This window comes from Salvelinus fontinalis, chromosome 32 (genome assembly GCF_029448725.1).
Source record: "Salvelinus fontinalis isolate EN_2023a chromosome 32, ASM2944872v1, whole genome shotgun sequence".
In the NCBI taxonomy this organism is placed as follows: Eukaryota; Metazoa; Chordata; class Actinopteri; order Salmoniformes; family Salmonidae; genus Salvelinus; species Salvelinus fontinalis.
The window spans coordinates 25973376-26045464 of NC_074696.1; the positions used below are offsets into that span (position 1 = coordinate 25973376).

General features: G+C 45.5%; 1 pseudogene; it reads left to right on the forward strand.

The window, feature by feature from the left end:
* The first annotated feature begins 2920 nt into the window (after positions 1 to 2920).
* LOC129830577 (TBC1 domain family member 20-like) lies at positions 2921 to 52059 on the forward strand (annotated as a pseudogene).
* Positions 52060 to 72089: the final 20030 nt, after the last annotated feature.

Here is a 72089-nt window from a genome sequence, read left to right on the forward strand (position 1 = left end):
TGACGCTTTGCCTGTTTGATGGTTCGTCGCAGGGCATAGCGGGATTTCTTGTAAGCTTCCGGGATAGAGTCCCGCACCTTGAAAGCGGAAGCTCTACCCTTTAGCTCAGTGCGAATGTTGCCTGTAATCCATGGCTTCTGGTTGGGGTATGTATGTACAGTCACTGTGGGGACGACGTCCTCAATGCACTTTTTGATAAAGCCAGTGACTGATGTGGTGTATTCCTCAATGTCATCGGAAGAATCCCGGAACATGTTCCAGTCTGTGATAGCAAAGCAGTCCTGTAGTTTAGCATCTGCTTCATCTGACCATTTTTTTATAGATTGAGTCACTGGTGCTTCCTGCTTTAATTTTTGCTTGTAAGCAGGAATCAGGAGGATCGAGTGGTTGTTGGATTTACCAAATGGAGGGCGAGGGAGAGCTTTGTACGCGTCTCTGTGTGTGGAGTACAGGTGATCTAGAATTCTTTTCCCCCTCTCGTTGCACATTTAACACTGAGTGCGGTCTTAGTGCCAGCATCTGTCTGTGGTGGTAAATAAACAGCCACGAAAAGTATAGCTGAGAACTCTCTAGGCAGGTAGTGTGGTCCGCAATTTATCACAATATACTCTACTTCAGGCGAGCAAAATCTAGAGACTTCCTTAGATTTCGTGCACCAGCTGTTGTTTACAAATATGCACAGACCCCCCCCCCCCCCCCGTCTTACCGGAGTGTGCTGTTCTATCCTGCCGGTGCAGAGTGTAACCCGCTAGCTGAATATCCATGTCATCATTCAGCCACGATGCCATGAAGCATAGGATATTACAGTTTTTGATGTTCCGTTGGTAGGATATTCGTGATCGTACCTTGTCTAGTGTATTGTCCAATGATTGCACTTTGGCGAGTAATATTGACGGTAATGGCAGCTTTCCTAGTTGCCTTCTGCGGGTCCGGACGAGGCATCCGGCTCTTCGTCCTCTGCGTCGCTTCCTCTTGCGAATAATTGGGATATCTGCTCTGTGGGGTGTTTGGAAAATATCGTGTGAGTCCTGCCTGTTGTTGTTGTTGAAGAAATCTTTGTCTAATCCGAGGTGAGTGATCGCTGTCCTGATATCCAGAAACTCTTTTCTTCCGTAAGATACGGTTGCAGAAACATAATGTACAAAATAATTTACAAATATCGCGGGGAAAAAACACATATGAGCACAGAGACATAACCTGTCTCTGCCAAAGAGATGAGGGGGTCATGGCCTGTCCCTGCTTTGAGTTTATATTTTTATTTATTTAACTAGGCAAGTCAGTTAAGAACAAATTTTTATTTACAATGACAGCCTATCCCGGCCAAACCCGGACGACGCTGGGCCAATTGTGCGCCGCCCTATGGGACTCCCAATCACAGCCGGATGTGATACAGCCTGGATACAAACCAGGGACTGTAGTGATGCCTCTTGCACTGCAGTGCCTTAGACCGCTGCGCCACTTGGGAGCCCACAGAAGCAACTCTAGAAGCTCATGATGCTCCAAGATCTGTGTGCAGCATTGAAACCCTGTGGTGACCAGAGGCCATTCACTCTCACCATATTGGTTAGTGGTGTGTGGTGTTCTATGACAATGAGCCATACCCAGGAATCTTAACAGATGTACATGAGGATAACATCCAGGTCAAGTGCATGCACTGTAATGGAATAAACAAATTATTCAGGCCAAGCCCACGCAAAGTACGCTGACCACCAGGTAGTATGCCTGATCCCAGAGCTTGGAGGTACATAAAAGGTACATAAAAGATCACTTTGGAAACCATTTAGCTACAACTGGAGTAAAGGGACTTGCAGTGGAGGGGGGATGGAGTAGAGTGGAGAAAAGGCGATAGGGGTGGAGTGGGAAGGGTTTTGGAAGGGAGTGAAGTGGAGGTGAGAGGGAAGAAGGGGAGGGGGGGGACTTTTTAAAGGTTCATGTATCTTTCTATGTATGAGATATTTTATAAATGCTGTTAAGCTTTTTGAATAACCATTTTATTAAGCTTGAACCGTGAGCCCAGAATTGATAGGAGCAAAATGTGTAGGGCTGTTTATCATAAAATGTCTGATTAGTGTTAATAAACTTGAACTAACAGTGATTTTCAAATACAATCCAATTGTTTTACATGTAGCTATGTTGTTCTAATGAAATACTTGTGTTTTAATAATATGTTTTTGTTGTTTTACAAACTTAGGTTGACAATGTTTTTAAAAAGACAAAAGTAAATTGAAAATTAAATAAAAAGAAAGTGGTTCTAATTATAAATGTTTTTTTTAACCATTTCACAGATTTCAAAGTTCATAAAATATCTTTAATTGTTTCAATATTTTGTTCATTATTGTTGTTAGTTCCACCCTGTTATTGCTTTCCACCCTGTTATGCTTCATTCCACCCTGTTAGGTCAGTGTAAAAAAAAAAATCATAATTGAATAATATCATCAAATGTTATGTATATCTTTGTCGTAACTTGTAGAAATAGAAGGGGTCAAATACATATGCAAAAATGTTGATCAAATTCTGTTGTTATTCACTTTTATTAGGAAAAATGTGGTGCAAATGAAGCGTTGGTTCCGAAAATAACACACGTTTCGCTCAATAATCATTGTTGTATGATTATTTGAAGAAAATAAATTAACGTAATAGAGTAAGGGACTTTGAATGTCTTAAATCTAAATCTAGATATATACATGCATTTTTAACACTTTCAGATAGTTAGGTGTATGTCCCTAACAGGGTGGAAATATCCCATGGTCCATGTGTGAACAATAAATCCTAATATATATGGCGATAAGTGCCTGAGCTTGACCAATATGTTTTTCTGAAAGTCAAATATGTCATTTTTCTGATAGAATACAAAACAAATAAAAATATATATACTTTTTTCACAAAAGTTATGTGGTCCAAAACGCACCGCATAGTAGGAATGACCCAGGTGGGATACTAATATTTACTAGCTATGTGCCACATTGTAAATTAGTAACAGTAGAATGTGTGAAAGTACACACTTTTAACTTGCACAATTGACATTGAATAGCATTTTGTGGAAGGAATTAATTAACAAAAAGTGATATCAACCTACAGTACCAGCACAGACAAGCCCTTGCTTGCATTGGTACTCTGGTGTTATCTTATCATCCAAGCAAACCCTGTCCACAGTCAAGACCGTATTGCTATCTGAACAACATGTATAATCTCTGTAGATCAGGGGTGTCAAACTCATTCCACGGAGGGCCTAGTGTCTGCAGGTTTTTGTTTTTTCCTTTCAATAAAGCCCTAGACAACCAGGTGTGGGGAGTTCCTAACTAATTAGTGATGTTAATTCATCAATCAAGTACAAGGGAGGAGCGAAAACCCGCAGACACTCGGCCCCCCGTGGAATGAGTTTGACACCTGTGCTGTAGATCCTCCAGGCCCTGAACAGTGACCCGGTGGACATTGAGACCCTGTGGAGGGCGGCCATCAGCGAGGGAGGCCTTCTAACAGACGAGATCAGGAGGGAAGTCTGGCCCAAGCTGGGCGTCAACGTCTACAAGTTGCTTGCTAAACCTAGTGAGTGAGAGGTTTCAATGTGAGGTACTGGATGTCCATCGTTGCGTTTGGCCATTGCCCTGAGACGTGGCTGTAGACTACTACGACCATTACACTGTGTCAGTATGCCTCTAGCTGTCTATAGTCTGTTGATGTATGTTGATTGAATGTAGCCTACTGGAACTTCATCAAATTCAGGTGGCTTTTGTCAACATTGATTCATTCTGTATTCTTCAATACTGTGCAACAACGGAATGTAAACTAGCAACATTCAGGGCCTTTGGCAGCAGCACTGTTCAAATATGTTCAACTGAAAACAATGGTTGAGGGGGGTGCTGCTTGACGTCAGGGGGTCCTTGAAACGTTTCCCAAGAGGTAACTCACTCACTGTGCCATTGATCAATTATTATTTTATTAAGATTATTATATTGTATATTAGATCTAATATAGAATAGAGTTAATTTACTCATTGTGTCATTGATATAATAGAATAGAGTTAACTCAGTGTGTCATTGATAGAAAAGAGTTAACTCACTCACTGTGTCATGAATAGAATAGAGTTAACTCACTCACTGTTGTCACGTTCTGACCTTAGTTCCTTTGTTTTGTCTTTTGTTTTAGTTGGTCAGGGCGTGAGTTGGGTGGGTAATCCTATGTTTTCTATATCTGTGTTGGTTTTCTGTGTTTGGCCTGATATGGTTCTCAATCAGAGGCAGCTGTCAATCGTTGTCCCTGATTGCGAACCATATTTAGGTAGCCTGTTTTTTGTTGGGTTTTGTGGGTGGTTGTCTTCAGTCTTTGTGTGTCTGCACCAGATAGAACTGTTTCGGTTTTCACTTTGTTGTTTTTGTATTTTGAGTTGTTGTCACGTTCCTGACCTATTTATGTTAGTTGTTATGTGTGTTAGTTGGTCAGGACGTGAGGTTGGGTGGGCATTCTATGTTTTCTGTTTCTGTGTTGGTTTTGGGTTGCCTGGTATGGCTCTTAATTAGAGGCAGGTGTTTGGCGTTCCTCTAATTAAGAGTCATATTTAGGTAGGCGTTGTCACAGTGTTCGTTGTGGGTGATTGTCTTCCGTGTTTGTGTATGTCGTTGCACCACACGGGACTGTTTTCGGTTTGTTTTGTTCATCGTTGTTTTTGTGTAGCCTGTTTTCTCTATTCGTGCGTTCTTCTTGTTTCATGTAAGTTCGTCGTCTAGGTCTGTCTACACCGTTTGTTGTTTTGTTAGTTTATTCAAGTTCGTGTTTTTTTCGTTAATAAATATGTGTTCAAACTCCACTGCGCCTTGGTTCGATCAATACTCCTCCTTTTCGACCGAAGAGAAGGAGGACCGCCGTTACAGTTGTTCACGTTCATTAAATAAGATGAACAATTACCACGCTGCGCATTGGTCCTCCGAATCCTTCAAAGTTCTCCTCCTCAGACGAGGAGGAAGACGACAGCCGTTACAACTGTGTCATTGATAGGATAGAGTTAACTCATGCACTGTCATGAATAAAATAGATTTAACTCACTCACTGTGTCATTGATAGAATAGAGGTAAAATGGCGCCGGAAGAAATGCGGCAGTATATATAAAATGGCGCCGGAAGTAAATGGCAGCAGTTTTACGGGGGCCCAACCAATTGTGCTATTATGTGTTTATTTTCGCGTTATTTGTAACTTATGTTGTACATAATGTTTCTGCAACCGTATCTTACAGCAAAAAATAGATTCTGTATATCAGGACAGTGATCACTCACAATTATTTTTTTCTTCAACAAGCAGGACGCACAGGACATACTCCGAACACCCGACAAGGCCAACATCCCAGTTATTAGCAAGAGGAAGAGACGCAGGTACAGAGGGCACAGAGCAGGGTGCCTCGTAAGGATCCGCAGAAGGCGAGTGGGAAAGCTGCCATTACGTCAATATTACTCGCCAACGTGCAATCATTGGACAATAAATTAGATGAGGTACGATCACAAATATCCTACCGATGGGACATCAAAAACTGTAATATCGTATGTTTCACGGAATCGTGGCTGAATGATGACATGGATATTCAGCTGGATATACGCTGCACCGGCAAGATAGAACAGCACACTCCGATAAGACGAAGGGGGGCGGTCTGTGCATATTTGTAAACAACAGCTGGTGCACGAAATCTAAGGAAGTCTCTAGATTTTGCTCGCCTGAAGTAGAGTATCTTGTGATAAATTGCAGACCACACTACTTGCCTAAAGAGTTCTCAGCTATACTTTTCGTGGCTGTTTATTTACCACCACAGACGGATGCTGGCACTAAGACCGCACTCAGTCAGCTGTATAAGGAAATCAGCAAACAGGAAACCACTCACTCCTAGTGGCCAGAGACTTTAATGCAGGGAAACATAACACAGTTCTACCTAATTTCCATCAACATGTTAAATGTGCAACCAGAGGGAAAAAAATCTATATCACCTGTACTCCACACACAGAGACGCGTACAAAGCTCTCCCTCGCCCTCCATTTGGTAAATCCGACCACAACTCTATCCTCCTGATTCCTGCTTACAAGCAAAAATTAAGGCAGGAAGCACCAGTGACCCGGTCTATAAAAAAGTGGTCAAATGAAGTAGAGGCTAAACTGCAGGACTGTTCTGCTGTCACAGACTGGAACATGTTCTGGGATTCTTCCGATGGCATTGAGGAGTACAGCACATCAGTCACTGGTTTATCAATAAGTGCATTGAGGACGTCGTCCCCACAGTGACTGTACGTACATACCCCAACCAGAAGCCATGGATTACAGGCAATATTCACACTGAACTTAAGGGTAGAGCTTCCGCTTTCAAGGTGTGGGACTCTAACCCGGAAGCTTATAAGAAATCCTGCTATGCTCTCCGACGAACCATCAAACAGGCAAAGCGTCAATACAGGGCTAAGATTGAATCATACTACACTGGCTCCAATGCTCGTCTTATGTGGCAGGGCTTGCAAACTATTACAGACTACAAAGGGAAGCACAGCCGCGAGCTGCCCAGTGACACAAGCCTACCAGACGAGCTAAATCACTTCTATGCTTGCTTTGAGGCAAGCAACACTGAGGCATGTATGAGAGCATCAGCTGTTCCGGATGAATGTGTGATCACGCTCACCATAGCCGATGTGAGTAAGACCTTTAAACAGGTCACCATTCACATGGCTGCGGGGCCAGACGGATTACCAGGACATGTGCTCTGGGCATGTGCTGACCAACTGGCATGTGTCTTCACTGACATTTTCAACATGTCCCTGATTGAGTCTGTAATACCAACATGTTTCAAGCAGACCACCATAGTCCCTGTTCCCAAGAACACAAAGGCAACCTGCCTAAATGACTACATACCCGTAGCACTCACGTCCGTAGCCATGAAGTGCTTTGAAAGGTCGGTAATGGCTCACATCAACACCATTATCCCAGAAACCCTAGACCCACTCCAATTTGCATACCGCCCAAACAGATCGACAGATGATGCAATCTCTATTGCACTCCACACTTTCCTTTCCCACCTGGACAAAAGGAACACCTATGTGAGAATGCTATTCATTGACTACAGCTCAGCGTTCAACACCATAGTACCCTCAAAGCTCATCACCAAGCTAAGGATCCTGGGACTAAACACTTCCCTCTGCAACTGGATGCTGGACTTCCTGACGGGCCGCCCCCAGGTGGTGAGGCTAGGTAGCAACACATCTGCCATGCTGATCCTCAACACCCCAGGGGTGCGTGCTCAGTCCTCTCCTGTACTCCCTGTTCACCCACAACTGCATGGTCAGGCATGACTCCAACATCATCAATAAGTTTGCAGATGACACAACAGTGGTAGGCCTGATCACCGACAACGACTAGCCTATAGGGAGGAGGTCAGAGACCTGGCCGGGTGGTGCCAGAATAACAACCTATCTCTCAACGTAATTAAGATTAAGGAGATGATTGTGGACTACAGGGAAAGGAGGACCGAACACGCCCCCATTCTCTTCGACTGGGCTGTAGTGGAGCAGGTTGAGAGCTTCAAGTTCTTTGGTGTCCACATCACCAACAAACTAGAATGGTCCAAACATAGCAAGACAGTCATGAAGAGGGTACGACAAAGCCTATTCACCCTCAGGAAACTAAAAGATTTGGCATGGGACCTGAGATCCTCAAAAGGTTCTACAGCTGCAACATTGAGAGCATCCTGACTGGTTGCATCACTGCCTCGTACGGCAATTGCTCGACCTCCGACCGCAAGGAACTACAGAGGGTAGTGCGTACGGCCCAGTACATCACTTTGGCTAAGCTGCCTGCCATCCAGGACCTCTACAGCAGGCGGTGTCAGAGGAAAGCCCTAAAAATTGTTAAAGACCCCAGCCACCGCAGTCATAGACTGTTCTCTCTACTACCGCATGGCAAGCGGTACCGGAGTGCCAAGTCTAGGACAAAAAGGCTTCTCAACAGTTTTTACCCCCAAGCCATAAGACTCCTGAACAGGTGACCAAATGGTTACCCGGACTATTTGCATTGTGTGTGTCCCCCCCCCCCCCCCAACCCCTCTTTTACGCTGTGCCCCCGCACATTGGCTAACCGGGCTATCTTCACTGTGTCTCGCCACCCGTCAACCCCTCTTTTACACTACTGCTACTCTCTGTTTATCATATATGCATAGTCACTTTAACTATACATTCATGTACATACTACCCCAATTGGCCCGACAACCAGTGCCCCCGCACATTGGCTAACCGGGCTATCTTCACTGTGTCCCGCCACCCACCACCCGCCAACCCCTCTTTTACGCTACTGCTACTCTCTGTTTATCAGTATATCGCCTCGCTTCTGCTATTTTTCACTGTCTTTTTACTGTTGTTTTTATTTCTTTACTTACCTATTGTTCACCTAATACCTTTTTTTACTGTTGGTTAGAGCCTGTAAGTAAGCCTTTCACTGTAAGGTCTACACCTGTTGTATTCGGAGCACGTGACAAATCAACTTTGATTTGATTTGAACTCACTCACTGTGTCATTGATAGAATAGAGGTAACTCACTCACTGTATCGTCGATAGAATAGAATAGCGGTAACTCACTCACTGTGTCATCGATAGAATAGAATGGAGGTAACTCACTCACTGTGTCATTGATAGAATAGCGGTACCTCACTCACTGTGTCATTGATAGAATAGAATTGTTAACTCACTCACTGTGTCATTGATAGAATAGAATAGAGGTAACTCACTCACTGTGTCATCGATAGAATAGAAGTTACTCACTCAGTGTGTCATCGATAGAATATAATTGTTAACTCACTCAGTGTGTCATTGATAGAATAGAATTGTGAACTCACTCAGTGTGTCATTGATAGAATAGAATTGTGAACTCACTCAGTGTGTCATTGATAGAATAGAATTGTGAACTCACTCAGTGTGTCATTGATATAATAGAATTGTTAACTCACTCAGTGTGTCATTGATAGAATAGAATTGTTAACTCACTCAGTGTGTCATTGATAGAATAGAATTGTTAACTCACTCAGTGTGTCATTGATAGAATAGAATTGGTTAACTCACTCAGTGTGTCATTGATAGAATAGAATTGTTAACTCACTCAGTGTGTCATTGATAGAATAGAATTGTTAACTCACTCAGTGTGTCATTGATAGAATAGAATTGTGAACTCTCTCAGTGTGTCATTGATAGAATAGAATTGTGAACTCACTCAGTGTGTCATTGATAGAATATAATTGGTAACTCACTCACTGTGTCATTGATAGAATAGAATTGTTAACTCACTCAGTGTGTCATTGATAGAATAGAATTGTGAACTCACTCAGTGTGTCATTGATAGAATAGAATTGTGAACTCACTCAGTGTGTCATTGATAGAATAGAATTGTGAACTCACTCAGCGTGTCATTGATAGAACAGAATTGTGAACTCACTCAGTGTCATTGATAGAATAGAATTGTTAACTCACTCAGTGTGTCATTGATAGAATAGAATTGTGAACTCACTTAGTGTGTCATTGATAGAATAGAATTGTGAACTCACTCAGCGTGTCATTGATAGAATAGAATTGTGAACTCACTCGGCGTGTCATTGATAGAACAGAATTGTGAACTCACTCAGTGTCATTGATAGAATAGAATTGTGAACTCACTCAGTGTGTCATTGATAGAATAGAATTGTGAACTCACTTAGTGTGTCATTGATAGAATAGAATTGTGAACTCACTCAGCGTGTCATTGATAGAATAGAATTGTGAACTCACTCGGCGTGTCATTGATAGAACAGAATTGTGAACTCACTCAGTGTCATTGATAGAATAGAATTGTGAACTCACTCAGTGTGTCATTGATAGAATAGAATTGTGAACTCACTTAGTGTGTCATTGATAGAATAGAATTGTGAACTCCCTCTCTGTGGCATTGATCTGATCAGGGGTAAGCTGATAGGTCACTGTCTGTCCTCCCTCTCAGTTAACTCAGGGCCTTACCCATCATGGGGGGCATCTCAATATTGTGTTCAGTGGCATCCTTAACCATGTCCTTCTCATTAACTTATCTCAGTCCCTTTATGATGACCACTGATAAAATAATATTAATGTGGTGGAAACAGAATACAATCCAATCCTTCAATCGACCAGAGATGGGCAGTGTGTATCAGTGTCTAGACAGTGCTCTTGAAGTAAAGTAGATGATGAAAGCAAGCTATTGCCAAGTATTGAGACACTGACATCTAGACACAAGTATCTGAAACCCTTGTGATTGCAGCTTGCTTTGGTTGTTCATAAATGTATTGCATCAGCGCAATAGATTTTGTGGCTATCTCTTCAGACACAGTTTTGCTCTCTCCCCCTCTCCTCAGGCATGCGTGTGGACGAGAAGCACATATTACAGGAACAGCTGATTGATAGCATCCTGATTGTCCCACAGAAGAACCCTGTGTTGCACTACTACCAGGGTTACCATGACATCGTGGTCACCTTCCTACTGGTGGTAGGGGAGCGCATGGCCTTCGCCATGGTGGAGACCCTCTCTAACCACCACCTCAGGTCGATATGAGGAAATCGGCACACTTACTATGAGACTCTTTATGAATACATAAGGGCACAGACCTCCAGACCTGGGTTCAAGCAGTTATTTTAAATATTCCCAAAATACTTTGAGCATTTGCTTGAGCCTGCCTGTAGTGCCACATGGCAGGCTTGGCAATTTGAAACTCTTCCATTGTACCAGGCAAGCTCAATCAAACACAGCTTAAGTATTTTAATGATTCACATCTTATTTGAACGCAGGTCTGTTAGGTAGCCTAGTGGTTAGAGTGTTGGGCCAGTAACCGAAAGGTTGCTAGATCAAATCCCCGAGCTGACAAGGTAAAAATCTGTTGTTCTGAACAAGGCAGTTAACCCATTGTTCCTAGGCCATCATTGTAAATAAGAATTTGTTCTCAACTGACTTGCCTAGTTAAATAAAAGTTAAATAAATACAATAAAAATTATATCACCAAACAATAAATGATCTGACATGATTGTTCTTTAAGTCTCTCCCGACCATTTCCCACATTCTTTGTGTTCGGAATATTGTTTAATTTTCCACTTTTGGATGTTGTAGTTTTGGCGGGAAGAATCTCCTTGTAACAAAAGGGTTCTTCCCTTTAAATACTGCATGGCCAGGGAGAGACAGTTCCTGCAAGGTATTTACGACCATCATAAAACTGGCCAACTCCCCCCAGGAGAGGGGAGTCTTGAAACTGTTGGTTAGCCAGCACCTTTGACCTCCATCCAGGAGGGCAAGTCATGACACTTATGGCAAACCTGAATAAATGTGCTTAACAAGTCACATAATAAGTTGCATGGACTTACTCTGTGTGCAATAATAGTGTTTAACATGATTTTTTAATGACTTGAATGACTCATCTCTGTACCCCACACATACAATTATCTGTAAGGTCCCTCAGTGGATCAGTGAATTTAAAACACAGATTCAACCACAAAGACCAGGGAGGGCAGCTATTGGTAGATGGATACAAATAAAAAAAGCAGACATTGAATATTCCTTGAGCATGGTGACGTTGCTCTTTTGATGGTCTATCACTACAACCAGTCACTACAAAGATACAGGCGTCCTTCCTAATTCAGTTGCTGGAGAGGAAGGATAATGCATGGATCAACAACATTGTAGTTACTCCACAATACTAACCTAAATGACAGAGTGAAAAGAAGGAAGCCTGTACAGAATAAAAATATTCCAAAACATGTATCCTGTTTGCAACAAGGCACTAAAGTAAAACTGCAAAAAATGTGTCAATGAAATGAACTTTGTCCTAAATACAAAGCGTTATGTTTGGGGCAAATCCAATACAACACATCACTGAGTACCACTCTTCATATTTTCAAGCATGGTGGTGGCTGTATCATGTTATAGGTATGCTTGTCATTGGTCAGGTCTAGGGAGTTTTTTAGGATAAAAAGAAAAACGGAATAGAGCTAAGCACAGGCAGGAAATTCTGGTTGTCTGCTTTGCAACAGACATTGGGAGGCAAATTCACCTTTCAGCAGGACAATAACTTAATGTAACGGTCGTCGTAATCCTCCTCCTCGGACGAGGAGGAGAGGCGAGAAGGATCAGACCAATATGCGGAGCACTAATGAAACAAAATGACGAAAGAGAAACGAACCGACAAACAGTCCCGTGTGGCACGAATACAGACACGAGGTACAAACACCCACAAAACACACATGAATCCCAGGCTGCCTAAGTCTGATTCTCAATCAGGGACAAAGATTGACAGCTGTCTCTGATTGAGAATCATACCCGGCCGAACACAGAAAATAACACATCGACAACCCACCCCAACTCACGCCCTGACCAACTAAATAAATACAAGAAAAACGGAAAAGCAGGTCAGGAACGTGACATAACCCCCCCCCTTAAGGTGCGAACTCCGGGCGCACCAGCATAAAGTCTAGGGGAGGGTCTGGGTGGGCGTCTGTCCACGGTGGCGGCTCTGGCGCTGGTCGTGGTCCCCACCCCACCATAGTCAAACCCCGCTTCCTTGGCCTCCTCTCAATGACCACCCTCCATATAACCCCCATTAGATTAAGGGGCAGCACCGGAATGAGGGGCAACACCGGAATGAGGGGCAACACCGGATTGAGGGGCGGATCCTGGCTGGCTGGCTCTGGCGGATCCTGGCTTGCTGGCTCTGGCGGATCCTGGCTGGCTTGCTCTGGCGGATCCTGGCTGGCTGGCTCTGGCGGATCCTGGCTGGCTGGCTCTGGCGGATCCTGGCTGGCTGGCTCTGGCGGATCCTGGCTGGCTGACGGCTCTGGCTGGTCATGGCTGGCTGACGGCTCTGGCTGGTCATGGCTGGCTGACGGCTCTGGCTGGTCCTGGCTGGACGGCTCTGGCTGGTCCTGGCTGGACGGCTCTGGCGGCTCGGGACAGACGGACAGCTCTGACGGCTCGGGACAGACGGACAGCTCTGACGGCTCGGGACAGACGGACAGCTCTGACGGTGCTGTGCAGGCAGGCAGCTCAGACAGAGCTGGGCAGGCAGACAGCTCAGACACTGGCTGCGCTGGAGAGGAGGAAGGCTCTGACAGCGCTGGACAGGTGGCAGCAGCTGGAGAGAGAACCCGGAGAGACAGCCTGGTGTGGGGGGCTGCCACCGGAGGACTGGTACGTGGAGGTGGCACTGGGTATACCGGACCGTGAAGGAGGACACGCGCTCTTGAGCACCGAGCCTGCCCAACCTTACCAGGTTGAATGGTCCCCGTAGCCCTGCCAGTGCGGCGAGGTGGAATAGCCTGCACTGGGCTATGCTGGCGAACCGGGGACACCATTCGTAAGGCTGGTGCCATGTATGCCGGCCCGAGGAGACGTACTGGAGGCCAGATATATTGGGCCGGCTTCATGGCATCCGGCTCGATGGCCAACCTAGCCCTACCAGTGCGGCGAGGTGGAATAGCCCGCACTGGGCTAAGCACGCGTACTGGGGACACCGTGCGCTTTACCGCATAACACGGTGTCTGACCAGTACGACGCCCTCTCACTCCACGGTAAGCACGGGGAGTTGGCTCAGGTATCCTACCCGGCTTTGCCACACTCCGCGTGTGCCCCCCCCAATAAATTTTGGGGTCTGACTCTCGGTCTCCCAACCGCGTCGCCGCGCTGCCTCCTCATACCATCGCCTCTCTGCCTTCGCTGCCTCCAACTCCGCCTTGGGACGGCGATATTCCCCTGGCTAAGCCCAGGGTCCTTTGCCGTCCAGGATCTCCTCCCAAGTCCACGAGTCCTGTGTTTTCTTCCACTGCTGTTGCCGCCCTTCTCCACTCCGCTTGGTCCTTTGGTGGTGGGTGTTTCTGTAACGGTCGTCGTAATCCTCCTCCTCGTCCGAGGAGAGAAGGATCAGACCAATATGCGGAGTGGTTTGTGTCCATGATTATTTATTAACAAAAATAACCGGAACACTAATGAAACAAAATGACGAAAGAGAAACGAACCGACAAACAGTCCCGTGTGGCACGAATACAGACACGAGATACAAACACCCACAAAACACACGTGAATCCCAGGCTGCCTAAGTATGATTCTCAATCAGGGACAACGATTGACAGCTGTCTCTGATTGAGAATCATACCCGGCCGAACACAGAAAATAACACATCGACAACCAACCCCAACTCACGCCCTGACCAACTAAATAAATACAAGAAAAAAGGAAAAGCAGGTCAGGAACGTGACACTTAAAACACAAGGCCAAAGATACACTGGAGTTGCTTACCAAGACAACATTGGAATGTTCCTGAGGTACGGCTTGAAAACTCTATAGCAAGACTTGAAAATGGCTGTCTAGCAGTGATCAACAACGAATTTAAAAAGAATGTGCAAATATTGTAAAATCCAGGGGTGGAATGCTTTTAGAGACTTACACAGAAAGACGCACAGATGTAATCGCTGACTCGGGTGTGAATACTTATGTGATTCGGAAAGTATTTAGACCCCTTGACTTTTTCCATATTTTGTTATGCTACCGCCTTATTCTAAAATGTATGAAATATTTTTCCCCCTCATCAATCTACACACAATACCCCATAATGACAAAGCAAAAACAGAAACATGTTTTGCAAATTTGTTAAAAATATAAAACAGAAATATCACATTTACATAAGTATTCAGACCCTTCACTCAGTACTTTGTTGAAGCCCTTTGGCAGCAATTACAGCCTCAAGTCTTATTGGGTATGACACTACAAGCTTGGCACACCTGTATTTGGGGAGTTTCTCCCATTCTTCTCTACAGATCCTCTTAAGCTCTGTCAGATTGGATGGGGAACGTTGCCGCACAGCTAATTTCAGGTTTCTCCAGAGATGTTCGATCGAGTTCAAGTCCGGGCTCTGGCTGGACCCCTCAAGGACATTCAGAGACTTGTCCCGAAGCCACTCCTGAGTTGTCTGTGCTTAGGTTCGTTCTCCTGTTGGAAGGTGAACCTTCACCCCAGTCTGAGGTCCTGAGTGCTCTGGCGCAGGTTTACATCAAGGATCTCTCTCTACTTTCCTCCGTTCATCTATCCCTTTTATTTAACCTTTATTTAACTAGACAAGTCAGTTAAGAAATAGTTCTTATTTCCAATGACGGCCTACCAAAAGGCAAAAGGCCTGGGATAAAGAGGCCTGGGATAAAAAATTAAATAAAAAATACAATATAAATATAGGACAAAACACACATCACAACAAGAGAGACAACACCACACTACATAAAGAGAGACCTAAGACAACAACATAGCAAGACAGCAACACATGAAAACACATCATGGCAGTAACACAACATAACAACAACATGGTAGCAACACAACATGGTGGCAGCACAAAACATGGTACAAACATTATTGGGCACAGTCAACAGCGCAAACGTCAAGAAGGTAGATACAACAATACATTACACAAAGCAGCCACAACTGTCAGTAAGAGTGTCCATAATTGAGTCTTCGAATGAATAGATTGAGATAAAACTGTCCAGTTTGAGTGTTTGTTGCAGCTCGTTACAGTCTAGCTGCAGCGAACTGAAAAGAGGAGTGACCCAGGGATGTGTGTGCTTTGGGGACCTTTAACAGAATGTGACTGGCAGAACGGGTGTTGTTTGTGGAGGATGAAGGCTGCAGTAGATATCTCAGATAGGGGGGAGTGAGGCCGAAGTGGGTTTTATAAATAAGCATCAACCAGTGGGTCTTGCGACGGGTATACAGAGATGACCAGTTTACAAATCAAATCAAATTTTATTTGTCACATACACATGGTCAGCAGATGTTAATGCGAGTGTAGCGAAATGCTTGTGCTTCTAGTTCCGACCATGCAGTAATATCTAACAAGTAATCTAACCTAACAATTTCACAACAACTACCTTATACACACAAGTGCAAAGGAATGAATAAGAAGAATATGTGCATCAAAATATATGAATGAGTGATGGCCGAATGGCATAAGCAAGATGCAGTAGATGGTATAGAGTACAGTATATACATATGAGATGAGTAATGTAGGGTATGTAAACATTATATAAAGTGGCATTGTTTAAAATGGCTAGTGTTGAGTCAGTATGTTGGCAGCAGCCACTCAATGTTAGTGATGGCTGATGGCCTTGTTTTTCAGTCTCTCGGTCCCCGCTTCGATGCACCTGTACTGACCTCGCCTTCCGGATGATAGCGGGGTGAACAGGCAGTGGCTCGGGTGGTTGTTGTCCTTGATGATCTTTTTGCCCTTCCTGTGACATCGGGTGGTGTAGGTCTCCTGGAGGGCAGGTAGTTTGCCACCGGTGAGGCTTTGTGTAGACCTCACTACCCTCTGGAGAGCCTTACGGTTGTGGGCGGAGCAGTTGCCTTACCAGGCGGTGATACAGCCCGACAAGATGCTCTCGATTGTGCATCTGTAAGGGTTTGTGAGTGTTTTTGGTGAGAAGCCGAATTTCTTCAGCCTCCTGAGGTTGAAGAGGCGCTGCTGTGCCTTCTTCACCACGCTGTCTGTGTGGATGGACCATTTCAGTTTGTCCGTGATGTGTACGCCGTGTGGGTGGACCATTTGAGTTTGTCCGTGATGTTTACGGACATATTGCACCCTTGTGGGGCCCCAGTGTTGAGGATCAGCGGGGTGGAGATGTTGTTACCTACCCTCACCACCTGGGGGCGGCCCGTCAGGAAGTCCAGGACCCAGTTGCACAGGGCGGGGTTGAGACCCAGGGTCTCGAGCTTGATGACGAGTTTGGAGGGTACTATGGTGTTAAATGCTGAGCTGTAGTCGATGAACAGCATTCTCACATAGGTATTCCTCTTGTCCAGATGGGTTAGGGCAGTGTGCAGTGTGGTTGCGATTGAGTCGTCTGTGGACCTATTGGGTCGGTAAGCAAATTGGAGTGTGTCTAGGGTGTCCGGTAGGGTGGAGGTGATATGGTCCTTGTCTCTCAAAGCACTTCATGATGACGGAAGTGAGTGCTACGGGGCGGTAGTCGTTTAGCTCAGTTACCTTAGCTTTCTTGGGAACAGGAACAATGGTTGCCCTCTTGAAGCATGTGGGAACAGCAGACAAGGATTGGGATAAGGATTGATTGAATATGTCCGTAAACACACCAGCCAGCTGGTCTGCGCATGCTCTGAGGACGCGGCTGGGGATGCCGTCTGGGCCTGCAGCCTTGCGAGGGTTAACACGTTTAAATGTTTTACTCACTTCGGCTGCAGTGAAGGAGAGTCCGCAGGTTTTGGTAGCGGGCCATGTCAGTGGCACTGTATTGTCCTCAAAGCGAGCAAAGAAGTTGTTTAGTTTGTCTGGGAGCAAGACATTGTGGTCCGCGACGGGGCTGGTTTTCTTCTGTAGTCCGTGATTGACTGTAGACCCTGCCACATACCTCTCGTGTCTGAGCCGCTGAATTGCGACTCTACTTTGTCTCTATACTGACGCTTAGCTTGTTTGATTGCCTTGCGGCGGGAATAGCTACACTGTTTGTATTCGGTCATGTTTCCGGTCATCTTGCCCTGATTAAAAGCAGTGGTTCGCGCTTTCAGTTTTCAATCAATCCACAGTTTCTGTTTGGGGAATGTTTTATTAGACGCTGTGGGTACAACATCACCGATGCACTTGCTAATAAACTCGCTCACCGAATCAGCGTATTCATCAGTGTTGTTGTTCGACGCTATGCGGAACATATCCCAGTCAGAGTGATCGAAGCAATCTTGAAGCGTGGAATCCGATTGGTCGGACCAGCGTTGAACAGACCTGACCACGGGTGCTTCCTGTTTTAGTTTCTGTCTTTTGGCTGGGAGCAACAAAATGGAGTCGTGGTCAGCTTTTCCGAAAAGAGGGCGGGGGAGGGAAGCGTCGCGGAATTTAGAGTAACAATGATCCAGGGTTTTGCCAGCCCGGGTTGCGCAATCGATATGCTGGTAAAATTTAGGGAGCCTTGTTTTCAGATTAGCCTTGTTAAAGTCCCTAGCTACAATAAATGCATCCTCAGGATATGTGGTTTCCAGTTTACATAGAGTCAAATTAAGTTCCTTCAGGGCCGTTGATGTGTCTGCTTGGGGGGGAATACATACGACTGTGATTATGATCGAAGAGAATTCTCTTCGTAGATAATGCGGTCGGCATTTGATTGTAAGGAATTCTAAGTCAGGTGAACAAAAGGACTTGAGTTCCTGTATGTTGTTATGATCACACCACGTCTCGTTAATCATGAGGCATACACCCCCACCCCTCTTCTTACCAGGGAGATGCTTGTTTCTGTCGGCGCGATGTGTGAAGAAAGCAGGTGGCTGTACCGACTCTGATAGCGTGTCTCGAGTGAGTCATGTTTCCGTGAAACAAAGAACGTTACAGTCTCTGATGTCTCTCTGGAAGGCAACTCTTGCTCGGATTTCATCTACCTTGTTGTCAAGAGACTGGACATTGGCAAGTAGTATGCTCGGGAGCGGTGCGCGATGTGCCCGTCTACGGAGCCTGACCAGAAGACCGCTCCGTCTGCCCCTTCTGCGGCGCCATTGTTTTGGGTCGCCAGCTGGGATCCGATCCATTGTCCTGGGTGATGGACCAAACAGAGGATCCGCTTCGGGAAAGTCGTATTCCTGGTCGTAATGTTGGTGAGTTGACATTGCTCTTATAACCAATAGTTCCTCCCGACTGTATATATTAAAACCTAAGATTTCCTGGGGTAACAATGTAAGAAATCATTGCATAGTTTCCTAGGAACGCGAAGCGAGGCGGCCATCTCAGAGGAGTATAGAATATAGAGTGCAGTGATGTGTCCTATAAGGAGCATTGGTGGCAAATCTGATGGCCGAATGGTAAAGAACATCTAGCCGCTCTAGAGCACCCTTACCTTCATATCTATAAATTACTTCTCCATAATCTAGCATGGGTAGGATGGTCATCTGAATCAGGGTTAGTTTGGCAGCTGGGGTGAAAGAGGAGCGATTACGATAGAGCAAACCAAGTCTAGATTTAACTTTAGCCTGCAGCTTTGATATGTGCTCAGCGAAGGACAGTGCACTGTCTAGCCATACTCCCAAGTACTTGTATGATGTGACTACCTCAAGCTCTACACCTTCAGAGGTAGTAATAACACCTGTGGGAAGAGGGGTATTCTTCTTGATCCTGATTAGTCTCACAGTCCCTGGCAATGAAAAACATCCCCACAGCATGATGCTGCCACCATGCTTCACTGTAGGGATGGTGCAATGTTTCCTCCAGATGTGACACTTGGCATTCAGGCCGAATAGTTCAATCATGGTTTCATCAGACCAGAGTATCTTGTTTCTCATGGTCTGAGAGTCTTTAGGTGCCTTTTGGCAAACCCCAAGAGGGCTGTCATGTGCCTTTTACTGAGGAATGGCTTCCGTCTGGCCACTGTACCATAAAGGCCTGATTGGTGGAGCGCTGAAGAGATGGTTGTTCTTCTGGAAGGTTCTCCCATCTCCACAGATGAACTCTGGAGCTCTGTCAGAGTGACCATCGGGTTGTTGGTCACCTCCCCGACCAAGGACCTTCTCCCCCGTTTGCTCAGTTTGTCCGAGTGGCCAGCTCTAGGAAGAGTCTTGGTGGTTTCAAATTTCTTCCATTTAAGAATGATGGAGGCCACTGTGTTCTTGGGGACCTTCAATGCTGCAGACACTTTTCAGTACCCTTCCCCAGATTTGTGCCTCGACACAATCCTGTCTCGGATCTCTACAGACAATTCCTTTCACCTCATGGCTTGGTTTTTACTCTGATATGCACTGTCAACTGTGGGACCTTATATAGACAGGAGTGTGCCTTTCCAAATCATGTCCAATCAATTTAATTTACCACAGGTATACTCCAATCAAGGTGTATAAACATCTCAAGGATGATCAATGGAAACATGATGCACCGGAGCTCAAATACGAGTCTCATAGCAAAGGGTCTGAATACTGTAGCGACCCGCACAGACAGATGTGTGTTAAGTGTTAGGCTATTAGTTGGTTGTGTTGTACTTACCAGTGTTCGCGGGGTCCGACATGCCAATAAACCTGCTATCTGCCAATCACGGGAATGCCTGGAATGTTCTGATGCCGGGCATCCTGGTGGTTGGCGGAGTGTCGTGGAGGGGGGTTGGGCAGGGGGATGGAGCATTGGAAGTTAAGACCAGGTTTAGCCATTGTTCTTCTCTTACGTCTGGCCTTCACAAGAGAAGGTCACGGTTGGTTTGTGGGGTATCTTTCATTTATTTGGCGTGGGCTACGGCCAAACAGTAGCTTGTGTAAAGTTGGGTTAATAAACCGTCAATTTGTAAACTCTAACCTCTGTCTGGACAATTGTTCCTTTATGATCTAGTCAGGTCATTACATTGTTGTCAGAAGTGAAAACATTGATAAAAGTTAGCCAGCTAGCTAGCTGACTTCGAGGGAATGCGAAAGTGAAGGTGGAGGTAGGGGATGATTATGGCCAAGGAGGTGTGTGTGCATGGACGTCTGAGGATCTGGCTGAGGAGATCGCCCGGGCGTCGGAGCCCAGAGGTCGCTTGAGGGAGGATGTTAGAGTTATGGCGGCTGAAGCGGGCATGAGTGCTTCGTCGACTGTGCTTCGCGCAGATTCTGGTGGGTGGACCGAAGGGGTGATTTTGACGCAGCAGGACTAGGAATCTGGGGCTCAGGATGTAAACAAACATGGCGGCGCCCAGTTCCCGGCTGCGTCCGTATCTGTTAAGACCCCGAAGTATTCCGGTAAGGAAGATTGGGAAGCTTTTCATGCTCAGTTTGAACTGTTAGCTCATTTTAGGGGGTGGTCGAATGAAGATAGGGCACTGCAGTTGGCTTTATGCCTCACGGATGATGCTCTGGCCTGTTTGATATTGATTAGCCACAAGGATAGACGTGATTATGGTGCTTTAGTGGGAGCACTGAGGAGGCGCTATGGACAGTTTGTACAGGCCGGGCTGCTGCGCTCCAAACTCAGTAATAGACACAGGCAGCCTGGAGAGCCTCCACAGGTGCTAGCTAATGACATTGAGAGCCTCCCCGGGGGCATATGCTCACATGCCCACCTCCGTGCAGAGCGAGCTAGCACGGACAAGTTCATACAGGCACTTTCTCCTACGGAGCTGTGCATACAGACCCAGCTGGCTCATCCTGAGTCATTGCAGATAGCCTTGGAGATGGCGTTGAAGAGGGAGCTGGTGTGGGCTGGGGCTTCAGCTGGGGCTTTGGTGGGGGTGCAGGGAGACAGACCCTCTGTGCGAGCTGGAGGGCAGAGCAGCCCAGAGCCGGAAAAGCCTGCATGGGTGGCTGAAATGACAGAACTAATTTGTGCTGTGTCGCTATAGGCGGCACGAAACACACGCCCTGGTCCCAGGGTCCGCTGGGGTTGTGGCCAGCCAGGCCATCTGCGCCGGGATTGCCCCATGTCCCCCAGAGCTCAGGGAAATGGCTCGGGGTCCGCATAGACTGGGTAGTGCGGACCCCTGGCTTTCTTTCCCAACCGTCATCTTCTTCAGGAGGAGCCCCCAGAAGCAGATGAGGGCAAGCGGATGGAGCCTGTTGTTGTGGTGGGCCGGACCTGTGTTGAGGACTTTTGTCATGTCCCTGTCACTGTGGAGGGTGTGCCCTGCTCCGCCCTGGTGGACACTGGGTCCACAGTAACCCTGGTGAGGCTAGATATTGTGCCAGGTTGCACTCAGTGTGAGCCCACAACTGTGCAGCTCCACACAGTCACAGGTGAGCTGGCACCCATGAAAGGGAAGGGAATAATGACTCTGACAGTAGAGGGCAGGTCTGTGCGTCATCCTGTGTGGGTGGCGGATGTGCAGGACCCTTGCATCCTGGGGTTAGACTTTCTTAGGAGCACAGGCTGCCAGTTAGACCGAAATGGGGGCACACTGAGCTTCCAGAGAGGGCCGGCAGTCACCATGCCCCCCCTAATGTCACATTCACTCAACCCAACAAACCCTTTGCTCCAACAGTTAAAGCAGCAGAGACTCATGGCTGCCACCCCCCCATATCTGTGTGTGACTTTTCCCCAGCCCCCCTGTCACCTACGGCTGTGTGTTTCATTCCCCCAGCTACCTCCACGACACAGCCCTCCTTGAGCCCGGGCCGTCCCCCCCCAGCCCAGCTACCCCAGATGGGAGAGGAGAGGACACTGTCTGCAGTGAGGGAGAAATGGGGGAGGAACTGTGTTGGTCTTGACCCGCCGTATCCCGCTAGCACCCCAGGAGGCGGCAGCCAAGGCTGTGCTTGAGATGCAGCGGGCAGACTTCATCGAGCCCTCAGACAGCCCCTGGGCGGCGCCAGTCATCATGGTTCCTAAGAAGGGGGGCAAGCTGAGGTTTTGTGCGGACTACAGGCGGCTGAATGAGGTAACCAGGAAGGACTAATACCCCATACCACGTATCGATGAGTCGCTGGACCTGGTTAGGGGGTCCTCCTGGTTCTCCTCACTAGACCTCCGCAGTGGCTACTGGCAGGTGCCCCTCTTCCCAGAGGCCAGAGCCAAAACTACGTTCTCCACTAACAGAGGACACTGGCAGTTCAAGGTCCTGTGCTTCGGCCTGTGCAACGCTCCAGCTACTTTTGAGCGTTTGATGAACAGGGTGCTGGATGGCATCCCCCGACAGCGGTGTCAGGTATACATCGATGACATCCTGGCCCATGGCAGCTCCTTCCAGTCAGCCCTGGGGGCGCTACGGCTTGTGCTGGAGCGGGTGGCTGCCTTAGGTCTGAAGCTCCACCCTGAGAAGTGCCACTTCATGAGGAGAGAGGTGTCCTTCTTGGGCCACCGAATGGGGAAGGAGGGGATCAGCACCATGGAGGACAAGGTGGGGGCTGCCCGAGACTGGCCCACCCCCACGACCAGCGCCAGCTGAAGAGCTTCCTGGGCCTGGCCTCGTACTACAGGAGGTTTGTAAGGGGCTTCTCAAGCGTCGATGCTCCCCTGAACCGCCTGCTGCCGAAGGACAAGGCTTTCACTTGGACAGTGGAGTGTGAGGAGGCCTTCAACAGCCTCACACGTGCACTGATCGAGGCCCCCGTGCTCGCCCCCCCTGACCTCACCTTGCCCTTTATCCTGGACACAGACGCAAGCAATGTGGGCATGGGTGGGGTGCTGGCACAGGTGGGGCCAGCTGGGGAGAGAGTGGTGGCGTACTTCAGCAAAGTACGTGTGGCTTCTGTCAAACTCTTCAAGTACTACCTGGGTGGCCTGCCCTTTACTGTAAGGACTGACCACTCTGCTCTCCAGTGGCTCATGTCTTTCAGAGAGCCAGAGGGGCAGGTGGCACGCTGGTTGGAGGAGCTTCAGCCGTATGACTTCACAGTGGTGCAGAAGGCAGGGGCACGCCACTCCAACACCGACGCCATGTCCCGTCGGCCCTGTACTACAGACGGCTGCCGCCACTGTGACCGGAGAGAGGGACGGGAGAGAGAGCTGTGTGCAAAAGAGGGGGTCTGTGCCACAGTGTGTCGGGGGAGCGGACCTGTCTGCTGTGAGCTGCAGACTGTCAACTTGGCTGAATGGGAGCAGCAGCAGGGACGGGACACAGACCTACAGCCAGTGCTACAGTGGGTAGAGGCGCAGGTGAGGCCACCATGGGAAGAGGTGACAGCGCTCTCACTCGCGACCAAAGGGTTGTGATCAAATCAAATTTATTTATATAGCCCTTCTTACATCAGCTGATATCTCAAAGTGCTGTACAGAAACCCAGCCTAAAACCCCAAACAGCAAGCAATGCAGGTCTAGAAGCACGGTGGCTAGGAAAAACTCCCTAGAAAGGCCAAAACCTAGGAAGAAATCTAGAGAGGAACCAGGCTATGAGGGGTGGCCAGTCCTCTTCTGGCTGTGCCGGGTGGAGATTATAACAGAACATGGCCAAGATGTTCAAATGTTCATAAATGACCAGCATGGTCAAATAATAATACTCACTGTAGTTGTCGAGAGTGCAGCAAGTCAGCACCTCAGGAGTAAATGTCAGTTGGCTTTTCATAGCCGATCATTAAGAGTATCTCTACCGCTCCTGCTGTCTCTAGAGCAGGGGTGTCAAACATACGGCCCGCGGGCCGGAACCGGCCCCCAAGGAGGTTCGATCAGGCCCGCAGGATAATTTGAAAGTGGAAAAAATGCATAAAAGACATGGAATTAATATTTTTAATTCGCTGCAATTCATGGATTATCCGCTAAGGGGCGCACTCTTTCCATCAGAGTAGAAGACAAGCCGCATCACTGAGACAGACTGAAAACAGCAGACGGTATCAATGCGCCATCTGCTGCTTGTTACGACGTTGTTAATACCTTGGTCTCTACCTCTCCGCTACACCCTCATTAGCCAAAATGTCGTTATCCAAACGGAGAAAAGTAGATAAGGAGTGTAGAATTTTCAAAGAAAAATGGACCACCTCCTATTTATTTACAGAGATGCACGGAAAACCTTCGTGCTTGGTGTGTTTGCAACAAGTTTCGGTATTGAAAGAATATAATATTCGACGCCACTACGAGACTCATCACAGCGAAAAATATGACGGCTTGCAAGGACAACTGAGAAGAGATAAGATTAACGAATTGCTGGCGGGTCTGAGGAAACAGCAGTCAACTTTCATCCAGAGCCGAGAAGTCAGTGAAGCAGCGGTAAAAGCCAGCTACCTAATTGCTAGCGAAATAGCATTAGCATCGAAGCCGTATTCCGACGGTGACTTTGTTAAACGATGCATGATGAAGGCGGCTGAACTTGTATGTCCCGAGAAGCGACAAGCTTTTGCCAATATTAGCCTGACGAGGAATACTATAGCAGAGAGGATTTCGGAACTATCGGCAGATTTAGACAGTCAATTGAAACAGAGAGTCAAGTCATTTATTGCATTTTCCGTGGCAATTGACGAGAGCACTGACATCACAGACGTGGCACAACTGGCCATATTTATTCGAGGAGTTGATGAGACATTGACTGTTACTGAAGAGTTTCTTGAGTTGGTGCCAATGATGGACACCACAACAGCCGAGGACATTTTCGGCTCTGTCGTTGCTGCATTGGACAGAGTTGGAGTGGACTGGTCCCGCGCTGTCAGCCTGGCTACAGACGGCGCGCCATCCATGGTCGGAAAGAAAGCAGGTGTCGCGACAAAGTTCAAAGACAAAGTACAAGCCCTTAATGGAGGAGATCGTTTCTGGACATTTCACTGTATTTTGCACCAGGAGGCATTGTGTTGCAAGTCGCTGAAAATGGACCACGTCATGGAGGTGGTTGTTCGCACTGTAAATTTCATCCGGTCCAGAGGTCTGAACCATCGTCAGTTTGACAAACTTCTCAGCGACAGCAACATTACCCACAGCCTGCCATACCACACTGAAGTGAGATGGTTAAGCCGAGGCGCTGTGCTGAGGCATTTCTTTGATCTACGAGAGGAAATCGGACAGTTCATGGAGAAAAAAGGAAAACCGGTGTTGGAATTACAATCTCAGGAATGGCTACGGGACCTTGCATTCTTGGTTGATATTACTGAACACTTGAACAATCTGAACAAAATGTTGCAAGGCCGCAAAAAAGTTGTCACACAGTTTTCTGACAACATACATGCATTTAAGTTGAAGCTGACTTTGTGGGGGATGCAACTGGCAAATGGCAACCCTGCTCATTTCCCCTGTCTGAGAGATGTGTGTGTGACCAGACCTGATGCGGACATGAAACGGTACAAAGACAAAATTGCAGGACTACTGCGGGAGTTTGAGAAACGTTTTCAGGTATTTGGTGAACTTGAGACAGAATTTTCAGTTTTTCGCTCACCTTTCACAGTTAAAGCTTCTGATCTGCGAAATTCCGCTAGAGATAATTGATTTGCAGTGTGATGCAGATTTGAAGTGCAAATTTGCCTCTGTAGGTCTGGACAGATTTTATCAGTATCTACTACCAGGGTACCCCAAATTAACAGCCCTGGCTGCTAAAATTTTGTGCATGTTTGGGACAACCTACCTTTGTGAACAAATTTTCTCAGTGATGAATATCAATAAAACAAAAATGCGTTCAAGGCTCACAAACAAGCACTTAAATGACATTCTGAAAGTGACAGCTAGTCAGGACATGACACCTGGTGTTGATGCACTTGTACAGGCCAAAAGATGCCAAGTTTCAGGAACAAATACAAGTCCAGACTAGACTAACACCTTTAAAATGCTGCCTTAGATACTGTTTGCATTGAAAGAATACAGCTCTGTGAAGATGAATCCTTACTGTGGTGATTTAAAAAATGTGCACTTTAATGTTAGTCAGCAGCTTCAAAACAAAAGTTGTGTGATGGAATTCTACTGTTCATACAACTCCATAAATTTTCAGTATGTATTGTATGTGTATGTATGTTTCATGTATGAAGTTTACAGATTTACAGGACAGGCGAACACTTTCTTCATTACACATTTAAAATCACTCTCCTTAGTTTGTAAGGTGTACGCAGGGATTACATTTAGATTTTATATGCGTATGTGTAAGTGGTTTAAAAATTCCTTTCTTTAAAAGTCTCATTTAATTTTAAAGTGCATTACTATATTTTTCAGTACCAATTAAAGTTTTGTGCCTTTGTACAATCAGTGGGATCAGTTGCAATGCATATTTGTGAATGATAAAAGTAAATTGCACATTTGTCTAAGGAAATATGAGGTGTTTCATGAAATGTTTTGTAAAAGGATAGTTCATTAAATTTCAATATTTTCCTAATGTTCTTGTGCTTCTTTACACCAAAACAAAGGAAAGACATGATATTTTGGTTATTTATAGCAGAGTATGGTATAATTTTAATGGTCCGGCCCACTTGACATCTCCCTAGGCCGTATGTGGCCCACGATGCGAAATGAGTTTGACACCCCTGCTCTAGAGAGTTGAAAACAGCAGGTCTTGGACAGGTAGCACGTCCGGTGAACAGGTCAGGGTTCCATAGCCGCAGGCAGAACAGTTGAAACTGGAGCAGCAGCACGGCCAGGTGGACTGGGGACAGCAAGGAGTCATCATGCCAGGTAGTCCTGAGGCATGGTCCTAGGGCTCAGGTCCTCCGAGAGAGAGAAAGAAAGAAAGAAAGAGAGAATTAGAGAGAGCATACTTAAATTCACACAGGACACCGGATAAGACAGGAGAAGTACTCTAGATATAACAAACTGACCCTAGCCCCCCGACACATAAACTAATGCAGCATAAATACTGGAGGCTGAGACAGGAGGGGTCAGGAGACACTGTGGCCCCATCCGATGATACCCTCGGACAGGGCCAAACATGCAGGATATAACCCCACCCATTTTGCCAAAGCACAGCCCCCACACCACTAGAGGGATATCTTCAACCACCAACTTACCATCATGAGACAAGGCCGAGTATAGCCCACAAAGATCTCCGCCACGGCACAACCCAAGGGGGGGGGGGCGCCAACCCAGACAGGAAGATCACGTCAGTGACCTAACCCACTCAAGTGACACACCCCTCCTAGGGACGGCATGAAAGAGCACCAGTAAGCCAGTGACTCAGCCCCTGTAATAGGGTTAGAGGCAGAGAATCCCAGTGGAGAGAGGGGAACCGGCCAGGCAGAGACAGCAAGGGCGGTTCCTTGCTCCAGAGCCTTTCCGTTAACCTTCACACTCCTGGGCCAGACTACACTCAATCATATGACCCACTGAAGAGATGAGTCTTCAGTAAAGACTTAAAAGTTGAGACCGAGTCTGCGTCTCTCACATGGGTAGGCAGACCATTCCATAAAAATGGAGATCTATAGGAGAAAGCCCTGCCTCCAGCTGTTTGCTTAGAAATTCTAGGGACAATTAGGAGGCCTGCGTCTTGTGACCATAGCGTACGTGTAGGTATGTACGGCAAGACCAAATCGGAAAGATAGGTAGGAGCAAGCCCATGTAATGCTTTGTAGGTTAGCAGTAAAACCTTGAAATCAACCCTTGCCTTAACAGGAAGCCAGTGTAGGGAGGCTAGCACTGGAGTAATATGATCAAATTTTTTGGTTCTAGTTATTATTCTAGCTGCCATATTTAGCACTAACTGAAGTTTATTTAGTGCTTTATCCGGGTAGCCAGAAAGTAGAGCATGGCAGTACTCTGACCTAGAAGTAACATAAGCATGGATGAATTTTTCTGCATCCTTTTTGAACAGAAAGTTTCTGATTTTTGCAATGTTACGTAGATGGAAAAAAGCTGTCCTTGAAACAGTCTTGATATGTTCGTCAAAAGAGAGATCAAGGTCCAGAGTATTTTTTTATTTTATTTTACCGTTATTTTACCAGGTAAGTTGACTGAGAACACGTTCTCGTTTGCAGCAACGACCTGGGGAATAGTTACAGGGGAGAGGAGGGGGATGAATGAGCCAATTGTAAGCTGGGGATTATTAGGTGACCATGATGGTTTGAGGGCCAGATTGGGAATTTAGCCAGGACACCGGGGTTAACACCCCTACTCTTACGATAAGTGCCATGGGATCTTTAATGACCTCAGAGAGTCAGGACACCCGTTTAACGTCCCATCCGAAAGACGGCACCCTACACAGGGCAGTGTCCCCAATCACTGCCCTGGGGCATTGGGATATTTTTTAGACCAGAGGAAAGAGTGCCTCCTACTGGCCCTCCAACACCACTTCCAGCAGCATCTGGTCTCCCATCCAGGGACTGACCAGGACCAACCCTGCTTAGCTTCAGAAGCAAGAGCAAGAGTAACGCCGAGGTCCTTCACAGTTTTATTTGAAACGACTTTACAACCATCAAGATTAATTGTCAGATTCAACAGAAAATCTCTTTGTTTCTTGGGACCTAGAACAAGCATCTCTGTTTTGTCCATGTTTAAGAGTAGAAAGTTTTCAGCCTTCCACTTCCTTATGTCTGAAACACGGGTTTCTAGCGAGAGCAATTTTGGGGCTTCACCATGTTTCATTGAAATGTACAGCTGTGTGTCATCCGCATAACAGTGAAAGTTAACATTATGTTTTCGAATGACATCCCCAAGAGGTAAACTATATAGTGAAAACAAAAACGGAACCTTGAGGAACACCGAAATGTACAGTTGATTTGTCAGAGGACAAACCATTCACAGAGACAAACTGATATCTTTCTGACAGATAAGATCTAAACCAGGCCAGAACTTGTCCGTGTAGACCAATTTGGGTTTCCAATCTCTCCAAAAGAATGTGGTGATCGATGGTATCAAAGGCAGCACTAAGGTCTAGGAGCACGAGGACAGATGCAGAGCCTCGGTCTGACGCCAATAAAAGGTCATTTACCACCTTCACCACCCCTGTTTCACATCTGGACACTCTGCGACCATCACGGCCACGCAGGCAAAGGAGACCTCTGGGTCGCTTCAGAGACTTTGTTTGTTCCCTCGGGGACGAGGGACTTTGTGGTGGGAGGGCTGTGTAGCGACCCACACAGACAGTTGTGTGTTATGTGTTAGGCTATTAGTTGGTTGTGTTGTACTTACCAGTGTTCGCGGGGTCCAACATGCCAATCAACCTGCTATCTGCCAATCACGGGAATGCCTGGTATGTTCTGATGCCGGGCATCCTGGTGGAGGGGGGTTGGGCAGGGGGATGGAGCATTGGAAGTTAAGACCAGGTTTAGCCTTTGTTCTCTCTCTTACGTCTGGGCTTCACAAGAGAAGGTCACGGTTGGCTTGTGGTTATCTTTCATTTATTTGGCGTGGGCTACGGCCAAACAGTAGCCTGTGTAAAGTTGGTTTAATAAACCGTCCATTCGTAAACTCAATCGTCTGTCTGGACAATTGTTCCTTTATGATCCAGTCAGGTCATTACAATACTTATGTAAATAAGATATTTCTGTTTTTATTTTTAATAAATTAGCTTACTTTCTAAAACACTGTTTTCATTTTGTTTTTGTGGGGTATTGTGTGTAGATTGATGAGGATTTTATTTGATCCATTTTAGAATAAGGCTGTAACGTAACAAAATGTGGAGAAAGTCAAGGGATCAAAAGTTTAGTGTTTGGTCCCATATTCCTTGCACACAATGACTACATCAAGCCTGTGACTCTATAAACTTGTTGGATGCATTTTCTGTTTGTTTTGTCTGCACTTTCACCTCATAGTCATTGTATAATTTCAAAACCCGAAGAGTACTGAGCCAAAACAACAAAACATTTGTCACTCTCCCAATACTTTTGTAGCTCACTATATTTGCATTTGCGACTAATTATCGGTGTCCATATTCATGAAGGCTGAATTCATGAATATGAATATTCATGAGTGCTGATCTAGGATCAGGTCCCCCCTGTCCATGTAATCTTGTTCATGTTGATCCAAAATAAATAATTGATTCTAGAGCAGCACCTATTCTGTAACACTTTATTAATACATGCCCTGCTTCCCACTCTTTTCTCCTGAAGGGGGCAGTAAGAGTCTGTATGTTCTTCTTGGAAAGGTAGGTTGTCGCAGCCAGGATATACACTTGAGTCAAACTAATAGATATGGAGTAAAAATCCACCAGATCGATTGCTTCTATCTCTTTCCACCTGCCTTGCCATCAGCTAGGCTACTGTACCCCTGAGCCAGCTGGACTAGTGTGTAGTATGAGACTACAGAACTGAGGGAGAAAGGATGGAAGACTGTGTATTTCTTATCTATCACAGAAATTTTTGGGGGCTCCTGATGCATTTGTATAATTGATGGTCTGACAAGAATGTTTGCTGTGAGATTTAATTGGGAAGACTTTGAGTTAAAAAGCGGGCCCTGGTTTCCTGTCTCCACAGCTAACTGTCAGCCAGTCCAAGGATTCCACCGCCTTCCGCTGTGCTGTCACTTTGCTCTCTGTTTTCTCAATGTCACATTGGGTCTTGTTTGTCAACCTTCTTAAGATGTCTCCACGTCAATATGATTGCTCCACTGACAAGTCACTATGAGCATGGTTGAGGACTCTTTTTGTACGCTAGGCATGTTTTTCATCCATCTCCGAAGAGAAATGGAACTCAGCAGACAAGGAACGATATTTTGACTCGAACTGAAGCAGTGTTTTATTTGACTGCTTGTCAAAGTTGTGTGACTATATCCCTCTAAAACTCCAGCATTGTGTGTGGTGTACTAAAACACACTACCATGGTATTAGATATTCTCCTAGTCTTATTATACACTGTGTCCTGGGTGTGTGTTGTGTTGAAAGTGTATGGGGTAAGCTGAAGCACATAAACCTCTCTCTCTCTCTCTCTCTCTCTCTCTCTCTCTCTCTCTCTCTCTCTCTCTCTCTCTCTCTCTCTCTCTCTCTCTCTCTCTCTCTCTCTCTCTCTGTGTTGCGTGCAGTTCCTACCCAGTTCTTGATAAAATAAAGTTATTTTTGATAGCGGGGCCATGTAAAATGTAGAGAATAAGAGGGCTAGTGATAAATATTGAATATGGGTGCGTCTTGGAAGGCTTCTTGGAAGTAGTGCACTAGGGTGCTATTTGAGACAGAGCTAAGGAGATGGAAGCTCACAGGTATAATGGTGTTGCTCACTGCTTTTAGGCTACCTTAAGACTGCTGAGGAAATGTTTAGGAAAGTATTTGACGCTAGAACGGTTATATAGCCTAGTTTTTACAAATAGGCCCTACTTCATTTGAACAAAATTAAAGTTTTACAAAGGCAAGTCATTTGACAACACAATGACTGTTGCTGTTGTGGTTGCAATCCTAAATGTTCAGTTAGCTATAGAGTTGCCTATGGAGGTTACAAATTGGTGATTTTTGTGAGCGGCACTCGAGTGCTTTGTCCAAGGAGTTTACTCCTGCAAAGCCCACAAATAATAACTCAAATAGAACTGCATTAACCGTTGCAGTCCAAAGGGTTTCTGTAGTGAACCATGCCTAATGCCTTGCCTTTAGAACTGGTCTCTCTGTATTCTGTAATTACACCGTCCTTACTCACAGGAACTGGCATAAGCATAACTTGCCTGTGTCCCAAATGGCACCCTATTCCCTATATAGTGCACTACTTTTAACGAGAGCCCCATGTATGGGATGTACTCATAGCCCTTGTTATATTCACTCATTTCTCTCAGACTTGCATCCCCCACTTTGCAGGCTAATGCAGGTTAAGTGCTGGGCTGTCCTGCGGTCATCATGACAGAATAAGGAGATTGGGTTTACTGTACATCAACTAGTGGGACGTCAACGGATGTATTTTAAATAGCCAGTGTAAAAATGAGCTGTTGCTCTTGATAATGAGCGGTTGAGCAATGTAGTTGTTGCTGTTTATTCCCTCTGTAAAGTGTATGGAGACTCTGTGACGATGCACTTTAAATCAAATGTGACTTGACCCGTTCATAATGGCATAGGGTGGTCAAGTGGTCTAATTCGCTGCCTCCAGATCTCATATACCGCTGCAGTATGGCTTTGAATACGGCCTACTGCTATTTCAGCACTCTCTCCTCTCGCTCTACCTCCTTACCCGTCCTATCCTATAAACAAGCACAGAAAATAATAATAACTGACTAACTTGTTCATATGTGTTGCAGGGCCGAGGTGGGAACTATCTTTGCTCTGAGCTGGCTCATCAAATGGTACGGCCACGTCCTTTCTGAGTTCCGTCATGTTCTCAGGCCATTTGACTTCTTCCTGGCTTCACACCCACTCATGGCCGTCTACTTCGCTGCCGTGGTAAGAACCAATATTTAAGCTGTGACCTCTCTGTTTATAGAATAGAGTCATGTGGAATAAAATACTAGAATAGAATGGATAGGTTATTGTCCATTTTGTAAGGAATAGAAATGTGTCTTGTGCCTTACTCTGTACCTAAATCCTTGTTTTCAGAGCATCTCTCTCTCATCTGCTTCCATGTTGTCTGCTGGACATAATTATTTTTGGGGGGCAGTATGTATTTTCTATAAGTGAGCGACAGTCATTTGGGCATTTTACAATCTGAAGTGAATTTAGAGATGCGTTCTTATTTGTGGGACAGTAGTTGCTAATGAACAACAAAACACTCATTAGTCTGCACATTCCACTAAGCGCTTATTAGATGGTATTGGGGAAACGATATCTCGCCAAACTTCAAACGTGTGTTTCTCGCTCGGCCCTTTGTAAATGGAGTTGTTTTGTGACTACTTGTCAGCAGTAACGGAAAACAAAACAAAAAGTTTTTTAAAAAGGCAAGGATTTCTCTTTTCTTACGTGCACAACACACACACACACACACACACACACACACACACACACACACACACACACACACACACACACACACACACACACACACACACACACACACACACACACACACACACACACACACACAGAGGAATCCAGGGCACTTTGTTGTAGCTAGACCAGTTAATTAAACAACTCTAATGAACTCACCAGAGGTTTGGTGTGGAGTACTGGCTGTGTTTGTGCTAGATTGCTTTAAATGGCCCCTTTCTTCTACTTCCATAAGCCTATCCCCTGCTAGATACTGGAGCTGCACACAAACCAAAGGGGGCCGAGGCCTTTTGAAGTCGGGATAACAAGGCAGTCAGGAAATGTAGTTCATCCTGCCTCTTATGTTACTAGACACAGGGAGGCTTAACCCTTTCAGTCTGCGCCGTGCCAAAACCCTGTACCGTTACTCACATGGCCTAAACCCTGTACCGTTACTCACCGGGCTAAAACCCTGTACCATTACTCACCGGCCTAAACCCTGTACCGTTACTCACCGGGCCTAAACCCTGTACCATTACTCACCAGGCTAAAACCCTGTACCATTATTCACCGGGCTAAAACCCTGTACCGTTACTCACCGGGCCTAAACCCTGTACCGTTACTCACCGGGCTAAAACCCTGTACCATTACTCACCGGGCTAAAACCCTGTACCGTTACTCACCGGGCTAAAACCCTGTACCATTACTCACCGGGCCTAAACCCTGTACCGTTACTCACCGGGCTAAAACCCTGTACCGTTACTCACCAGGCTAAAACCCTGTACCATTACTCACCGGGCCTAAACCCTGTACCGTTACTCACCCGTCTAAAACCCTGTACCGTTACTCACCCGTCTAAAACCCTGTACCGTTACTCACCGGGCCTAAACCCTGTACCGTTACTCACCGGGCTAAAACCCTGTACCATTACTCACCGGCCTAAACCCTGTACCGTTACTCACCGGGCCTAAACCCTGTACCATTACTCACCAGGCTAAAACCCTGTACCATTACTCACCGGGCCTAAACCCTGTACCGTTACTCACCGGGCCTAAACCCTGTACCATTACTCACCAGGCTAAAACCCTGTACCATTGCTCACCGGGCTAAAACCCTGTACCGTTACTCACCGGGCCTAAACCTTGTACCGTTACTCACCGGGCTAAAACCCTGTACCATTACTCACCGGGCTAAAACCCTGTACCGTTACTCACCGGGCTAAAACCCTGTACCATTACTCATCGGGATAAAACCCTGTACCGTTACTCACCGGGCCTAAACCCTGTACCGTTACTCACCGGGCTAAAACCCTGTACCGTTACTCACCGGGCCTAAACCCTGTACCGTTACTCACCGGGCTAAAACCCTGTACCGTTACTCACCGGGCTTAAACCCTGTACCATTACTCACCGGGCTATAACCCTGTACCATTACTCACCGGGCCTAAACCCTGTACCGTTACTCACCGGGCTAAAACCCTGTACCGTTACTCACCGGGCTAAAACCCTGTACCGTTACTCACCGGGCCTAAACCCTGAACAATTACTCACCGCACATCTCCTGGAACAGAAAAGAGTCTGGGGTATGAGTCTGCTGAGGTAGATGGTAGATTTACATTTTAGTAATTTGGCAGACGCTCTTATCCAGAGTGACTTACAATTAGTGCACTCATCTTAAGATAGTTAGTTCAGACAACCAGTACTTATAAGCAAAGTCAGTGCTAGTAGGAAGAGTGCATTTAAAAAATATATATAATTGGTATGTTGGTCTACTATGTATGTCGATTTGAAACATCTTAACTAAGGATATATATATTTTTTTAGGGCTACATCAGCTTTAATATTGCAGATAGATTGTACCTTCCATCAATTTAATTGACTGCATCACTTCCAATCTCCAATATATATTTTTTGCAAATATATACAGTACCAGTCAAAATATTGTACTTATTTCAGGGTTTTTCTTTATTTTTACTATTTTCTACATTGTAGAATAATAGTGAAGATATCAAAACTATGAAATAACACATGGAATCATGTAGTAACCATAAACCTATTAAACAAATTAAAATATATTTGAGATTTTTCAAAGTAGCCACCCTTTGCCTCGATGACTGCTTTGCACACTCATGGCATTCTCTCAACCAGCTTCATGAGGTAGTCACCTGGAATGCATTTCAATTAACAGGTGTGACTTGTTAAAAGTTAATTTGTATAATTTCTTTCCTTCTTAATGTGTTTCAACCAATCAGTTGTATTGTGACAAGTTAGGGGTGGAATACAGAAGATAGCCCTATTTGGTAAAAGAACAAGTCCCTATTATGGCAAGAACAACTCGAATAAGCAAAGAGAAACGACAGTCCGTTACTTTAAGACATGAAGGTCAGTCAATCCGGAAGATTTCTTCAAGTGCAGTCGCAAAAATGATCAAGCACCATGATGAAACTGGCTCTCATGAGGACTGCCACAGGAAAGGAAGACCCAGCTTCACGGAGTTCAAGTAACAGACGCATCTCAAAATCAACTGTTTAGAAGAGACTGCGTGGATCACGCCTTCATAGTCGAAACCGTTACTAAAGGACATCTAATAATAAGAAGAGACTTGCTTGGGCCAAGAAACACGAGCAATGAACATTAGACCGGTGGAAATCTGATCTTTGGTCTGGTGAGTCCAAATTTGAGATTTTTGGTTCTAACCGCCTTGTTTTTGTGAGATGCGAAGTAGGTGAACAGATTATCTCTGCAAGTGTTGTTTCCACCGTGAAGCATGGAGGAGGAAGTATGATGGTGTGGGGGTGCTTTGCTGGTGACACTGTCTGTGATTTATTTAGAATTCAAAAGGCACACTTAACCAACATGGCTACCACAGCATTCTGCAGCGATACGCCATCCCATCTGGTTTGCGCTTATTGGCACTATCATTTGTTTTTCAACAGGACAATGACCCAACACACCTCCAGGCTGTGTAAGGGCTATTTGACCAAGAAGGAGAGTGATGTAGTGCTGCGTCAGATGACCTGGCCTCCACAATCACCCGACCTCAACCCAATTGAGATGGTTTGGGATGAGTTGGACCCCAGAGCGAAGGAAAAGCAGCCAACAAGTGCACAGCATATGTGGGAACTTCTTCAAGGCTGTTGAAAAAGCAGTTGAAGCTGGTTGAGAGAATGCCAAGAGTGTTTAAAGCTGTGATCAATTCAAAGGGTGGCTTACTTTGAAGAATCTCAAATATATTTTGATTTGTTCAACACTTTTTTTGGTTACTACATAATTCGATATATGTTATTTCATAGTTTTGATGGCTTCACTATTATTCTACAAGGTAGAAAATAGTAAAAATAAAGAAAAACTCTTGAATTAGTCGGTGTGTTCAAACTTTTGACTGGTACTGTACATGCATGCATACAGTTGAAATCGGAAGTTTACATACACTGAGGTTGGAGTCATCAACCACTACACTAATTTCTTGTTAACAAACTATAGTTTAGGGCCTCCCGGGTGGCGCAGTGGTCTAGGGCACTGCATCGCAGTGCTAACTGCGCCACCAGAGTCTCTGGGTTCGCGCCCAGGCTCTGTCGCAGCCGGCCGCGACCGGGAGGTCCGTGGGGCGACGCACAATTGGCATAGCATCGTCCGGGGTAGGGAGGGTTTGGCCGGTAGGGATATCCTTGTCTCATCGCGCTCCAGCGACTCCTGTGGCGGGCCGGGTGCAGTGCCGCCAGCCAAGGGGGCCAGGTACACGGTGTTTCCTCCGACACATTGGTGCGGCTGGCTTCCGGGTTGGAGGCGCGCTGTGTTAAGAAGCAGTACGGCTAGTTGGGTTGTGCTTCGGAGGACGCATGGCTTTCGACCTTCGTCTCTCGCGAGCCCGTACGGGAGTTGTAGCGATGAGACAAGGTAGTAATTACTAGCGATTGGATACCACGAAAATTGGGGAGAAAATGGGATAAAAAAATAATAATAATAATAAAAAATAATAAAAAAAACTATCGTTTTGGCAAGTCGGTTAGGAGATGTACTTTGTGCATGACACAAGTCATTTTCCAACAATTGTTTAAGGCTACAAGAAACGTTTGACCCAAGTTAAACAATTTAAAGGCAACACTACCAAATACTAGTTGAGTGTATGTAAACTTCTGACCCACTGGGAATGTGATGAAAGAAATAAAAGCTGAAAGAAATAATTCTCTCTACTATTATTCTGACATTTCACATTCTGAAAATAAAGTGGTGATCCTAACTGACCTAAGACAGGGAATTTTTACTGGGATTAAATGTCAGGAATTGTGAAAAACTGAGTTTAAATGTATTTGGCTAAGGTGTATGTAAACTTCTGTACATACATACATACATACATACATAGATACGTACGTACATACATACATGCATGCATGCATACATACATACATACATACATACATACATACATACATACATACATACATACATACATACATACATACATACATACATACATACATGCATACATACATGCATACATACATGCATACATACATACAGTTGAAGTCGGAAGTTTACATACACGTAGGTTGGAGTCATTAAAACTTGTTTTTCAACCACTCCACACATTTCTTATTAACGAACTATAGTTTTGCCAAGTAGGTTAGGACATCTACTTTGTGCATGACACAATTAAGTTTTCCAACAATTGTTCACAGACAGATTATTTCACTTATAACTCACTGTATCACAATTTCAGTGGGTCAGAAGTTAAAATACACCAAGTTGACTGTGCCTTTAAACAGCTTGGAAAATGAGTCTATTGGAGGTGTACCTGTGGATGTATTTCAAGGCCTACCTTCAAACTCAGTGCCTCTTTGCTTAACATCATGGGAAAATCAAAAGAAATCAGCCAAGACCTCAGAAAAAAAATGGTAGACCTCCACAAGTCTGGTTCATCCTTGGGAGCAATTTCCAAACGCCTGAAGGTACCACATGCATCTAATCAAACAATAGTACGCAAGTATAAACACCATGGGACCATGCAGCCGTCATACCACTCAGGAAGGAGACGCGTTCTGTCTCCTAGAGATGAATGTATTTTGTTGCGAAAAGTGCAAATCGATCCCAGAACAACAGCAAAGGACCTTGTGAAGATGCTGGAGGAAACAGGTACAAAAGTATCTATATCCACAGTACAATGCGTTCTATATCGACATAACCTGAAAGGCCGCTCAGTAAGGAAGAAGCCACTGTTAAAAAAACGCCATAAAAAAGCCAGACTACGCTTTGCAACTGCACATGGGGACAAAGTTGGTACTTTTTGGAAAAATGTCCTCTGGTCTGATGAAACAAAAATAGAACTGTTTGGCCATAATGACCATTGTTATGTTTGGAGAAAAAAGGGGGAGGCTTGCATCATCATGTTGTGGGGGTGCCTTTCTGCAGGAGGGACTGGTGCACTTCACAAAATAGATAGCATCATGAGGAGGAAAATTATGTGGATATATTGAAGCAACATCTCATGACATCAGTCAGGAAGTTAAAGCTTAGTCTCAAATTGGTCTTCCAAATGGACAATGACCCCAAGCATACTTCCAAAGTTGTGGCAAAATGGTTTAAGGACAACAAAGTCAAGGTATTGGAGTGGCCATCACAAAGCCCTGACCTCAATCCTATAGAACATTTGTGGGTAGAACTGAAAAAGCATGTGCGAGCAAGGAGGCCTACAAACCTGACTCAGTTACACCAGCTCTGTCAGGAGGAATGGGCCAAAATTCACCCAACTTATTGTGGGAAGCTTGTGGAAGGCTACCCGAAACGTTTGACCCAAGTTAAACAATTTAAATGCAATACTACCAAATACTAATTGAGTATATGTGAGCCTCTGACCCACTGGGAATGTCATGAAATAAATAAAAGCTGAATTAAATAATTCTCTCTACTATTATTCTGACATTTCACATTCTTAACATAAAGTGGTGATCCTAACTGACCTAAGACAGGGAGTTTTTACTAGGATTAAATGTCAGGAATTGTAAAAAACTGAGTTTAAATGTATTTGGCTAACTTCCGACTTCAACTGTACATACATACATACATACATACATACATACATGCATACATGCATACATGCATACATGCATACATGCATACATACATACAGACAGACAGACATACATACATACATACATACATACATACATACATATATGTACACATCTATTTTTAAAAATATATTTACATTTTTTTACCTTCTAGCCCGACGACCCCTCCCCTAATTTGAGTAAACCAGTGAACAACAACGCTTAGGCTTCAACTTCCAGCGTATACATACCATATACATTTTACGGGCACAGTCTATTTTACAATAGTTGTATTTTGTTTGTTTTTACTCCTGCCCTTCCTCTAGCCTCAACCTCTCACATCTTTTTCTTTCACTAACGTTCTGAACCTATATACGTTTTACGGACACAGTAGCTTTTACATTAGTATCTTGCTATTAGTTGTTATTATTCACAACGTTCAGCTCCATTCAACCCCTCCCATCTATCTCTTAACACCATCCATATCGGATTTCTATTTGCTATATATTTTTCAACTGTGCTGTGATGTTTCACAAAAGTTCTGATCCTTTCTATTTTCATAATTTCTTCAGATTGTATATAATTCTTGCTAAAAGTATTATTAGATTATTGATAAATTGACTATGACTTTTCAGATCATCCAGCAGTGCTATTTGCAGAGATCCGGTTAAATGCTCCAGGTAAATCTTGCAATTCTTCAGCCATTCCTGGACCTTTGACCAAAAACAAACCACATATGGACAGTACCAAAACAAATGATCTAAACATTCTGTCTCTTCGCAGCAAAATCCGCAGGTCTTCAACAGTTAGAAAAAGAGTGTAGCTAGACAAACTGTAACTACTGAATGGTTGAATGGGACAAAGCTAATATAATAACCTGCTAATATTCGGTATTGATTATAGATCGTCCTGCACAGGGAGAAAGAGGTGAAGCAAACCGAGTGTAACATGGCCATGGTGTACCACATCCTGTCCCAGATCCCCCAGGACCTGCCCTACGAGGAGCTCATCACACAGGCCCACTGCCTCTTCACCCTCTACCCTCCCTCCCTGTTGGCCAAGCGAGCTGCTCTGCAGTCTCACAAGAGGTGAGTGGGTCAGGGTCTCCCTGCATAATTTACCATACAATTTACCTTTGGGGGGGGGGGGGACTGTGCTTCAACTAAATCCAGTGTTGTGACTACTGTTGCCAGGAGGACTTGTGAGCTAAAGAATAGCGGCTGCTATTACATCAGAACATGAGGAGATGTGGACCATGCCAGTCACATAATACAGGAGGAGGAGATATTACAAGGTAGAGGACGTAACACAGTTAGATTGGGCTTGCAGACAGTGGTAACATTATCTGCAGTGTAGCCACAGCAGGGGGTTCCAGCCATCCTGCAGACTCTTGGATGTCTGTCTTTTGCAAAGGACGGGTGTTTTACTATGCAGGCCATGGATCCTCTAGACCCCTCAAACTCAACTCTGGACCCTGAAGGCAGTTCCACTGCTTTTTTCATTGTTCCCCTCTTATCAGGGACTGATTTAGACCTGAGGCACCAGGGCAGGTGGGTGCAATTAATTATCAGGTAGAACAGAAAACCAGCAGTGCTCCGGACCTTGTAGGGTAAGACTTGAATACCCCTCCCGTAAACTACAATGCTCAATATTTGAATAAAATGTATAATCAGCTTCAAGTCTGAACTGGCCTGAAACAGAGAATGTGAGGAGAGATAGTCCTCTGTGTAGTATTAGCAGTAGATCCAACTTTGTTCAGACAGAGCAGAGGTAGCGCAGAGGTAGCGCAGAGGTGGAGGACTCTTGTGGTCCTTTGGGATTTGTTTTTCCACATGTCCAGCAGGTGGGGCTGTTGAGCAGCAAGTCCCCCAGCCCACACAACAGAGCAGCTCCCTAGTATGCTGGAGCTGATCCTCTTCCTCCTTAGTGTCTATTGTGATGTGGCTGACGTTCAGTCCTGCCTGTCTGCATCTCAGCCCTTTGTATGTAAACGGTATCTGTCAGTCTACGAGATCTGCTAGGCTCACATTTATGATGCTATCAACACCAGTGGGAGGTTTTGAATACCTTTCCCACAAGAGCAATGTTGTTCTCCCTCTATTCATGTCTCCCTCCTGAGCAGAAATGCCATCTAAATCGGACAGAAATCTGGTTCATTTTAGATCTTACAGCATTTCTGATTCTCTCGCTGTCTTGTCAGAAAAGGTTGTCTAGAGAGATGGGGTGGTTAGTACGGTGGCCCTGGGTTTGGGGTGTCTTCTCCTCTTTTTAATGTCACACTCGTCACATCACGGCAAGAGAGATTTTATTTAAAAAAAATTGGAGGCCCCTTGTGCTATCTAATAAATAAGCCTCATCCCTAGGTAATTATGGGCTGTTTGATTTTGCATGCGGATTCCCCCCCTCTCCACCCCCCCGCTTTTAAGCATCTGTGGCCCCCGAGGAAAGACGGGCAGGGGGGGAGGGGGGGGGCTCCGTGTCACGTGGTACATACCCTACTGTATTGTTCTGAAGACAGAGATGAGATGAGCAGGCCTCACTGCACTCCAACCCCTGGCTTCTGGCTCTATTTGTCTGGCTGACCTTAGACTGGGCTGCAACGGGAAAAATGTAGCAATGTAGAGGTTTCCCTCAAGAGGCGATGGAGGTGAGGGTGACCCCCAAATGTTCTTCACAAAGGATGCACCCCCCCCCCCCCCCATACACATACTGTAGGCTCTTTTCCCCCAATCTGCTCATAGTTGCAGGCCTATGTGCTTTGGATGAGATTTAAAATACATGTCAGATCTTTTACAGGTTTTCTTTTTAATATCAGCTTCTTTTCAGGCCTTTTCAGTGATTTTCTTCGGATTAAGAAACATTGTGATATATCACAATCAAATCAAATCAACAGAGTGAAACCCTTTAAAAACAGAATATACCACTTCCTTACTGCAGAAGCCGCCACCTGTAACCCAACCAGTGCATCAGCTCCTCCAGCAGCGGTTGGTTGGCTGGTTGGGGAGCCTACTGGGTTTGGTGTGTGAGGTGGCTGGCCCAGCAGGACTGTGTTGTAGCCGGCTGGGCCTCCACTGAGGCTGAGGTGGGGGACTGTGATATCACCTCAGGCACATCTTTGAGCTCTGAGCCAGGCGGTGGGGGGTTTGAGGGGGTTGGAGTGGGGGCCGGCTCGGTGGCGGTTTCTGCGCAGCGACAGCGAGCATGCTGGGAAGCACAGAGGCGTTGGAAACGGATTAGCCAGTTAGACCTTGTGCACAATCACCTCTGAAAGTGCTCCCTCAAACGAGAAATGAACAAATGCCTCTGCACTCATTTTTCCTTCCTCTCTCATATTCAGTATAAAAACAGTAGCTTCATACGCAAAGGCAACGTATGATGGTGAACAAGTCAGTGTGTAAACCTCTTTAAGGTTTAATTTTTCTCATCCATTTTTACCTCTCTGGCTGATATACATGCCCCTTTCAAGCGACTCAGAGTCAAAAACCGAACCAATCCATGGCACTCTCCTGTACTCAGACTTCTTGATAAGAAATCAAGCCTGGGCCAAGACAATTATTAGCTGATTGGCAGATTTTTCGGCAATTGGGAAATTGGTGCATTGCCTCGGTTAAACAGGCCAAATCAAACGACTTCCTTTGCGCTATGACAGACTGTTAGTGATCATTCTAAATTCTGTAAAATCGTTAATTCACTGAAGTGGGATTAATTCCTCTACATCCCTGCCTATGCAAGTCGTTTTGGACTCCTGCATCATTGCTGAAAAAGTTCAGATTTGTGATTATTTTAATCTGCGTTTTATCTGATTTCCTATTTGAAAGAAGACAGCTAAGGTAACTGAGCTAAACGACTACCGCCCCGTAGCACTCACTTCCGTCATCATGAAGTGCTTTGAGAGACTAGTCAAGGACCATATCACCTCCACCCTACCTGACACCCTAGACCCACTCCAATTTGCTTACCTCCCCAATAGGTCCACAGACGACGCAATCGCAACCAAACTGCCCTAACCCATCTGGACAAGAGTACCTGGACTTCCTGACGGGCCGCCCTCAGGTGGTGAGGGTAGGTAACAACATCTCCACTCCGCTGATCCTCAACACTGGGGCCCCACAAGGGTGCGTTCTCAGCCCTCTCCTGTACTCCCTGTTCACCCACGACTGCGTGGCCATGCACACCTCCAACTCAATCATCAAGTTTAGACAACACTACAGTGGTAGGCTTGATTACCAACAACGACGAGACGGTCTACAGGGAGGAGGTGAGGGTCCTCGGAGTGTGGTGTCAGGAAAATAACCTCACACTCAACGTCAACAAAACAAAGGAGATGATCGTGGATTCAGGAAACAGCAGAGGGAGCACCCCCCTATCCACATCGACGGGACAGTAGTGGAGAGGGTAGTAAGTTTTTAAGTTCCTCGGCGTACACATCACGGACAAACTGAATTGGTCCACCCACACAGACAGCGTGGTGAAGAAGGCACAGCAGCGCCTCTTCAACCTCAAGAGGCTGAAGAAATTCGGCTTGTCACCAAAAGCACACAAACTTTTACAGATGCACAATCGAGAGCATCCTGTCGGGCTGTATCACCGCCTGGTACGGCAACTGCTCCGCCCACAACCGTAAGGCTCTCCAGAGGGTAGTGAGGTCTGCACAACACATCACCGGGGGCAAACTACCTGCCCTCCAGGACACCTACAACACCAGATGTCAAAGGAAGGCCATAATGATCATCAAGGACAACAACCACCCGAGCCACTGCCTGTTCACCCCGCTATCATCCAGAAGGCGAGGTCAGTACAGGTGCATCAAAGCAGGGACCGAGAGACTGAAAAACAGCTTCTATATCAAGGCCATCAGACTGTTAAACAGCCACCACTAACATTGAGTGGCTGCTGCCAACATACTGACTCAACTCCAGCCACTTTAACAATGTAAAAATTGATGAAAAAATTTATCACCAGCCATTTTAGACAATGCAACTTCATATAATGTTTACATACCCTACATTACTCATCTCATATGTATTTACTGTACTCTATACCATCTTCTGCATCTTGCCATCTTGATGTAATACATGTATTACTAGCCACTTTAAACAATGCCACTTTTATATGTTTACATAACCTACATTACTCATCTCATATGTATATAGTGTACTCTATACCATCCACTGCATCTTGCCTATGCCGTTCTGTACTATCACTAATTCATATATCTTTATGTACATATTCTTCATTCCTTTACACTTGTGTGTGTGTATATGGTAGTTGTTGTGAAATTGTTAGGTTAGATTACTCGTTGGTTATTACTGCATTGTCGGAACTAGAAGCACAAGCATTTCGCTACACTCGCATTAACATCTGCTAACCATGTGTATGTGACAAATAAAATTAGATTTGATTTGATTTGGATGATAAGTCAACCTCATGTGACTTGGGAAATGGTAGTCAGTTTTTTAAAATATTTTTGGCAAACTTAAGTTCTTGCTGCCTTGTTAGCTATTGACACCAATAAGTCATTAGGGGCTGACAATATGGATCCGTCTTTGCTTAAGTATGCTGCACTCCTCATAGCTGGCTCAGTAACACAAATGTTTTATTTAACTTTAGTATCAGGAAATATTCCAAAAGTGTGGAAGAGGGGATAGTAGTGATCTTGATAATAATCTATCCATTTCCAGGCTCCCTTGCTAAAATACTAGAATCATTGGCCAACAAACGGCTACGTTATTATCTATCTGTAAATGGTAATCTTAATGTCAATCAATCCTAGAGGTCGATCCTAGAGGTCGACCGATTAATCGGCATGGCCTATTATTTAGGGCCAATTTCAAGTTTTCATAACAATCGGTAATCTGCATTTTTGGACTCCGCTTATGGCCGATTACATTGCATTCCACGAGGAATCTGCGTGGCAGTGTCACGGCAGCCTTCCCTCTCTTCACTAAAAGAGGGGGTGAAACAGGGATCGGACCAACACGCAGCGTAGCCAGTGCTTAACATGTTTAATTACAATAAACGTGAACACTTAACAAATAACAAAATAACAAACCGTGAAAAACCGAGACAGTCCTATCTGGTGCAGACCACAAACACAGAGACAGGAAACAACCACCCGCAATCCCCAACACAAAACAAGCCACCTATATATGATTCTCAATCAGGGACAACGATTGACAGCTGTCTCTGATTGAGAACCATATTAGGCTGGACACAGAAACAGACAAACTAGACACACAACATAGAATTCCCACCCAGCTCACGTCCTGACCAACACTAAACAAGCAAAACACTTAAGAACTATGGTCAGGACGTGACAGGCAGGCTGACCACCTGTTACGCGAGTGCAGCAAGGAGCCAAGGTAAGTTGCTAGCTAGCATTAAACTTATCTTATAAAAAACAATCAGTCTTCACATAATCACTAGTTAACTACGCATGGTTGATGATATTACTAGGTTAACTAGCTTGTCCTGCGTTGCATATAATCAATGTGGTGCCTGTTAATTTATCATCGAATCACAGCCTACTTTACCAAACGGGGGATGATTTAACAAAAGCACATTTACGAAAAAAGCACAACCGTTGCACGAATGTACCTAACCATAAACATCAATGCCTTTCTTAAAATCAATACACAGAAGTATATATTTTTTTAAACCTGCATATTTAGTTAAAATAAATGAATGTTAGCAGGCAATATTAACTGGGGAAATTGTGTCACTTCTCTTGTGTTCATTGCACACAGAGTCAGGGTATATGCAAGAGTTTGGGCCGCCTGGCTCGTTGCAAACTAATTTGTCAGAATTTTACATAATTATGACATAACATTGAAGGTTGTGCAATGTAACAGCAATATTTAGACTTAGGGTTGCCACTCGTTCAATGAAATACGGCACGGTTCTGTATTTCACTGAAAAAATAAACGCTTTGTTTTCGAAATGATAGTTTCGGGATTTGACCATATTAATGACCAAAGGCTCGTATTTCTGTGTTTATTATATTATAATTAAGTCTATTATATTTTATAGAGCAGTGTGACTGAGTGGTGGTAGGCAGCAGGAGGCTCGTAAGCCTGTCAACTCCTGAGATTAGGCTGGCAATACTAAAGTGCCTATTAAAACATCCAATAGTCAAAGGTACAGTATATGAAATACAAATGGTATAGAGAGAAATAGTCGACGTGTCATAATTCCTATAATAACTACAACCTAAAACCTCTTACCTGGGAATATTGAAGAACTGGGAATATTGAACCACCAGCTTTCATATGTTCTTAGCAAGGAACTTAAACATGAGCTTTTTTACATATATTGCACTTTTACTTTCTTCTCCAACACTGTGTTTTTGCATTATTTAAACCAAATTGAGCATGTTTCATTTTTTATTTGAGACTAAATAGATTTTATTTATGTATTATATTAAATTAAAATAAAAGTGTTCATTGTTCATTCAGTATTGTTGTAATTGTCATTATTACAAATGTAAATATATATATATATACTGTATATATATATATAACAATTGGCCGATTAATCAGCATTGACTTTTTTTGGGTCCTTAGTCGGTATCGGCGTTGAAAAATCATAAACGGTCGACATCTAATCCAGATTAAGACCTAAACATAGCACCGCTATGGCTACCATGCTTGTTTTTAAATTATATTGCAAATCCCTTGGATTAGAGAAATAATTGTGATGCTTTGTTTGTAGACTTGTCAAAAGCTTTTGATACTGTAGATCATGTTCATCTTTTGAATAAGCTGTTCTTGATATGATTGGTACAAATCAAATCAAATCAAAGTTGATTTGTCACGCCGAATACAACAGGTGTAGACCTTACAGTGAAATTCTTACTTACAGGCTCTAACCAACAGTGAAAAAAGGTATTAGGTGAACAATAGGTAAGTAAAGAAATAAAAACAACAGTAAAAAGACAGTGAAAAATGTACAGATGCTTGCCGATGGTTTCATAATTATCTCAAAGACAGAACTCAGGTCATCAAGGTAGATGGGATCAAGTCTGAGTTCCTTGAGTTACGTAAAGGGGTGCCCCAAGGTTTGATACTCGGCCCACTACTTTTTACAATCGATATAGATAACATTGTTAATGCTGTAAAACAATTCTAATATTCATTTGTATGCAGATGATACTGTGTTGTGTTCTATTGCTCCATCGTTTGGCCAAGCCTTTTCATATTTGAAGTCTAATTTTATAACACTGTAGAGATCACTATTGGATCTAAAGTTACTGCTAAATTCAAACAAAACTAAATGCATGCTTTTTTCTAGGTCTCATAACCCAGATTTAAATGAATTTGTAATGACTAGTTTGAACGGTACACAGATTGAGTGAGTTCCATCCTACAAACATCTTGGTATCTGGCTTGATGACAAACAGTAATTTAAAAAACATGTCACTGAGCTGGTGAAGAAGTTGAAGATCAAGGTTGGTTTATTTTACAAAAACAAAGCATGTCTGACTTTTGTTAATAGTTAGGTAATTGTCCAGGCCACTTTTATGTCTATTTTAGATTTTGGGGACATTACCTATATGCATGCAGCAGCATGTACACTTAAACCACTAGATGCTATTTTCCATTGTACCCTTAGGTTTATTACTGGTGATGCTTATAGACCTCACTATTGTGTTTTTTATTAAAAAGTGGTTTGGGCCTCTGCAAAACACTTATGCAAAAACGTCCTATGTATCTATCATCATTAATAAAATGTAGACGTACAAATGACCAAACCCAGTCTCAGGCTTGGATAACACTGGAGGCCCCTTCGGTCTCCACAGAGTAGGGTAAAGCTGATTTTAGTTTTTTTGCACCCTTTATGTGGAACAACTTCCAGAGCTCTCTGAAATTGTACTGAACAAAAAAAAGGCAACATGCAACAATTTCAAAGATTTAACTGAGTTACAGTTCATATAAGAAAGTCAGTCAATTAAAAGAAACAAATTAGGACCTAATCTATGGATTTCACATGACTGGGAATACAGGTATGCATCTGTTGGTCACAGTTACCTTTAAAAAAGTAGGGGCGTGGATCATAAAACCAGTCAGTATCGGGTGTGACCACCCTTTGCCTCATGCAGCGTGACACATCTCCTTCACAAAGAGTTGATCAGGCTGTTGATTGTGGCCTGTGGAATGCTGTCCCACCCCTTCAATGGCTCTGCAAAGTTGCTGGATATTGGGGGGAACTAAAACATGCTGTCGTACACGTCAACCCAGAGCATCCCAAACATGCTGAATGGGTGTCATGTCTGGTGAGTATACAGGCCATGGAAGGACTGGGACATTTTCAGCTTGAAGGAATTGTGTACAGATCCTGGTGACATTGGGCCGTGCATTATCATGCTGAAACAGGAGGAGATGAATGGCACGATAATAGGCCTCAGGATCTCGTCGCGGAATCTGTGCATTCAAATTGCCATCAATAAAATGCAATTGTGTTCGTTGTCCGTAGCTTATGCCTGGTCATACCATAACCCCACCGCCACCATGGTGCACTCTGTTCACACCGTTGACATCAGCAAACCTCTCACCCACAGTACATCATACATGTGGTCTGTGGTTGTTAGTCTGGTTGGATGTACTGCTAAATTCTCTGCTGTGGCCTTTCATTGTCCCCAGCACAAGGTGCACCTGTGTAATGAGCTTCTTGATATGCCACACCTGTCAGGTGGATGGATTATCTTGGCAAAGGAGAAATGCTCACTAACGGGGATATCTTTCAGCTCATGAAACATGGGAACAACACTTTTACATTTTGCATTTATATTTTTCTTCAGTGTAGATGTTCTGGTCCCTCTTGGTCAGACCTCAATGTTGTTAAATGTCTTTTTTTTCATATGTTTTTTGATTTTGTATATTGCATGTGTTGATGTATTTATGCAGAGCTCATCTGTAAAATAGACCCTAGTCTCAGTATGACTTCCCTGTCAAAATAAAAGTAAAAAAATGAATATAAAAGAAAAAGGTTGTGACCTTGTGTGATACCACGCTTGCCGCTGATTGTGTCAATGTGTGTAGGTGTACCATACCTCATCACATTCCCCCCATCACTTCCCCTCTCCGTAGCCCATATCCTTCCACTGATGCTGCAGTCATCCCTCTGTCCGTATCCTTCCACCCCGCGCTGCAGTCATTCCTCTCCAGGAGTAAATGACATTGCTGACAAGGGGCCTTGAGTGACAGCTGGATACAAATGTCTGCCTGGAGGGCAGTGTAGCGACAAGCTCTCTGGCTAGTTGTTGCTTGCTTCTTATTGAAGGAAGTGCTGAGTCAGTCAGAAAGTCAGTGAGTCAGGGTTGGCCTGGGTTGATCTCACAACAGGTGACGTTGGGTAGAAAGAGTTGGTGACACCCAGGACAGGTTCTTATTCATTAGTGCACACACAACGTTTTGCCACAGAAAAGGAAAATTAGCATTTCTTATTAGACACTCCAGGTAGAATCCTCCCTGTTTCAGTCCGTTTTCTTCCATTTGGTGCCTAATGAATACAACCCATGAGAGCTAGGCTGAATGAGTGGTGGCTGTGGGGCTCTTGTATACGAGACATGACATTAACTCCGTACAGGAAGGTCATGTCTGCGTTGGTTTGACTTTGACCCAGTATAGAGTAACAGGTGACCTCGTCTCCCTCCTCTTGCCCAGTAGTAGGGCGATGCATGACATGAAATGCAAGTGAAAGTGTGACGAAGAGTGACTAACTGATACAGTGTATTTTAGATCTAGCTGCAGCATATTGACTCTGAGTTGTGGTCTCTAATGTAAGAGAGGGAGAGAGCAAGCAGGGGTGTAGTGTTGCGTCACGCTGCACGGCTGAGAGAGCAGCTCCCGGTGGTGACATGACAAACAGGCCGGGTCGGTGATGATGACTCAACCACACTGAACATCCTCTGCTTCTTCTAGGTCACGAGGATAGCTGCATGCTGAATCACCCGTATGACCTCTGTTGTGTCCTTACTTTACTTCAGACAAGGGAATAGTGTGCCATTTGGGACACATCCATGGTGTACTAATGACTACACAACTACTGTGGAACAGAACCACTGCCTACAGTACAGGTTAGACCAAGGTCACATACGGTGAATGACCAGCAGGCAGGCACGGGATGGAAGGGTCACAATGCTCATAGGAATCTTTTTATTTGTTTTGAAATCCTTGTAATGACCACATATTTCATTTCAAAGGTAAGACGCCAGCAAAGCCACCTGTACCTCGCAAAATATTTCTCAAATTCTCTCAAGGTTTAGAATGAGCTGCTTTGATCATGGTCATAATCTCACTATCCTGTCAGCTGTATTCAAAGACTGAGTGTCACTGTCATTGGCGAGGTCCTAGACCCTTTCAACAGGAGGAGAAACGAGAGGAGAGGACAGGCTAAGCCAGCCACCTACTGTACTGTACTATCACTGTCACATGGAGGCTGTGTTCCAAATCACACCCTATTCCCTATTTATTGCACCAATTATTATTTTTTTGTGATCAACATTTACATTTTTTTTCACATTATACAATACACATAACGCAGGATCACATTACAAATATTAACGTGCACTACTTTGACAAGGTAGCTCAAGTCAAAATTCGTTCATCTCATAGGGTGCCATTTGGGATGCTGTCGGAGAGAGGACTGAAGAAGGAGTGAGTGATAGAAGTCAGCCACTACTGTATGTACTGTAAACTACAGAAGGAGGTTCATCTGAGGAGCTGGGCCCTCTGGGGTGTTAAGCTGTTTAAAGTGAAAGTTTAAAAGTTAATTGTCTGCCGTTACCTGTCAGCTATTTTCAGCCTTGGCTCATTAGCAGACGATTCTAATGAGAGAGAGAGATGGGAGAATCAAAAAGTCGAACGAAAGACTTAAAGACATTGAGCCCCTCAGCGCACAAACGCAAGCTCGCTCGGAGTACCATTTTCCGAGAGGCGTTTTTCTGTCATTAAACATCCCGTTTTTCTTTTTACAACGTTCATAATCGGAGAGGAAATGCATTTGCATTTCGTGTTGCAGCGCAATGTTTACTATTACTTCCAGAGGGACGATAATGAAATGGAAGTGAATATTTTACGTTTTTTTAATGATGTTTTTCTTCAAACTGTTGAGGAGAAGAAGATGAAAAAAAGTGTGCCTTGTTGCCGTTGTCTTGCCCATAAGCGCTGGCTGTTGCTTCTGGTGTTGTGTTGCTATTGTAATTGAGAAAAAGCTGGGGTGCTCCACCTCCCCAGGCTGCTCCACCTCCCCAGCCAAATTAAAATAGTTTGAGGCCATAGGGCACTGCTCCCTCCCTCCCTCCCATATGGCGCATTTATTTTTCTTTTGTCACCCGTCTCTCTTCCTTCTGTCTTTCTTATTGACATTATTGACATTTCTTCCCTCTGTCGTTTACTATCTTTCACTGCAAGGCCACGAGACCTCCTCCCTCTTTATCCTTCCACTTTGACAGTGGTAAACAATGTGCAATTGCCTGTAGTAGGACAATTCATATTGTGAAGTGCCAACCCTATTTATTTTTCTACTGTCTGTTTCAGTATTCTTGTGAGCCGTAACCAACTCGGCCGATGAGTAACTGCTAACACCCTATCAGACAAAAACATTATCTCCTTCTGTCTCTCTCCAGCATCACCATCAACTGTTTCAAGGCCTTCCAGATGACCACTCAGCAGCAGCGGCCCGACTCGGTCCTCCGTCGGCATCTCCTTCGGAGCCCAGCCCAAGGCCGAGGGGGACCAGACTCCCAAATGGCCCTGCCCAGGGACACGCAGCCCAACCAAGCTGCCAACCAGCTCATCAAGATAGCCGTGTGGGCATCTCAGCCACCCTGGGGGCGGCCGCGCTGGCTGTGGCCCAGACCGCCCTGGACTGGGCTCCTGACTTCTTTATGCAGCTCTACTGATGGACTTACTGCAGCCCGCTATTAGGTAGCAGGGGGAGGGAGGGAGACGGGTCTACCTCTGTTAAGGAGCAGGAGGGAGGGAGATGAAAGGGAGGTGGGTGTGAGGAGGGGGGAGAGGAGAACTCCCACCGTTGAGGAGTAGGAGGATTGAGATGCTAGGGACGTAGGGAGGGAGAGCAGAGGGAGAGCGTAGCTAGTGCCAAATAGGTTGAGTCACTCACACATGCAAACCCTCAGCCTGGGGAGGTGGAGCACCCCAGAGGACCTTGTCTGCCAAAATCAGTTCCATGACAAAGCATTTATTTATTCAGTAGTGTTTTTATTTATGGTTTTACTTGTGCTAATATTGGGTAATGAAAGGTAGTAGATTCATTTTTGTAATGATAAGCATTTTTGAGTGCTGGCCTGTGTGCTGTCAGCAAGCATGTCTGGGGAGAAAAACGCACCGGTAGCTAATTCACAGCACCAGGCGCACAAATTCTGAAAAATACCTATTCCCCCCCTCCTACTTTTTTTCTGCTGAATGCCTTGGGTTGAGAGTGAAGGGAACGGTTCATTAAGGGGTGGAAACACTCACTCAATCAGGTGGTTTTTATTCAAAGAGGTCGACTATGGGGAGCGAGAGAGAGAGAGAGAGAGAGAGAGAGAGAGAGAGAGAGAGAGAGAGAGAGAGAGAGAGAGAGAGAGAGAAAAAAAGAGAACCCAATTTCTGCTTTAAACTGGCACTTTAAACTAACCGGCTTCCCTTCAGTTGATGTCGATGGAGGATTTATAGAGTACATATAAAATATTCACCTGCACGCTACTAGGAGACAGTCACCTGCTGTGTATTTACATCAATGTGGAAGGAAGGTTGCTGTCCCAAATGGCTCCTTATTCCCTTTTATAGTACACTATTTTTAATCCAGGGCCCGTAGAGTGTACTATGATATATAGGGAATAGGGCACCATTTAGGATGCAATCGAAATGTCCAGACTCATGCCTCCAACAACCCTCAAGACTACCGCTGTCACTAGCCAAAGACTTATTCAGTTAGCCGTACAAACTGGATAGCCCTGCGGCTTTTTAAAGTATGTTTTTATTAAATGTTTTTACAAGAACCAGACTCAGAGAGTGTATATCCGTCCAAAGACACACTATTTTTGACGTCTTGTGTTCTACTGGTCCTGTTTTATCACACTGTGGTGTATTCATTATGGAAGGAGACCCTGTAAAACACCAAGGATACTTGATGATCATAATGTTGCACCCCCTGAATTGTAGGGGTGTTGTTTTAATTTGCATTGGACATGATGGATATGACAACCAATAACCAAGGGGCAGCTGTTGCTATACTCTAAGTTAATTTGATCAATACTACATGAATCACTGCCAGGAAGGACAACATGGTTGGTTTAGTTCTGTAAAACGTATGTCTATGTTCCATGCAGCCCAGTTAGATGCTACTAGCCAAGCCAGAAAGTCAGAAAAGCGCAGGCCATATTTTAATTTAAGGTAAGTTTAATTTCAGCCTTTGGCTATTGGCAAGGGTTTAGCCAAATCATTCACACTGGTGTGCCACTGTAATACATTTAACTAATGAAGCTGACAAAGCAAGGTCTTAAAGGCCCAATGCAGCTGTTTTTACCTCAATATAATCATTTCTGGGTAACAATTTAATTACCGTATTGTGATTTTTTTATTTTTTTATTAAAATTGTAAAAAAATAAACCAAAAATAGTTCATTAGCAAAGGGAAATTTCTCAAGCAATAATTTTTCTAGGACTTTGGGAGTGGTCTGAGCCCCGGATGAGAAAACTGAAAAGTTGCTGTTATTGGCCAAGAGGTTTGGAACTCTTTCTTGGTCTATTAACTATACTGAACAAAAATATAAATGCAACATGTAAAGTGTTGGTCCCATGCCTCATGAGCTAAAATAAAAGATCCCAGAAGTGTTCCATGTGCACAAAAAGCTTATTTCTCTCAAATGTTGTGCAATTTTTTTTTTTTTACATCCCTGTTAGTGAGTATTTCTCCATTGCCAAGATAATCTGTCCACCTGACAGGTGTGGCATATCAAGAAGCTGATTAAACAGCATGATCATTACACAGGTGCATCTTGTGCTGGGGACAATAAAGGTCACTCTAAAATGTGCAGTTTCGTTACACAACACACATACATAGATGTATCAAGTTTTGAGGAAGCGTGTAATTGGCATGGTAACTGCAGGAATGTCCACCAGAGATATTGCCAGAGCATTGAATGTTCATTTCTCCACCATTAGCCGCCTCCAACGTAATTTTAGAGAATTTGTCAGTACGTCCAACCGGCCTCTGCAGGCCACATGTATGGCGTTGTGTGGGTGAGCGGTTTGCTGATGTCAACGCTGTAAATAGTGCCCCATGGTGGTGGTGGGGCTATGATATGGGTAGGCATAAGCTACAGACAACGATGACAATTTGAATGCAGAGGGATACAGTGACGAGATACTGAGGCCTATTACGCCATTCATCCGTCGCCATCACCTCATGTTTCAGCATGATAATGCACAGCCCAATGTCACACAGATCTGTACACAATTCCTGGAAGCTGAAAATGTAACAGTTTTTCCATGGCCTGCATACTCACCAGACATGTCACCTGCTGAGCATGTTTGGGATGCTCTGGATCAACGTATACGGCAGCGTGTTCCAGTTCCCGCCAATATCCAGCAACTTTGCACAACCATTGAAAGGGACTGGGACAACATTCCACAGGCCACAATCAACAGCCTGATTAACTCTATGTGAACGAGATGTTTTGCGCTGCATGAGGCAACTGGTGGTCACACGAGATACTGACTGGTTTTCTGATCCACTCCCCTACCTTTTTTTTAAGGTACAGTTGAAGTTGGAAGTTTACATACACTTAGGTTGGAGTCATCAAAACTGTTTTTTCAACCACTCCACAAATTCTTGTTAACAAACTATAGTTTTGGCAAGTCGGTTAGGACATCTACTTTGTGCATGACACAATTAATTTTTCCAACAATTGTTTACAAACAGATTATTTCACTTATAATTCACAATTCCAGTGAGTCAGAAGTTTACATACACTAAATTGACTGTGCATTTAAACAGCTTGGAAAATTCCAGAAAATTATGTCATGGCTTTAGAAGCTTCTGATAGGCTAATTGACATCATTTGAGTCAATTGGAGGTGTACCTGTGGATGTATTTCAAGGCCTACCTTCAAACTCAGTACCTCTTTGCTTGACATCATGGGAAAATCTAAAGAAATCAGCCAAGACCTCAGAAAAAAGATTGTAGACCTCCACAAGTCTGGTTCATCCTTGGGAGCAATATCCAAAAGCCTGAAGATACCACGTTCATCTGTACAAACAATAGTATGCAAGTATAAACACCATGGGACCACGCAGCCGTCATACCGCTCAGGAAGTAGACACGTTCTGTCTCCTAGAGATGAACGTACTTTGGTGCGAAAAGTGCAAATCAATCCCAGAACAACAGCAAAGGACCTTGTAAAGATGCTGGAGGAAACAGGTACAAAAGTATCTATATCCACAGTAAAATGAGTCCTATATCGACATAACCTGAAAGGCCACTCGGCAAGGAAGAAGCCACACAGGGACCATTGTGGGCCACCAGAAACGTTCTCGAAGGAAGGCTAGTGTACGATGAGACCCTGGATGACAGGTCAGCCTGGAGGAGTGAGCCCATTCCAGGAACCGGGACCGGACTGGATTAAGGACAAACAGACGGTTAGCCGGGCCCCCTTCAGGTCCAGGCTGGGAGTGTTGTGCCTTGCGGACCAGGTTCTCAATACCCTAATCCACAGTGGCAGCAATGCATGAGGTAGGGAGAATGGTTTCAGAGGTTGAGGGTTTGGCAGAGGAATTGTATAGACGGGAGAGGGCGTCAGGCTTTACATTCTTTGATGCTGGGCAGTAGGAGATGGTGAAGTTAACTCTGGTGAACAGGAGGGCCCACAGGAGGGCCCACCTACTTCACCAGCCAGCAGTACTGTATCATTTTAATCATTTTAGTCAATAAGATTTTGCAACGTAAGCTTAACTTTCTGAACATTCGAGACGTGTAGTCCACTTGTCATTCCAATCTCCTTTGCATTAGCGTAGCCTCTTCTGTAGCCTGTCAACTATGTGTCTGTCTATCCCTGTTCTCTCCTCTCTGGACAGACCATACAAACACTTCACACCGCGTGGCCGCTGCCACTCTAACCTGGTGGTCCCAGCGCGCACGACCCACGTGGAGTTCCAGGTCTCCGGCAGCCTCTGGAACTGCCGATCTGCGGCCAACAAGGCAGAGTTCATCCCAGCCTATGCTTCCCTCCAGTCCCTCGACTTCTTGGCACTGACGGAAACATGGATTACCACAGATAACACTGCTACTCCTACTGCTCTCTCCTCGTCTGCCCACGTGTTCTCGCACACCCCGAGAGCTTCTGGTCAGCGGGGTGGTGGCACTGGGATCCTCATCTCTCCCAAGTGGACATTCTCTATTTCTCCCCTGACCCATCTGTCTATCGCCTCCTTTGAATTCCATGCTGTCACAGTTACCAGCCCTTTCAAGCTTAACATCCTTATCATTTATCGCCCTCCAGGTTCCCTTGGAGAGTTCATCAATGAGCTTGACGCCTTGATAAGCTCCTTTCCTGAGGATGGCTCACCTCTCACAGTTTTGGGTGACTTTAACCTCCCCACGTCTAACTTTGACTCATTCCTCTCTGCCTCCTTCTTTCCACTCCTCTCCTCTTTTGACCTCACCCTCTCACCTCCCCCCCTACTCACAAGGCAGGCACTACGCTTGACCTCATCTTTACTAGATGCTGTTCTTCCACTAATCTCATTGCAACTCCCCTCCAAGTCTCCGACCACTACCTTGTATCCTTTTCCCTCTCGCTCTCATCCAACACTTCCCACTCTGCCCCTACTCGGATGGTATCGCGCCGTCCCAACCTTCGCTCTCTCTCCCCCGCTACTCTCTCCTCTTCCATCCTATCATCTCTTCCCTCTGCTCAAACCTTCTCCAACCTATCTCCTGATTCTGCCTCCTCAACCCTCCTCTCCTCCCTTTCTGCATCCTTTGACTCTCTATGTCCCCTATCCTCCAGGCCGGCTCGGTACTCCCCTCCTGCTCCGTGGCTCGACGACTCATTGCGAGCTCACAGAACAGGGCTCCGGGCAGCCGAGCGGAAATGGAGGAGAACTCGCCTCCCTGCGGACCTGGCATCCTTTCACTCCCTCCTCTCTACATTTTCCTCTTCTGTCTCTGCTGCTAAAGCCACTTTCTACCACTCTAAATTCCAACCATCTGCCTCTAACCCTAGGAAGCTCTTTGCCACCTTCTCCTCCCTCCTGAATCCTCCTCCCCCTCCCCCCCTCCTCCCTCTCTGCGGATGACTTCGTCAACCATTTTGAAAAGAAGGTCGACGACATCCGATCCTCGTTTGCTAAGTCAAACGACACCGCTGGTTCTGCTCACACTGCCTTACCCTGTGCTTTGGCCTCTTTCTCCCCTCTCTCTCCAGATGAAATCTCGCGTCTTGTGATGGCCGGCCGCCCAACAACCTGCCCGCTTGACCCTATCCCCTCCTCTCTTCTCCAGACCAATTCCGGAGACCTTCTCCCTTACCTCACCTCGCTCATCAACTCATCCTTGACCGCTGGCTACGTCCCTTCCGTCTTCAAGAGAGCGAGAGTTGCACCCCTTCTGAAAAAACCTACACTCGATCCCTCCGATGTCAACAACTACAGACCAGTATCCCTTCTTTCTTTTCTCTCCAAAACTCTTGAACGTGCCGTCCTTGGCCAGCTCTCCTGCTATCTCACTCAGAATGACCTTCTTGATCCAAATCAGTCAGGTTTCAAGACTAGTCATTCAACTGAGACTGCTCTTCTCTGTGTCACGGAGGCGCTGCGCACTGCTAAAGCTAACTCTCTCTCCTCTGCTCTCATGCTTCTAGACCTATCGGCTGCCTTTGATACTGTGAACCATCAGATCCTCCTCTCCACCCTCTCCGAGTTGGGCATCTCCGGCGCGGCCCACGCTTGGATTGCGTCCTACCTGACAGGTCGCTCCTACCAGGTGGCGTGGCGAGAATCTGTCTCCGCACCACATGCTCTCACCACTGGTGTCCCCCAGGGCTCTGTTCTAGGCCCTCTCCTATTCTCGCTATATGGCTCTGACATATCCTCACATGGTCTCTCCTATCATTGCTATGCAGACGACACACAATTAATCTTCTCCTTTCCCCCTTCTGATAACCAGATGGCGAATCGCAGCTCTGCATGTCTGGCAGACATATCAGTGTGGATGATGGATCACCACCTCAAGCTGAACCTCGGCAAGACGGAGCTGCTCTTCCTCCTGGGGAAGGACTGCCCGTTCCATGATCTCGCCATCACGGTTGACAACTCCATTGTGTCCTCCTCCCAGAGCGCTAAGAACCTTGGCGTGATCCTGGACAACACCCTGTCGTTCTCAACTAACATCAAGGCGGTGGCCCGTTCCTGTAGGTTCATGCTCTACAACATTCGCAGAGTACGACCCTGCCTCACACAGGAAGCGGCGCAGGTCCTAATCCAGGCACTTGTCATCTCCCGTCTGGATTACTGCAACTCGCTGTTGGCTGGGCTCCCTGCCTGTGCCATTAAACCACTACAACTCATCCAGAACGCCGCAGCCCGTCTGGGGTTCAACCTTCCCAAGTTCTCTCACGTCACCCCGCTCCTCCGCTCTCTCTACTGGCTTCCAGTCGAAGCTCGCATCCGCTCCAAGACCATGGTGCTTGCCTACGGAGCTGTGAGGGGAACGGCACCTCCGTACCTTCAGGCTCTGATCAGGCCCTACACCCAAACAAGGGCACTGCGTTCATCCACCTCTGGCCTGCTCGCCTCCCTACCTCTGAGGAAGTACAGTTCCCGCTCAGCCCAGTCAAAACTGTTCGCTGCTCTGGCACCCCAATGGTGGAACAAACTCCCTCACGACGCCAGGTCAGCGGAGTCAATCACCACCTTCCGGAGACACCTGAAACCCCACCTCTTTAAGGAATACCTAGGATAGGATAAAGTAATCCTTCTAACACCCCCCTTAAAAGATTTAGATGCACTATTGTAAAGTGGTTGTTCCACTGGATATCATAAGGTGAATGCACCAATTTGTAAGTCGCTCTGGATACGAGCGTCTGCTAAATGACTTAAATGTAAATGTAAATGTAGAAGTTTGCAAAACCAAGAAACCGTTGCAACTGCACCCTGGACGTCGGTTGAGGCCAATCCACCACTGCTTTCACCTTTCCACGATCCATTTGAATATTGCCCTCAGCTATGACATATCCCAGAAAGGTGATAGTAGAGCGGTGGAACTCACACTTCTCGGCTTTCACGAACAGTTGGTTCTCCAGGAGGCTCTGAAGGACCTGTCTGACATGAAGATCATGTTCTTGTGGAGATCGTGAAAAAAACAGGATGTCATCAAGGTACACGAACACAAACTGGTTTAGCATGTCCCGAAGCACATCATTGACCAAAGCCTGGAAAACAGCAGGGGTGTTGGTGAGCCCAAATGGCATGACCTGGTACTCATAATGTTCACTGGCTGCGTTTAAGGCTGTCTTCCACTCATCCCCCTTGCATATCCAAACCAGGTGGTAGGCATTTCGAATGTCAAACTTGGAAAATATGATGGCCCTGGTGAGGTTCAAACGCCGAGGAGAGGAGAGGTAGGGGGTAATGATTCTTGACAGTAATGTCATTAAGTCCCCGGTATTCAATGCACGGACGCAGGGTTTCGTCCTTCTTCTCCACAAAGAAAACCCTGCACCGGCAGGAGATGCAGACGGACGGCCCCAGTGGCCAGAGACTCCTCTATGTACTCCTCCATAGCTTTGGTCTCTGGTCCAGACAGAGAATACAATCAAGCCCGAGGTAGTGTAGTGCCTGGGAGAAGAACAATGGCACAATCATAAGGACGGTGCGGGGGAAGGGAAGTAGCACGTGCCTTACTGAACTTTTCCAGGAGGTCATGGTATTCTGTGGGGATAGAGAGATATCCACAGTCTTGCTAACATCCTGAGGAAGATGACTTGAGGAAGCCTGTGCTGCTTGAAGGCAGTTGGAATGGCAAAATGGGTTACAACCCAGGATGGAGCTTGTGGTCCAATCAATCATCGGATTGTGCTTTTGAAGCCAGGAAAATCCCAAAACAACCCGGAACATGGGGAGAGGTAATGAGGAGAAACTGTATTGTCTCACTGTGGTTACCAGAAACCTGTAATTGAACGAGCACAGTACTATGGCTGACTTCCCCTATAGAGCGGCCGTCCAGTGCCCTAGCATCCATGGGGACAGAGAGAGGCTGAGTGGGAATACCAAGCTCCGAAGCTATCATGGCATCCATAAGACATTCATCAGCCCCAGACTCAATGAGCACTTGGAGAGACTTAGATTGGTCTCCCCACAGCACAAGAGCAAAAAGGGGTGTGTGGGTGATGGTGATGGGAATTAGGGAACTCCCAGTCTGACTCACCATAGTACTGGTACCCACTAGAGACAAGGGTTTCCTAATAGGGCATGTAGCTATAAAATGTCCTGCCCCTCCACAGTACAGACAACAGTTATTATTCATCCTCCATGAGCTCTCCCAAACTGATAGCCTAGTTCTTTCCAATTGCACAGGCTCAGGAGTATCAAACTCACCCGTCGTAGATCCACGAGAGAGCTCGGGTGGCTCCGACTCCTCTCGGAAGAGCTGCCTCCGGAAACTTCCAGATTCCATTGGAGGTGAATGCTCCATATCGGGTGCACGAGTGTGCCCGAGACCAGACCTCCTCTCACTCTTGCGTTCCCTTAGGCGTCCATCAATTTGAATGGTTAAGGCAATAAGGGAGTCGAGGTCCACCGGCAGTTCCCGAGCAGCTAGCTCATCCTTAACCTCCTCAGAGCAGCTAGCCCATCCTTAACCTCCTCAGATCAGCTAGCTCATCCTTAACCTCCTCAGAGCAGCTAGCCCATCCTTTACCTCCTCAGAGCAGCTAGCCCATCCTTAACCTCCTCAGAGCAGCTAGCCCATCCTTAACCTCCTCAGAGCAGCTAGCCCATCCTTAACCTCCTCAGAGCAGCTAGCCCATCCTTAACCTCCTCAGAGCAGCTAGCCCATCCTTAACCTCCTCAGAGCAGCTAGCCCATCCTTAACCTCCTCAGAGCAGCTAGCCCATCCTTAACCTCCTCAGAGCAGCTAGCCCATCCTTAACCTCCTCAGAGCAGCTAGCCCATCCTTAACCTCCTCAGAGCAGCTAGCCCATCCTTAACCTCCTCAGAGCAGCTAGCTCATCCTTAACCTCCTCAGAGCAGCTAGCCCATTCTTAACCTCCTCAGAGCAGCTAGCCCATCCTTAACCTCCTCAGAGCAGCTAGCCCATCCTTAACCTCCTCAGAGCAGCTAGCCCATCCTTAACTTCCTCAGAGCAGCTAGCCCATCCTTAACCTCCTCAGAGCAGCTAGCCCATCCTTAACCTCCTCAGAGCAGCTAGCCCATCCTTAACCTCCTCAGAGCAGCTAGCCCATCCTTAACCTCCTCAGAGCAGCTAGCCCATCCTTAACCTCCTCAGAGCAGCTAGCCCATCCTTAACCTCCTCAGAGCAGCTAGCCCATCCTTAACCTCCTCAGAGCAGCTAGCCCATCCTTAACCTCCTCAGAGCAGCTAGCCCATCCTTAACCTCCTCAGAGCAGCTAGCCCATCCTTAACCTCCTCAGAGCAGCTAGCCCATCCTTAACCTCCTCAGAGCAGCTAGCCCATCTTTAACCTCCTCAGAGCAGCTAGCCCATCCTTTACCTCCTCAGAGCAGCTAGCCCATCCTTAACCTCCTCAGAGCAGCTAGCCCATCCTTAACCTCCTCAGAGCAGCTAGCCCATCCTTAACCTCCTCAGAGCAGCTAGCCCATCCTTAACCTCCTCAGAGCAGCTAGCCCATCCTTAACCTCCTCAGAGCAGCTAGCCCATCCTTTACCTCCTCAGAGCAGCTAGCCCATCCTTTACCTACTTAGAGCAGCTAGCCCATCCTTAACCTCCTCAGAGCAGCTAGCCCATCCTTAACCTCCTCAGAGCAGCTAGCCCATCCTTAACCTCCTCAGAGCAGCTAGCCCATCCTTTACCTCCTCAGATCAGCTAGCCCATCCTTAACCTCCTCAGAGCAGCTAGCCCATCCTTTACCTACTCAGAGCAGCTAGCCCATCCTTAACCTCCTCAGAGCAGCTAGCCCATCCTTAACCTCCTCAGAGCAGCTAGCCCATCCTTAACCTCCTCAGAGCAGCTAGCCCATCCTTAACCTCCTCAGAGCAGCTAGCCCATCCTTAACCTCCTCAGAGCAGCTAGCCCATCCTTAACCTCCTCAGAGCAGCTAGCCCATCCTTAACCTCCTCAGAGCAGCTAGCCCATCCTTAACCTCCTCAGAACAGCTAGCCCATCCTTAACCTCCTCAGAGCAGCTAGCTCATCCTTAACCTCCTCAGAGCAGCTAGCCCATCCTTAACCTCCTCAGAGCAGCTAGCCCATCCTTAACCTTCTCAGAGCAGCTAGCCCATCCTTAACCTCATCAGAGCAGCTAGCCCATCCTTAACCTCCTCAGAGCAGCTAGCCCATCCTTAACCTCCTCAGAGCAGCTAGCCCATCCTTAACCTCCTCAGAGCAGCTAGCCCATCCTTAACCTCCTCAGAGCAGCTAGCCCATCCTTAACCTCCTCAGAGCAGCTAGCCCATCCTTAACCTCCTCAGAGCAGCTAGCCCATCCTTAACCTCCTCAGAACAGCTAGCCCATCCTTAACCTCCTCAGAGCAGCTAGCTCATCCTTAACCTCCTCAGAGCAGCTAGCCCATCCTTAACCTCCTCAGAGCAGCTAGCCCATCCTTAACCTTCTCAGAGCAGCTAGCCCATCCTTAACCTCCTCAGAGCAGCTAGCCCATCCTTAACCTCCTCAGAGCAGCTAGCCCATCCTTAACCTCCTCAGAGCAGCTACCCCATCCTTAACCTCCTCAGAGCAGCTAGCCCATCCTTAACCTCCTCAGAGCATCTAGCCCATCCTTAACCTCCTCAGAGCAGCTAGCCCATCCTTTACCTCCTCAGAGCAGCTAGCCCATCCTTTACCTACTCAGAGCAGCTAGCCCATCCTTAACCTCCTCAGAGCAGCTAGCCCATCCTTAACCTCCTCAGAGCAGCTAGCCCATCCTTAACCTCCTCAGAGCAGCTAGCCCATCCTTAACCTCCTCAGAGCAGCTAGCCCATCCTTAACCTCCTCAGAGCAGCTAGCCCATCCTTAACCTCCTCAGAGCAGCTAGCCCATCCTTAACCTCCTCAGAGCAGCTAGCCCATCCTTAACCTCCTCAGAGCAGCTAGCCCATCCTTAACCTCCTCAGAACAGCTAGCCCATCCTTAACCTCCTCAGAGCAGCTAGCTCATCCTTAACCTCCTCAGAGCAGCTAGCCCATCCTTAACCTCCTCAGAGCAGCTAGCCCATCCTTAACCTCCTCAGAGCAGCTAGCCCATCCTTAACCTCCTCAGAGCAGCTAGCCCATCCTTAACCTCCTCAGAGCAGCTAGCCCATCCTTAACCTCCTCAGAGCAGCTAGCCCATCCTTAACCTCCTCAGAGCATCTAGCCCATCCTTTACCTCCTCAGATAATCCGTGCAGAAAAGTATTGAAAAGAGTCTCCGGATTCCAGGCACTCTCGGCGGCCAACGTGCGAAAGTCCACCGCGTAGTCTGCCACACTACGTGAGTTTTGACGTAAGTCAAGCAGTTTGCTGGCCGCCTTTCTCCCGGATACCGGAGACTCCAAAACTTTTCTCACCCCTGCCATGAATTCCTCTGTATGCCCGCAAATGGCAGATTGTTGTTCCCAAACTGCCGTAGCCCAGGAGAGCACACTTCCCGACATTAGCGTAATAATATACACTATCTTGGATCGGTCTGAAGAAAACAAAGATGGCTGTAGCTCAAAAATAAGAGAGCACTGAGAAATAAAACCCTGGCAGGCACCAGGATTCACCGAATATCGCTCTGGAGGAGGTAAGCGGGGTTCACAGGGAGTCAGGATAGGCTGTACCAACTCACCACAGATAGGGAAAAATGTACTGGGTATTGGGGTTTTTCAGAGGTGGCAGACAGTCTCTGAGCTAACTCTCTGATTTGCTCCATAATAGCCTTTAACCCATGGTCGCAGCGTCAGGTCAAAAAGGTCAAAACCAGATCAGAGTCCAGGAGGTACAAAATGGAAAATGGTAGACAGGCTCGTGGTCAAGGCAGGCAGAATAGTCAGGCAGGCAGGTACAAAGTCCAGAAAAAGGCAGGGGTCAAAACCGGGAGGACTAGAAAAAGGAGAATTCAAAAAGCAGGAGAACGGGAAAAACGCTGGTTGACTTGGAAACAAACAAGACGAACTGGCACAGAGAGACAGGAAACACAGGGACACATTCACTGGAGAAAACAAGCGACACCTGGAGGGGGTGGAGCCAATAACGAGGACAGGTGAAACAGATCAGGGTGTGACACATCCATGACACAAACCGACAAGTTGTGTGTTCCGAGATGTCGTTATGCATACCACTGTTGTACTGCACCATTATTTGCCTGTTTGTAGCCCGCTTGTTAGCTTGCAAGATTTTTGCAGTTTTCGACCTCTCATAAACTAGGTGTTTTCGTCCACAGGACTGCCGCTGACTGGTGGTAGGTAAACCCTAGACACTGTCGTGCCTGAAAAGCCCAGGAGGCCGGCCTTTTCTGAGATACTGGAACCGGCGCGCCTGGCACCGACGATCATACAGTACCACGATCAAAGTCGCTTAGGTCACTTGTTTTGCCTAATAAACTGGCCAGTGTATATAAAACACATGAAAGTTTGACTGCACTGGGCCTTTAAAAGATGAGAAATTAGAAGAAACCACTGGTCTGATTTTAGAATTACTCAAATGTCACCAAATTGTATATGTTTTAAATGTCTGACATGTATCTTTTAATTTGTCATAGGTTGTGCTTATGAAGCTGTTTACAAAATAGTTTTGATATGATTGTTAGTAATTTGTCATGATTATTTATATATTTGTTCATTTACTTGGTACTATATTTTAAAATGTGTTTTGCATGCATTACACATCAACTTTGCAAGGAAAATAACATTATAAATATTGCATAATGAACTTGGAGCAGACAGAGGCCCAACCCAACACTATTGATTAAAACATATTCAGATCCCGGTTACTGAGCTACTGGCATTTTGGAGTGTTGTTGGCAGATTATCTAGTTTGGTGGGAGACACTACAGTTAGTTTATTGGCTCAGTCTCTCTCTACCCCCCCCCCCCCCCTCTCTTGTTGGCACCCGCTCTTCTAAATCCTGTCCAGTTGGAACAGGTTAGCATGACTACCGGCCCTTTGATCTGCCCTGTCTGACTCGATCCTGGAGTTTTCAACTGCCCAAATGTTTACAGCAGAGACCATGGGCAATTGTCTGAACAACTTTCCCAAACGTGGTACACTAGCCTATACTTCACAGAGAAAGCTAACTTTTAATGGGTGTCTGGCACTGGCACTAGCCATGGTACAGGCCGTGTCCCAAATGGCAGCCTATTCCTTATATAGTGCTCTATTTTTTTACCGGTAGTGCAATATATAGGGAATACGGTGCCATTTGGGGCGTAGCCACAGAGACAAGCATTCGAGTCTCGCCAGCATTCGACAGGTGCAAGGCGTTTTATTGCTTGGAAATAAAAACGGCCTCAGTCCATTCATGTGACGACTGGTTTGCTACGCTGTGCTGTATGTGCTTCCACAAAAAAACGGTTATGTTGAAATTGAACACCCCAATGTTTTATTTTCTTGTTTGTGACTTTGATGCACAGTGCACACGTGAAATGGTTTACATTAATGGTACAGTACGATGCATTTGCAAGTATTTCTACATAAAACCGAATCTTTACACATGCTGTTGTATTATAACCATGTCCATATTGATAATGATGAGACATATCTATGTGTGTATATATTTGCGTCTTTCATTTCAGTCTGGTATTCTGTTATGATATTCTTGGTTGGAAAACAATTTGTCTTTTGGTATGGAAAAGCACCTCAATAAAGACATGAAAAAAAAACATTCTAGTTACATGACAATCTGTTTCAGATCGGGTGTGTTCATCTCTATTACACTCCACACTGCCCTTTCCCATCTGGACAAAAGGAACACGTATTCAGTGTAGATTTTAGCATGTAAATCTTGGTGGGGCAAACTGCCCCCATTTTTTTTAGATGCATTCCAGCAAAGCCACTACACAACACTAAACAATATATTAATTGCACTATAACGGTGGCAAACGGTGCAGACAAACTGTTAGGGCCTACCTAAAGCTGTCCCAACAGCAGAGTCCCTACAGCAGTCCCAACACCTTACCACTGCTACACCTGGCTATCAGCCGAGCCTTGTCTGGTAATGAAACAGTTAATTCAGCCTCATTTCCTGCATTTAAAAAAATAACTGATAGGGCTGACTTGCTTAAACATATGTGATTTCTACTGACAATTGAGATGTACAAACTATGGCATAAGGAGACGAAGAGCGGATAAGAGGCAATCCGTATTTTCAATTAAGACATTAATGAGCTAGCTAGGACGGACGTAGTCAATATAACTATTTGCTCAGCACTTTTGAAATGTACAGTGACAGAATTCAGAACGTGGGACGTTCTTACAGTATTCTCCCTGTACACCAAGTCAGAACCGTAAGATAAATAAAGGGGGTATATAAGCAGATAATGAAATAATTTCTCTGAAACAGGCTATAGGCTAAATGTGCACCACCAAGTCAAAACAGTAAGCTAAGTTATGAGGTGAAAAGGTAGGAAATTATTAGGTGAGGCACATGGGCTACTAACAGCTTACTACACAACATACACTGATTCAGAGGGGTTGGGTTAAATACAGAAGACACATTTCAGTTGAAGGCATTCAGTGGTACAACTGACTAGTTATCCCCCTTTCATTTCCCACTAAGTATTACTTTCTTAGCTACAGTATACATATCTCCCTGGCATATTACATAATTTATGCAGCAGCATACAATACATTTTTGGACTCACCTTGTTGTGCTGTGCTCACTTGAACAGGAAGGTGGCACGGCGGTCCTTCGTGGGCAAATCTTGTCATCAAAGTCTGGCATTTTCTGGATTTATGGTGCTTTCAAGACAACTGGCAATTCCGAGTTGGATGACCGTTCAAAACGTATTTCTCAGGCAGAGCTAGTTTTTTCCGGAATTCCCAGTTGTCTTGAATTCACTACAGTCAAGTTTTCGCAGTTCCGAGTTAACAATTGTTTCAAGCGCTGCACAGCTCATTCATTGACAGCATGGCCCATGTTGAAAGTATATCATTTTAAACTTGGAAAAGAGACACTTAGTCCCAGATTTGGGACCAAACAGCCACTCCACTGAATAGCAGGCTGGTGATTGCTTTTCAATGCTTGTAGTTAGCCACTGTCACTGATTCCTTCCAAACCACTCATTGTTGATTTTGTGAATTCCAACTTGTTGTGTAATGTATATGTCCAATGGCCGATGAGCACCGATACGTTTTATCTATAATTTTTCTTCATTATTTCTCTTCATATGCCAAGAATTAAAAAGGATTTGCCAGTAGAACACTTGAATCATGATGATGACTGCTAGCTAAGATTTTAAAATTATGATGATCAGTCCAATCAAAGCTACTGTAGATATAACGTAATTTGACATCATTTTATCTGTGGCCAATGACCATGAGCCTACTTAGATGGGCACTTCTAATGTAAGTCTATGGCAGCACCCAAGAGGATTGAAGTTTTGATCTCTACCTGTAGATTTTGCGGTGATGTAGTGTCCCCATGAGCGACAGAACACTGAGCCAATCACGGCGCAACTAGCGAACATTACCAACCCCTACACTCCGTATTTTCCGCTGGCTGCCCCATCACCACAGAAAGCACTGAGCTAGGCTGAACACCTGCATTTTAGAGCTGCCTTATTCAAAAAAGCAAAAAAGAGACCATGATTGTATGTGGCTTTATTAACTCAATTATTATATATTTTTGACATTGTTTGAAAACTGATATGTGACATGTATTAATGCCAAAGTAACATGCAAAACAGAAACACCTACTCATTCCATGGTTTTTCTTATTTTTTACTATTTTCTACAATGTAGAATATTAGTGAAGACATCAAAACTATGAAATAACAATCATGTAATAACCAAAAAAGTGTCAAAGAAATCAAAATCAAAAAATATTTTATATTTGAGATTCTTCAAAGTAGCCACCCTTTGCCTTGATGACAGCTTTGCACTCTTTGATCCGCCTGATACCAGGCGGTGTCAGAGGAAGACCCTAGAAATGTGTCAGACTCCAGCCACCCAAGTCATAGACTGTTCTCTCTGCGAGACTGTTCTCTCTGCTACCGCATAACAACGGGTACCGATGCACCAAGTCTGGAAACAACAGGACCCTGAACATCTTCTACCCCCAAGCTATTAGACTGCTAAATAGTTTGTCCCTGTAGCTATTTGGTTAACTAATTAAGTACACTACATGACCAAAAGTATGTGGACACCTGCTCATTGAACATCTCATTACAAAATAATGGGCATTAATATGGAGTTGGTCCCCCCTTTTCTGCTATAACAGCCTCCACTCATTCTTGAGGTCGGGCACTGATGTTGGGCAATTAAGCCTGGCTCGTAGTCAGCTTTCCAATTCATCCCAAAGGTGTTCGATTGGTTTGAGGTTCTTCCACACCATTTCTGTATGGACCTCTTTTGCCACAAAGTTGGAAGCACAGAATCGTATAGAATGTCATTGTATTCTGTAGTGTTAAGATTTTCCTTCACTGGAATTAAGTGGCCTAGCCTGAATCATAAAAAACAGCTCCAGACCACCAAACCTCCTCCACCAAACTTTACAGTTGACACTATGCATTGGGGCAGGTAGCGTTCTCCAGGCATCTGCCAAACCCAGATTCGTCCGCCATACTCCCAGATGGTGAAATGTGATTCATCACTCCAGAGAGCGCGTTTCCACTGCTCCAGAGTCCAATGACTGCGAGCTTTTCACCATTCTAGCTGATGCTTGGCATTGCGCATGGGGACCTTAGGCATGTGTGCGGCTGCTCCGCCATGGAAACCCATTTCATGAAGCTCCCAACTAACAGTTCTTGTGCTGATGTTGCTTCTAGAGGCAGTTTGGAACTCGGTAGTGAGTGTTGCACAGAGGACCGACGATTATTACGCGCTACGTGCTTCAGCACTCGGCAGACCCGTTCTGTGAGCTTGTGTGGCCTACCACTTCACTGCTGAGCCATTGCTCCTAGACGTTTCCACTCCACAATAACAGCACTTACTTTTGACCGGGGCTGATCTAGCAGGGTAGAAATTTTACGAACTGACTTGTTGGAAAGGTGGCATCCTATGACCGTGCCGCGTTGAAAGTCACTGAGCTCTTCAGTAAGGCCATTCTACTGCCAATGTTTGTCTATGGAGATTTCATGGCTGTGTGCTCGATTTTATACACCTGTCAGCAACGGTGTACATATCTACCTCAATTACCTCGTACCCCTGCACATCGACTCAGTACTGGTACCCCATGTATATAGCCAAGTTATCATTACTCATTGTGTATTTATTAATTATTTTATTACGTGTTTTACTTTTCTATTATTTCTCTATTTTCTTTCTCTGCATTGTTGGGAAGGGCCAGTGAGTAAGCATTTTACTGTTAGTCTACACCTGTTGTTTACGAAGTATGTGACAAATACAATTTGATTTGATTTTCTTAAATTGCGCCCTATTTCCTGTGTTTTACACAAGCCCCCTGTGGGGTGCACTATACAGGGAATAGGGTGCCATTTGGGACGCAGCCTTATCAGCAGGGGTGCAGTTTAAATGCATCTGATATTCAATCAATATTTAGTTGCGTGTCTATAGATGCTTCCATATTGCTAGTCAACAGCAGTTACTGAATTGTTGCTAGTTAGTTGAACATTTACAGGACTCTCATGATTAAGTTTTACCAAGTGTTATATTTTAGTATAAAGAATCCTTTTGGCAAATTATGTAGAAGTTAGGATTAGGGTGAAGTTGCTCCTATACGCTGATCTGGGGCAGTTTTGGATTTTGCCGCACTAATAATTTAAGGTTAGGATTGGGGTAGGAGAAGGGATCCTAGATCTGTGCCTAGGATAAACTGGAAGCTGGAAGGTCTTGAGGCTCCAGATGTTGACGTTCTCAGAATGTCAGAGAGAACTGAGTGCACTAGACTAGAGCTCTGTTGCTGAGGGACCACTCCATAGGGACCACTACCCTATTATCCCTGATCTCCATAGGGACCCAGTAAGGGGGAGTCATCACGACATCTGCCTCCTTAACCCATGGGGGTGGGGGCAAGTGAGCAGGTGGTTTTGGGGTAGGTCGTATTGGGCTACATCCCAAATGACAACCTATTCCCTATGTAGTACACTCGAGCTTTGGTAAAACGTAGTGCACTATAGGAAATAGGGTGCTATTTGGGACACAGCCTAGGTCTCTCGAGTGAAAGGAACCACACTATCTAGGCTAGGCCAGACCCATGAGGACAGCAGTACACAGCAACAGTGGCTCATGCCCTCATGTCATGACATGACATGAGGACATGAGCAGAGGACTGGGGTAGAGGGGAGGGCACAGAGGTGGCAGCAGTTGGCAGCTGCGCCAAGAGCTCTTTCTCTGTGTATTCCCAGAAGCAGAACCACCCCAGTGTCCCCTGCACGGATGCCACACAGCTGGGTCACAGACGTCACCAACCCACCTACCTCGGTACCCCAGAGGGGACAGACAGAGCACCATGGAAAGAACCATGTTTTTATATTATATACGTTAGAGAGAGATACATTAGTGGACCCAAAATGACATGGTACAGTGGTCACTGTTGGACCTTAGGTGCCTCAGGAGGCACAGAGCACCATGGATGCCCATGTTTTGATTTCATATACATTAGACAGATACTGGACCCAGATGACATGGTGCAGTGGGCGCTAGGGGAATTCGTTCAGTAGAAGCGGTAGGGGGGTAAGTGAGTCAGTGAGAGTGGTAGCCAGACTACTTTGTCTCACTGTGAATACATCCAAAATGGCACCCTATTCCCTTTATAGTGCACTACTTTTGACCAAATGTAGTGCACTATGAAGGGAATAGGGTTCCATTTGGGACTCATACAGAGTCTCACTGTGGCTGCATCCTGAGTCCCAGGGACAGGAGGTAATGGAAACTACTAGCTGTTTCTGTTGATGTCATGTTTTATTCATAGTGCCATGCTTTAAAGTGTGCCTTTTTTGTTCTATCAAATCAGTTTGTAGATGAGAAAAACCCTTCAGCTCTTGCTGAAATAGTATGTTCTGTATTAAATTCAATACCTCCTTGTCCAGAATACAATGTTATATTAGAAGGTTCTTCACAGATGCACTTCAGGGTCTGTATTTATAACGTGTCAGAGTAAGCGTGCTGATCTAGGATCAGGTCACCCCCGTCCATGTTATCTTATTAATTGTGATCTTAAAGGCAAAACTGATCCTTCATCAGCACTACAATAAGACACTTGATGCATACAGCCCCAGTTCAGTTTGAGAATGGGATGATATCAAAGCAGATGAATGATATAGCTCCTAATTTCACCTTTGTCTTAGTACATTCATCCGTTTACCAGTTAAACCATTATCTAAAACTGTCTGTAACAACTCTGAGACAGACTTGATTGATGATTCTACAACATGCAGATACTAAAGACCTAAATACATAAATGAGGCTAAGGTCAAAATCTGAGACATCCTCATATTCCTCCTAGAGTTCCAAGGGATCTGAGGAGCAAGAGGTCAAGTGAGTGTGAGACAGAGGGGTGGTAAAGTTCACTAACGAAGAGAGGGCATCACTAGCCCTTAGAGCCATCAACCCTTTTGTCCCAAACGACAAAGGTGAAGAGATTAATATTCATATGTCCG